The sequence below is a fragment of the Amyelois transitella genome, chromosome 9 (assembly GCF_032362555.1).
Source record: "Amyelois transitella isolate CPQ chromosome 9, ilAmyTran1.1, whole genome shotgun sequence".
NCBI lineage: Eukaryota > Metazoa > Arthropoda > Insecta > Lepidoptera > Pyralidae > Amyelois > Amyelois transitella.
The window spans coordinates 3,893,492-3,954,439 of record NC_083512.1 but is presented as its reverse complement, the minus strand read 5'-3'; the positions used below and the strand labels follow the sequence as shown (position 1 = coordinate 3,954,439).

Here is a 60,948-nt window from a genome sequence, read left to right as displayed (position 1 = left end):
ATTACTAGATAGCCCCACTTTTTGAACACCTTCAGAGTCATAGCAGATTGAAGGTGAAGCCATACTGGGGAGGGTGCACCCCGTGACAGACAGTCTGCTTTGCAGTTGAAACTTCCTGAGATGTGGTAAATATTCAGGTGAATATAGTTGAGTAGTTGAATTGCCGTTAAGCAAGTAAGTTTTATCAGGGCTGTGGATTTCGTTCCCCCTTCCTTGCGGAGGTAGGAAACTGTTTCGTTGTTTCATTTCATGGCCAAGGTCGTAGAGTTCAGGTGCCGACCGTGATCTTTTAATGCATTGATAATAGCGAGCATTTCCTTCGAATTGTAGTGGAGATGCTGCTGGTTCGGTAACCATGTAACTTTGAGCAAGTCCAGAGCGAATGTTGTCTGGTTGCGTAATAATGCTCGATCCTGATTTACAAAAAGGAAGTCGTTTAGATACACTAGTACTAGAGTTCCTTCGTTTTTCAGTTGTTGTGCGATCCAATTCGCCATTGTTGCAAACACTTTTGGAGCAGAACTGATCCCGAAGGGCAAGCAGACCATTTGTAGGAGCTGATTGCAAAAAATCAGCCATAGGAACCGTCTGTGACTCCTGGCGATAGGTAAGTGGAAGTAGGCGTGATGAAAATCGATATTCATCATCCAGTTGCCTGATTGAATGAAATTTGGTACCTTTTGAATGTTTATAAGTCTGAACTTTCCCGGACAAACAAATTTGTTCGGGTTTTTTAGGTTGAATATGGGCCTTGACGTGCCGTCGCCTTTGGGGCATGGAAATATTGTCGACACAAAGCTGGGTGTAGACTTTACCGTTTCCAATACTTTGTTTTGCTCTAAAAGCTTTTTTATAATGGCAGCAGCTTCGCCTATGTTTCGAGTTTGACGTCGGAAACTTGGCATTCTCGGTGTAGGCCTTGATCGAAGTGGTATTCGATAGCCTTTTAACATGTTGAGGATGTGAGGCGGCGCCCCTCGATCCTGCCAGTGACGAGGAAACAGACTGAGCTGACCGGCACGGAAGGCCTGAGAAGAGTCAGTATCTTTTATTTGAGTCTCTCCTATCCCGGCGGGATGAGGGAGAGAAGGATCTGTTACTCCTGGGTTTGTCCTTGGGTCTTTGTCCTGGGTTTCCTCTTTGACTCTTATTTTTTTCCTGAAAGGAATAGTCTTTTGTCTTCTTTGACTGTGTACCTTTTTGCTGGCTGAATTGAGGCTTTTTCTGGGTTGTGCCATGCGCTGATGTCCCGGGACCGTTCTGCGGAGCAGAGTTGCGATCCCTGGTTTTCTGCCAGAAGACTTTCCTGATGCCGCCAGCTTTTTCCAAAGCGGAGCTAAATCTTTCAGTTTCAAATAAGTTCGAACTTGATGGAGGTATTTTCCGTAGACAGCTTTTATGAAGCGGATCCTTCACCAAAGAGAGGATATTTTCTCTGCGTTGCTGAATAATCTCCGCTCTATGCCCACAAGCTAATTGCATGGTCTCGTTTGCTGCTTTACTGTAACCACTTTCTAAAAACATGCTGTTTAATTTTTCGTGAATTTCGGTGTATGATAGTGAACCATTTTGACTTGCTAGTAAAAGGAGATTTTGCATCTCTATTTGTAAGGCCTCACCTTGTTGTAACAAAGCAAATGTGATGCCTGCAAATGCCTTCTCCATGTTGACATATGATCTGGAATTGTCGTATTGCTTTACCTCATCATTCGCTTCTAAGCTGGTAAAACCCGGAGAGTGCAAGCAGGTTTTCTGTACGTCAGCATAACGCACACTGTTCCAGTCAGAGCTGTTAAACCGCTGTAGTTTCATTAATTGTTGAAGCATATGATCAGGGGTGTTAGGGATAGAAGGTTCTTTGATTTTAGTGCTCAAGGTAAAATTGAGCTTTGCTTGGTTAGAATCTGGACAAGAACCATGATGTGATTGATTGTCTGACTCATATAATTCCCCACTGACATAAGGGTCAATGCTATCATTACAGGATGGAGTATTGTGTATGTTAGTTGTAGAGGCTACGTGGCTCTTAAGTTCATTTACCTCCCTGATCAGCTTTTTAAACATGCGGTTACTCACGTTAAGCCTCTGTCTTTTCCTCTTTTTGCGTCCATGATCATTCGATGAGCTAGATGAGGATGAACTGGAGTCTGAACTCGATGATTCAGAGTGCTTCCTTTTATTTTTCGCTTTCGGGCGATCGTTTCCAATTTCACCAACAGTGCGCTCTGTTGGGGTTTCTTCATTCATACTGAAATGAAACTCTGAAAGAAACCTTAACGAATTACGGGCTTTGAACCCGTCCGTGGACGTTAGATATGACAAAGGAAATAAGTTAAAAACAATTTACGAACAAAGCGTTTGGAAAAATAACCAAATGAACTGACAAAAATATTGAAGGTAGTTTTATATTTTACTAGCTTTCCGCCCGCGGCTTCGCCCACGTGTAATTCGGTTATATATAGCGTTTTTTAATGATCTCGACAGGGCTTTTTCTTCCACAGGCTGAAATCTTGTTACAACTGGAATTAAATATAGCCTGTGTTACTCAGGGATGATGTAGCTTTCTAATGGTGAATGTTTGAAATCGATTCAGTAGTTTCGGAGTTTATCGATTACATGTGTAAACAAACAAACATATAAAAAAATAGATTGTTCCTCTTTATAATATTAGTATACATACAAATCTATATAGAAAAAGTAAAGCGAGACAAAATCATCGTCTCAAAAGAAAAAAAAAACAGGATTTATAGGACGAAGAGGCCTTACAGGATTTCCTTCTGTTTAAGTATTTGCGTCTGATAGTCATCATCCCATGTGAATGAGCTGATGATGGAAGGTACAACTCCTCAACGGTTAGGAGTTGAAAGAAAATTCTTACGAAGTTATACGTACATGTGAGGCTATTAGGTTGACCTGATAATAAAAAGTAAATCTCATTAACGTTAAGAATTTAGGTGAAAATGGATGCGGACAAATTTCGTCTCTTCACTTGTTTCCTTTTAGCTGTTTGTATGGGTAGTGTTAACACAAAATAGGGATTTAAAGGCGTGATGTTATTAATGTTATGCATGTATGTACATAATTATGTATGTTATTATGTATGTTAAAGAGACGACTGAAAGTTGTCATACAAAGTCTTTTTTTTTAAGGATGGGAAATCATCAAATGACCTCTCCCGCTCTGGGTGGAACGGAAGGGAGTGTCAGACTTTTACTGACTAAAACCCACCTCGTTCCTTCAGTTGCCCTTTGCGTTCCGGGGCCACGGTATCTCGTTAGAACTTTCCCGCAGCCCCGGCTCAGTTTATCCCGTTTCCCCCCCTTGGGGGTTGACATTTCAAAAATCCCTTCTTAGTGCTCACTTATGTTACTAAAGGAACCTCTGTTCAAAATCTCAGACTCCTATACCGAGCGGTTTCGGCTGTGCGTTAATAAATCAGTCACCCAATCGCACCCCCTAAATCACGATTGGAGGGTAGTTTGAAAAAACTTATAATGTCAAACATATTTACTTGCCTATGTACGTGTTCATGCCAAGTTTCAAGTTTATAAACCCAAGGAATAAGATTTTTCATAGAAACGTTTTTACCCCTTTTCCCCCCCTTGGGGGTTGAATTTCCAAAAATCCTTTCTTAGTGCTCCCCTACATATCCCAAGGAACCTACATTCCAAATTTCAGCTGTCTACGACCAGTAGTTTCGACTGTGCGTTGTCTGTCAGTCAGTCACTCAGTAACGGAAGAGTTTTATATATATAGAAAACTTATAATGTCAAACATATTTACTTGCCTATGTACGTGTTCATGCCAAGTTTCAAGTTTATAAACCCAAGGAATAAGATTTTTCATAGAAACGTTTTTACCCCTTTTCCCCCCCTTGGGGGTTGAATTTCCAAAAATCCTTTCTTAGTGCTCCCCTACATATCCCAAGGAACCTACATTCCAAATTTCAGCTGTCTACGACCAGTAGTTTCGACTGTGCGTTGTCTGTCAGTCAGTCACTCAGTAACGGAAGAGTTTTATATATATAGATATAGATTAGATAGGTAAACCAAAACACTATCTATGAACTGTATCACAGTTAGAATATCTGTTGTTTCGAACAGATACGGAAGTTTTAAGGAGAAATTAATAATTTAAAAGTACTCACAGTTTTTTCGATATGAAATACCTTTTGCAATTTCTCAAATATTTTTCCTTTTACAATTTCTCCTAGAATATTTGACTAGTACCGATTATGCGGTCACAAATATGCGTAATGCGTATTGTAGAACCGTCTCGGACGGAAATAAAAACGCCAATGAGGAAAATATTGGACTTCAAAATCCAACTGCCTGTGGTGGCGCTAGTGTCGCTTGGTGGGGGGAGGCGTGGTAGGAGACGGAAGGAGGGATGCGTGGACCTAAACCGGAAGTCAAGACTAGTACTAGGACCGGAAATAGCTGCCCCTCTCTCATATAATAAGCTTCGAATAACGGTACAGTACTGTTTAATATTGATTTACGTACAAAAATAATGCATTCTTGGATAATTTTTATAAAATAATAAAAGTACAATACATAAGAAACCCGAGCAAAATTTTTCTATATTGAGTATGAACATCACTAGTTTGCCTTACATTAGCTTACCAATTACTAGTGACAGATGCGACACTAGCGCTATGCGCATACAAAGCAATGAAATAATATTCTATGGAGGTGCCCTAATTGTTCAACTTGACTCAGAAATAAAAACTGATATATCTGTCTCTTTCTCACAACAGTGGTTTAATGGGAGAAAAAACGTTTACACTCTTTTATCAGCACCCTCTTCATTGGCTTCGATGTGTTTGTGCTGGAGCACCGCCATCTTAAGTAGCCCGCTTAGCTTACTCGTGGAAGTTATCACCGTGAGGATTTTACGTTTTTCCGAGGAAATCCCGTGTTTTTCTACTGTTTACCAAGTTGTGCTTATATTAATCGTTAATAAACAACAAATGAAGTGTTCAATAGCATATTGTGGCTTATGCCAAAGCAAAAATAGGCCGAATTTAACCTTTCACCGGTAAGTGGTTAATATTTGGTTAAATTATTGTCTATCATACAGTGTATTTAATGAAATGTGTTTAAAAATCTTATTACTTTTAATCTTCTTTGTTGTGAGCTTTAAAAAATTGCAATATTCTCAATATTTCATTCACATCGAAAACATAAACACGTGTGCTAGTGTTGAACATCATCGAACATAGAATCTTATCGATAAACTAGCTGTGCCCGCGACTTCGTCCGCGTGGAATAGTTATTTGGACATCATGAAAGCCCTCAAGGACGAATAATTTTCCCCGTTTTTTGTTCACAGTTTCCATTATTTCTTTGCTTCTTATAGTTGCAGCGTGATGTTATATAGCCTAAACATTTTTAAATTGTTATATATTCTATGATGTTCATTGAAATTAAGTGATGTCCAAGACAATTTTGTTCACAATTAAGTACTCATAAGCAACAATACATTTATTTGGATAAATATTAATATTATTACGTTGATACAACTCTTAACAAATAATGCATTAATTTCGACCAAATTTGGTTACCATAAGAACGGTTCTAGGGAGTTTATCTTAAAAGATAGACAATCATATACTGTCGCGGACATTTTTTTAGATTATTACAAGAGGAATAATTCTTTCATACATATATTTTTGGTATCTTAGGGTCAGGTCAAAAGTACCCGAAACCGCCGAGCTTGCATGAAGAGAGTTATGAATGTGGATGAAGCGAAAGAAGTACGCAGAGATCGTGGCAAGTGGAAAGAGGTAGTCTCTGCCTACCCCTCCGGAAAAGAGGCGTGATTTTATTTATGTATGTAATTATATTTGATTTCCAAACACTTTATCAGAATGACATAGGTAATAGATACAATATTGTTGGACCTTAGATTATAGCCAAGATAGGAAGGATTCCCGATGTAAATATTTTTTTTTAATAAATTTAATTCGGAAATAAACATCTTAACTCACTCATCCATCGATAAAATATTATCGACTAAATGAACATCTCTAGTCCGCCATGTTTGTATCCGGGTTTGTTTATTTAGGTATGCAGGAAAAGTACATACATAGGGCACTTCCATAGGATTGTTCTTCTGAGATACAAAGGAACTTAACTGTTTACCCATGAGTGTCCTATTAGTCATTAGATATTGTATCTGTGCAAAACAATAAAATGGTATAGAAAATTCTTTGGTAAAAAAAAAAAAAAATATACTGATAATTTCATCAAGCAAGCTTCTTTATAACTCTAAAAAGTGAGTTTACATGGGTCCTTCGAGAATGGCAAGTAAAGACAATTTGTAAGTATGTACCATAAAAAATTGTTTAACTTACAATACAAAGTTAAGCGAAAGTTTATTTCTACTTTCCAAAGGTTTGTCAGTTATTTTATTATTTAAATTTTAACAGCCTATTCATCACAACAATGTATTCTTTCATCCACACTCTATACTAAGTTTGGATAGTTGTGAAGTTGACGTTGTTGAAGAAAATGGTGCAGTGCAGTATGATATCGCTTCTTCTGCACTGACGCCCTGGAAGCGGCAGTAGGTAAACTTAGTTTTAAGTAATTTATTTGACGTCAACCAATGTTGTGAAATCAAAAGATTTTACAATTATTAAGTGATATGAAGTGTCCCATAATAAAGAATAAAAGCTTTGAATATAAATTTTGAATATTGTGATTTTTCTATTTTATGACTACTAACCATTAGTTTTTCTATTTTATGACTATTAACAGAGGTTCTTAAGATAAAAAAATGATAAGCTAATGATAACACAGTATGTCAAACTAAATTGCATACTTACAAAGGCCAAATATCCTAAAAATATTAAAATGGTCAGATCATCCAATTCTGGCCTTGTGGTGTGGTGAAGCTTTCATACTCCAACACCTATTAAAAATCTGGCTGCTAAGTCTATGTCACGTCCCCGGCAAAATGCTTCAAGGTTTCAGTGGTATTCCATTACATTCATATTATGCATTTTCTTCAATAGCAGCAATCATTTTATGTGCAAATTGTTGTTTGTTCTTCTATGACTATGAGCTGCACTTTTCACAATTTTTTTGCAGGGTCTTATCTATACTAATATTAAAAAGCTGAAGAGTTTGTTTGTTTGTTTGTTTGAACGTACTCATCTCAGAAACTACTGGTTCGAATTGAAATTTTTTTTTGTGTTGAATAAACCATTTATCGAAGAAGGCTTTAGGCTATTTAACATTAAGCTGCAACTATTAGGAGTGAAGAAATAATAGAAATGTAAAAGAGGGCTTTAATGATGCCCAATATAATTGTGGTAATGGTTGTGTTTTTGCTATAACTAGTTATTTTTATTAATATTAAAGTATAGCAGAAATGAGTTTTATGTAAGCAGTGCTTAATGTAATGATACAGTAATTTGATGAAACACGTTGTAGTTAAATTTTTTACATGAAATGGCCTATTTAAATGTACAAATTTACTTTCAGGGATAGTTTAATGTTGTCTGAAAAATATTAAGTCATAACACTGCTACATTTAAATGTAATGTACCTGTCTGCCTTTTTCTATCTTCAAATATATAGGGTACTTAGGTGATAATGTATCACATGCATACTTAGTAACAAAAGAAAAACAAGAATAATTTTTAAATTCATTTTATTTTCAATAACATAAAAATGTTATGTTTTTTTTTCATTTTACACATTTCAAAATGAATTTCAGTGGATCAGCCAGATTACTAAAATGTTCAGATGAAGTTAAAAATTTATCCTACCGTACAGTTTGGCTTTTAACAACTCTGGGTCATGGGTTGCATTACCTTATTTAGAATTCTTCTTTCACTTATTTCCAAATGCTGCATCTTATTTGTACCAGCACAAAATCTACTCCACAGCAGCTCATTATAATATCCAACAAAATATATTGTAATCATTGTACACTTTGGACAGATCACAAAAATCGATTTTTGTATTTTAAATGTGATATGCTATACATTTTTTGTGATATTTTTGATTTTATACAAACAAATTCATTATTTTAATTACCTAAAACAGGTATACAAGTAAAAAAGTACTATTTGGTCTTACAAAAATCGTGAAGATGATCTATCCAATGTCAATTTTCACTACAATAAATAGAACTAGCTAACTGGAATTGAAGGTCCCTTATAATTATGTATTTTTATCTTAAAGCCGTGATCAATTAGACATACAAATGTAGTCATTTTTCTTATTTCTTTAATACGAGTACCATTAGGTAGCTTTATACTCGGTTGTCGTTCCACGTGTTTGACTAACTGGCCACAGCTTTTATAATACTAATTTTATTGTTTTCGTAATAGATGACTAACTCTAAAGAGGCGTCCATATTCATAGCACGAAGTAAAGATGCGCAAATCACCAATTTTTACATAAGTTAGTGAAAGGATTGACAGTTTACGTACAACTCTTAGTTAGAGATATTTAAACTGTTATTTAAAAACTTTATAAGTAGGTATGTAAGAAAATTTTACAACATCTAAATGAATAATGGAGGACTGATCATTGGATTTTGGGAACTTTATTCCATTTAGAAATCATGAATATTGTGCATTGACAAGATAAAACGAAAACGAATCTTTTTTTTATAGAACGCAATAAGACGCCAAAAACTAAATTAAACATTTGAAAATATGTGAAACAAGACTTTTGCCAATTCTATGCTCATCACAATTTTTATTCATTTTGTTATTTTTTTTTTAAATCTCATATTATTAACATAGATATATATATTTTATGTATATATACTCTCAATTAATACATTATCCATCCATTATTGCTCAAAGTATTTCTACAGATCAATTACTGTACAGTGATATTTTCAAAAAGGCAAAAGTGGCAGGAATATAAATCAATAATTAAACCTGGCCTGATGTATGGCATAAGACGGAGTTTCCCGAAGAGATCGCGTTAGGAATAACCGCATGCGCGGCAGCCTTTATATAGCAGATTTAATGCAAAAGCGCCGCATACGCTGGAACGGCCATGTCTTGCAGAAGCCTGCAGAATATCTGGGGAATAATTGTCTGGCCATGCCACCTCCGCCGGGAAGGGAAAGGGAAGACCGAAAAATTTTGGCTGGATATCGCCAAAGATGATATGCATGCCGATGGTCATAGAACTGATGATACGGTAGACCGGAAGAAGTGGAACGAGAAAATTAGGAAAGCGGATACCAGGCTCCGAAGCTTACACTCATGATTAGAGAGAGCTATTTTTAAAAAGGCAACGGATAATTGAAAGTTCTGTCAAATGTTCCGTACAAAAGTAAGTACCTTTAAGTGAAGGTAGGTAAACGAATAGAGAAACAAGTAATTTTCCGATCGATATATAGCATAAACCGCGTGTTCTTTTTCAAGTTAAATAAGTTCATGATGTTTAGTCCTTTATGTTAGACCCTGTTTCTTGCCAACATATTTCAGTATTCAGACAACAAAAAGGGCGATTTGAAACCTTGAAAAACAGAACCATAAACTTCAAATAAAATTAAGATGAGCAAAGATTTGTGACAATTTACTAATATATGTATATTGGCATATTTGCACTTTAAAAAGATGCGTTTCAGAGCACAGCTTAGATATTCAAGTAGATAACGCCTCAGCAGTTGAACATAGCGTTATGCAAATGGTCAAGATTTTTCAATTAATTTTTAACATACTTACATAAAGTCACGCCTCTGAAATTTTAAAATGAAGTATAAAATATTTTAAGTACATTCTAAATATAACTTGAAATCTGTCAATCGTTATATAAGGTAATAATTATCTTGAATATTTCCTGTACTCTGAACGCATGCAGCCATGTTTTATACGGTATTTTGTATTATGTACATGTAAAACCATGTGTAGACTTTATATTTTAGTAATACTATACTAAACTGGCCGTCATATAAGTATCTGCCATGTTGATCTAAAATATAACTAGGAAATATAATATTCTTAACTAGAATCATATTTACAAATAATACAGTTCATTACTATTTATATAGAAATTAAAATATATTTCTATCATTCTTCCCTTCACATAACGCAAAATAATTTAACAGAGTTCATTTTTGCACTCACATTTACAATATAGTTTTGTAACTAATTTGTTACCATTTATTTGTTGATTTCGAACAACTCATTTAGATTAATATATCACCCATTATGCGAGTAGCGCTATACTCAGTAATCCTATCATATCTTACTATAAAAATGCAGAATATGCGAAAACGTCAAGGAATATTTTACAGAACCTAAATGGCAATTGAACATTATAGTTCGCTCGCATCGAATAGGAACTATAAGATTCATAATGCCTCCGAGCGGGCGACGTACGATACGTTTTAATATAATCATATATTTACAAATCGCAGCAATCGACACCGCTGGCAGTACCAAAACAACTAGCACAAATAAAATTACTCCCCATTATTTACACTCTACAAAGATCGGCAAATAGTAGACACAAATCAATAATCTAATAGATTATGTCATATCGATTATGAAATTGAATTTATCTATGATTTGTGTTACAGTTAATGCTAGAGTTTAGAATATAAGGAGCTCAGTAGCGCCACCGATTTGCGCGGCGGTGCGAGGAACTATACATGCACAACACCGCAGTGTTTATGGCCGCCCCAATACTTTACCTATACACTAAATTTTCCCCTACACCAACATTCCGTCGATGTTTTTGTGAAATAATGCTCAACATGACAAGCTTATTGCAATTATGTGTACCTTTAGGTAACAGAGATTCAATCTGATATTGTGACTCGTAACTTGTATGTTCAACATTACCACAAAAGAGAAGGAACTAAAATCTAGTATCACAATGTCGGGCTTCGCTGGCCTGAAAGCGACTTAAACCAACGCCTCCTCACTTAATTTAAAGATTACAAATCACATCAGAAATATCGACGTAACGAGAAAATGATCAAATTGTGGGTAGAATTGACTTCACCAGAGGAACATTAATAATACTGTCAGTTCTTTAAATTGACCGCTTGTAATTGAGATAACTACGAAAGAAAATAATCACAGAATTACAAAGAGCACAATTGTATGCTCATTCTACAACAAATTTTGCCATTTTGGAAACTTAATACCTTAAAGCGGTGGGAAAGTTTCTTTCGCAGCGCTGTTTGTCCTGGTATTTTCTCGTTACGCCCCCTCTTCTGAGATCTGCATTGCGAAAAGTTATTCGAATAACGCCAGCAAATCGTCGGATGATGGCGCTCGTGGAGGATGTGATCCAGCAGACGATGATGATGAAGGCGGCGTGGCTAGTAACTCACCCAGGGCTGGTGCATCCAAATACGAGAGCAACTCCATGGGATCCACGCTTGTTTCTGGCAACAGCTGGAAGTGAAAAATCAACAATGATGTTTGGAAAAGAACGGGAGTGCTTTATGAGATAGCAAGTAACTGATTGCAGGAAAGAAGACAAAAATAGAGTGGTACTCCAAAAGTGTAAGTCCTTGGAAATTAGAATAATGAGACCAAAAATATTTGTTATTTCTTCAGTACTTACATTGAGATTATCTGTGCCTTCGCCATCGATCACGGCAGCAGGATCGAAATTGAGATCTCCCGGGATGTCTACCTCGTTGAGACTGTGATGTCCAACAGACGGCGGGCCCGGCGTGTGGGAGGAACCAGGAGTGTGCGCGCCACCACCGCCTCCGGGCGTGTGAGCTGACCCGGGGGTGTGAGGTGTGTGTGGTGTATGCGGCATCTGGATATTGAACAGTTGGTTAAAATTAGTGGTTTTATTAGAGATGCTATTGCATGTATGCATTCCGTCCAGAAAAAGCATAATTCGTTAAAGGGAACTGTTTTGAACAATAGCTTTTTGAATACTAAAATTTATAACATACTCGTACATACATATATGAAGTCACGTCTATATCCCTTGCGCGGTAGACTGGGCCAACAGTCTTGAAAAGACTGATAGGCCACGTTCAGTTAGTTCTTCTTGTACTTACAAAAAGTATTCCCGCATTTTTATACTTAAAAACATAGAGAGACGGAGCCTATCTTTATATATACTAGTCACTCGATACAATATAAAAATACTCACCTGTTCATTGAGACTTTTCTCCATCGCGTTAAGTGGATCCAACGAATTGACGCTGTCATTGAGGTGTGACAGTGGGCCGTTGCCCGCGAACTCGTTGCTCCCAGGGCCATTGTTCATCCCGAAATCGTAGTTCTGGCTGTTGGACCCAGAGTTCCTATTCTGCCCACTTTGGTTGTACGATGAGATCATGGAGCCACTTGCAATGGTGTTCATATCCGGTGGGAGGTAAGGCGACAACGCTTGGTTCATGTCCCAGTTATTCATCGTTGGCATATTCATTGAACCCGGCGAAACTGCCTTGCCACGTTTTCCTACGCTGTTATCATTGCTATCGTCTTCCTGCTGAAAAATTAAAAAAAAAGAAATGTATATTCCGAATTATTATTGATTCAGATGTGCCAAAATTTCATTTCACTGGTTACTTTTTCGATAACTTGTAAGAAGTATAATTGTTGTTATTTACCTTGATTCCAGAACTTGATTGACTTTTAGCCGCTTTCCAATTAGCGCCATTATCAATGGTTACTTCATCAACGTCAGAACTATTTAACGTGTTGAGAATCCCCCACATATACTGATCTACTTCTAGGCCTTCTAACTGCGCTGGTTTACTGTAACGGAAACAAAAATAAATAAGCAATTGGTAATACATAACTAGATTGCAATATGTCTGATTTTACATGTAGTCGATGTACTTACTTGCAAACAGGACATCTCCATGAACCTCTTTCACAATTGAGTTGTAAGTAGGATTCTAAATCGAAACATTGTATGTGTTTGCATTCATGCCCGCGTGCTGGTAATGTGATTTTCTTGAAGGTAATAGGACATTTTAACGATACTTTTAATGCGGTTTGTTCCACACTGTCCCTATCGTTACCCGTGTTGGAACCATTATTATTTGCCGGCGTTTGGTTGAAGTTCATCTTTATTTTGGCAATGCAGTGATCTGCTGTTAGCAATCTCTTCCGTAATAGTCCTTGGAGGACACTTCGGACGCTCGGTCGGTGGACTAACTGTAGTACAAATAGATGTGACTGAAAAAGAAAACAAACCATATTTAATAACCGTTGTTGTAGTACAGTGTTCAGAGATTGGGGATAATTTAGAAGTGAGGATGAACATTTCGTTATAAAACTTGCGACAATATGAAGTGTGATACTTACACAACAACAGGCTGAGACGGTGATCTGTATGGTGTTTCTGCCTGGCTGGCACACTTCTTTCAGGTACAACGGTTTGTGTGATGTTTTGTTCTCGCCTCTATCTATGACTAATGGCGTTGCGTTAACTGACACTTGAACACTTGCTGGCCAGTTCGTATTCATTTGTCGATCCTCATGATGGAAGCATTTAAGTTGTAACTCAAGGTCCGACCTGTAAGAAAAAGAAAACGGCATAAAAATCTCGTTCGTGACTTGACACTGTTATGCAATATTTAGATTTGAAATGGCTTAATAACACTTACCTCCATATTAATGTTGAATGGACCGTGGGTTTTAATTGGAATACATGATTGCTAACGGCTAAATTATGTTCTAATCTAAATGGTGGCAGTATAATACCATCTCTTACGGGGAATGTTAACCGGAGCTCATCATCTGAAAATAGATACGCACCATCTTAGTTTACGACATATTTGTCTAAAAATCATATAACGAACAGGTTAGGTTTGTAATAACTTATCATAAACTTACTTTGCATGCCCATCGGTGGTTTGAGGTCGTTGAAGTGAGGTTTTACGTCAGCGTTAGGACTAATATATGGCGGCATACTACTTGCTGGCGTAAGAGGCGGTGTGGGGTTACCAGGAACTGGACTGTGTTGGTAGCTCATATTAGTGCGCATAGCTACTTCCTGCGCAAATTGTCCACTGTATTGACCACCGTACTGTGCATTATTTCCTTGGTGTTGAGGAAATTGGTTTGGCACACCACCGTTGAAGTACTGTCCTTGGTTTGTGTACGGCGGTGTGGTTTGCCTCATGCTTCCTCTCATAGATGCTCCAAAGTTTCCAGAAGGGCCTAATGGTTGTTGTGGAGGGTATTGACCCTGGAAGCCCGGTCTGCCCCCGTATCCCGCTGGGTATTGCCCTGGGCCGAAGCCCGGCTGACCACCCATGTATTGAGTTTTTCTCTGGCTCATTAGCATGGTTCCAGACGGGTATGGCGTGTGTCGTCTCTGGTACCCAGGTCCCATTTTTGCCGAGCCGCCCATTTGGCCAGGACCCATTTGCGAGGGCATCATATTTGCGTGCATACCCATATTCGCCATCTGCGCCATGGGATTCATACCGTTCATGCCGTTCATTCCGGCGTTGCTCATCTGACTCATTCCGGTCATACCATTCATTCCACCGTTTCCTCCCATTCCCATGCCATTCATGGCTGGGTTATGACTGCGCTGCTGGCCGTAGCCGTTCATCGCGCCATATTGGGGATTTCCCATAGTCATGTTGTTTTGCATCTGAAACATAAAATTTTCATATTTTATAATCATGATGATGATATGATTAAATTAAGCACATTTTTACTCTTAACTAGTTTGATGGAGTTACTGCTGAATGCACGTTTAATAAAATGTTTTTAACGAAATTTTCCATGAATAGCTAGTTCAATCCAACTTCTACCTCTTAAAGTTTTATGGTCATCAAGAAACACTTCCACTTCCTCGCATTTCAATGATAACATGGTCAAGAAGTTAGTAGTCAAGTTTAGAGTTCATCACTGACCTGGCCAAATGGCTGCGAGTCCTGCATCGCGGCCGTGGTGGCCGCGGCGACCATTGCGGCGGTGGCGCCGAACTGCGCGTTCTCGCCGCCGCCGCTCATCGCGCCCGAACCGCCGGCGCACCCATAGCCGCTATGAAAACAAACAACGGATTTCTATAATACATATAATGAGCTCTAGTGCGGTAGTTTTGGAAACAAAGATATGTCGACTTATGATTTAAGATAATATATTTGAATTCTTAAGGCTAGTGTGGACGGAATATGATTGAGTTTTATTTAGATGTTTATAACTATTTTTACATTCACACATATATATAATCAGGTCTAATAGGCCACGTTGAGCTGTTTGTTTTAGTGATGGAATTGAGAATCATATAGTGTAGTGATAGGTTGCTAGCCCGTCGCCTAAAAGAAAGCCATGGGATAGACATTAAATCTTATTTTGAAATAATAATATTAAATTTTTACATTTGTAGCGATACGTTGTAAAACTAGAATTAAGTGTTTATTTGAATTGCTTTAACTTACTTTTTGTTTTAGAATTAGAAAGAAACTTAAAGACTAAATTGTAAATGTTTTGATTAATAGTAAGGAATTACAGAATTGACGTCAATAACTTAAACTTATTTCGTAATTAAACATGTAATACATAGAAATATGTTTTGATGTGAAATCGGTCTAGTTAATTTTATTTCACTCACGATATAAGCAGTTTCTATTGCAAGCGGCCTTGCAGAGTCGAACATTCCACACGTTAACGCTTCGATTATTAATAAACTCAAACTCAATATTCAACCCAAATTCAATCGGCGCAAGACCTTTTTTTAATATGTACCGGGATTTTATTATTTTATACACAATGAGAGAAAAAATCAATATGGTTGTATAGTGACGCGTTGTTACCCCTGTGTTTCTCTCGGGATGTGTTTGATTTTTTGTATAGCGCCAGAGTGGGAGACCGATTCATGTGAACTGCTTTTGGGGCGAATTCCCGAGCCTTCACGGAGCCCTTCCTAATAATTCCCTTTCGACAAATGCACGACAAACACTCGCACGGGCTACCCATTGTTACATTGCTTCTCTGTAGTAGTGCAACAATATTAGGCTATTGTACAGCTGTATGAAATTATTTTAATGAATATAAACTAACACATACGCGGTTCATCTCGTGATGACAGTATATTTGTTAACGATTTTCCCAATAATTTTCTAGAAAAATATCATATGTTTATATTCTGTAGGTTCGGTTTAAATACGAGGAAGTGAAGAATTAAATAAAGCTGTCAGCACATTATTATTTAAAAATTAATGGTCATTTTGTTGGTATTCTCCACCTACTTAAGTATTCTCGTAAATAGCTTAACAGATACTTAGTAGCATCGACAATCAATAAACACCAAGTCAACAACGCTCGACTCGACGTTGCCTCTATTCATCGACACTGCAGATGATTTACAAGGGTCCTTCCTTAGGTAAACGCGGCCCGACCTGCACTTCTTTTTATAGTTTTGTCTGAGCTTTTTTCTTTTTGCCGACCAAAATGTGTTGTCGACAAAAAATCTGTGTGTTCTGTATCCTGGTGCACTTTTTGTAAAAGTGGTACCACATCCGAATAATCACTTATGTTCTGTTCAAAATATTTGGTATATTGAATGTGAACGTCGGTCGCAGCCGTTTCTTTTTGTTTGTTCTTGGAATTTTATTTTTCGGTAAATACGTACCTTTGACGACGTTATCTGTTTTTACTCTAAACATAAAGTAGACTTATTTTAATTCAGTTTGGAAAACGAACAAGTAAATAATGCGATATTTTTTGTCTTGATTTTAACTGGAAACCTGCTAAATGAATCAATATGAATGGGTAGGCATGTTGCTATTTTGAGAAGCTGGAAGGTGTTTGGCATAGTATTGAGAGATGAGCGAGTAACGCGATGGTATTTTGATACATAGGCTGCAGTTAATTTTAGATTGGTGCGCAGACGTGTCGGATTCCTAGTTAATTGGCAGTGGAGATCATCGCATATTAACAGTTAACAAATGCTTCAGTTGCAGCACAGTCCCACTACAGCAGTTCATTTATATCTGTTATAGGCCTTTAAACCACAGTTAAATTATTGCTTTAAATTACATAACATTTAATACCTATATATAAAATACCACTGTATTTGTTGCCCATTATAAATGGATTTTATAAATTCTTGAAGTCAAAGTGTTTTATTTCACGATTAATTTGTACGGCTTAACACGTTTTCTTATTATGGGTCGAGTGTTAAATAAGGCATTAATTGTTAGTCTCGTATAGATTACTATCATGGTACCGTGAAGCCATGGCGTGTTCCACCCCAATGTTTCGACGACAGTTGGTCACCCCCATTTAAATGCCACTTCACATTGTGGCTTGTGCGCACATTGCTTTATGTAAAGTTGACGCTTTGATATTATATTGACGATGTCGCGTTTAGCAGCAGATTGGCAGCGTATGTAATTAAATTATAATTCTAACATTGTAATTGACATTTTAACATTTTCATATCAGTACGATTAATCAGTACGATTAATGCAATACTTAACAAATTTAATGTATGGCATATAAATAATTAAATAAGTTACTTAGTGTTTTGTTATAAACTGTTGTTTATCAGCGGCAAATATGTTGTCTAACTAGTTGAAGCTGAAGTTTCGGTCGTAGTCAAATATTGTAAAAAATTATAAAATTGGTGTAATTGATTAATTGTATACTTCGATTTCTATCTCATTTTAGTCAATTGACAGCGGGGTCGGGAGAGAATGAATCATGCTTCAAGAAGCGGATTCCGGGGGTTACAAATGGAGGCGAGCGTTCCGGGGTAAATACGGCACAATGAGTGGGGAAGGGTCGCCGCGCCGCGCCCGGTCGCCCGCTTAGGGTAAGTGGGCCCGGTCACGTCAATATGGGGCTTTATTACGACGCTGCCGATAATAATTTGTTTGTCTACGATGAAATCGACCCGTAAGCTTTTTAAATTGATTAAAACTATTGACTTAAACTGAGTAATAACAAAGATTACATTTAATTTGTTTGTTGTCTATTTGGGAATGACACGTTTATAATTAGTAAATCGAGTGTTAATTAAGATTTCTAATGATAATTGAATTGTTAAAGATCATTGAGACATAATTAGTTCAACCCTATTGAGCACGTGTGTAAACCTAATGCCTGTTGTGCCCGCGCGCATCCGCCCCCGGCCCGCCCGTTGAAAACCGTCGTTTTTTCCCACGATAACTTAGTGATAGTTACAAATCTGTTGGTTAGTCATAAGAGAGTTACAAGCTGTTTAATGTTTTTGTATTTAAGTACACATTTTGTTTAAAACTTTTTAAAATTATAATAGCTAATTTAACGGTCGGCAACAGTGAGTTGATCTCCCGGTCGCTACCCTCAGCTGAAGTAGACTTCCTGTGTTCTGTTCACACAATCTCGTTACCAGACCCTGCTGTATTATTATTTACTTATTGGTTTTGTATAGAGGCAGGCAGCCATCAACAATATGTCGTTTGTAAAGGTGACTACAAAACAAAGCCGTTGAGCGCCTCAGCTTAGCACCTGCTCTTGTTTTTTTTTTATTTTAGGAAATATAATAGTTCATAATTAGTATTTGGTCGATTATAGATATATATTTTAAATACCGTGTGTATTATAAGGAAATACAGTTTAAATTATTTTTTTGAAAAGTTTCAGAACATTTAGTCAGGACAGTTCATAATTAGTATTTGATCGATTATATATTTCTTACCGTGTCTATTATAAGGAAATACGGTTTAAATTATTTTTATGAAAGTATTAGCAAAATTTAGTCAGGACAGAGTAAATTCTAATATTTTGTTTGTTTGTGTTTATTGTAAGCGCTAAAGTGCAGTCACCGCTTGCATTCCCATTGCTCGCTCGTGTGAGTGAGTGCGAGTGTGTGCGTGGTGTAATGGTGTGAGTGTGGAGTGTGTCTGTGTGTGTGCCGAGTGCCCTGAAGCGTTTGTGCGTGTGAATGGAAGAGCACATTTCATTTATAATTGCAGCGGTGCGCGGTCGACAATGTCACACTTAGTTGTGTGTATTTTTCACCCTCGTTGTCTAAACTTGTTGGATTAGACTTTGTAAATTTTGATGAATAAGTAAAGCTTATTGATTTGGATACAGAAATTTTTAAATTCCAGGATATGTATTGTAGCAAACGAATTTAGCGTTAGGTAGGTATTTACGTGGTGAGTATTTTGATTTTATTGCTTGTTAACCACGATAAGGTGGCGCAGGTAAGCCGAGTCACGTTTCAGCGTTTTGTTGAAATGTAAACAAACTTGTTCCGGATAAGATAAAAACAGTATGCATACTACAAGTAGGTATGGTGTTTTGGTCGTCTGATAAAATAAACTGAAACTGAGAAGCACTGTTTCTTTATACTAATGAGCTGATTTGTTCCTATTATGTTATTTTAAATATAGGAAAATAATTGGCAAATCGAGCTTATCGAGCACACGACATCTTTGCGAAATTATTATTAAATTTTAATTATTATTAATTTATAATAGTACCTATTTTTTATTTTGTAACTAATTTTACACGACGATAATTTTTTTTTTGAAATTAAACCTTTTTTTTTTGTTTTGACTTTAAAATTTTCTAGTTATTATTGAAATAATTTTGTACATACGTTTCGTGGTAAATAAATGTTGGTACTCACCTAGGAATGTTGACTCTGTAGCCAATGGTCCCTTGTTGGGAGTTGAGTTTTGCAGTATCGGGAGCGTGTGCTCCCTGGTACCCGATGGCTGTTGTGTATCCAGACGAGCCACTAGAGTTCGCCGTCCTGTCGACTTCCAATAACTCCTGAAACACGATGCACCTCAATGTAGCACGCATCATCTCAATCTCCCAATTCTATATTCAAAAAGCGCCAACTCCAGATTCGATGATGCTAAGCATTTTTCATGTTTAGCGCGCGTAAACGCGGTCATCCGTTGCTGGACCAACAGCAATCGACGAAACGTTCACCGTCACGTAGGCACAACCCAAAATATTTACTCTTAAAATTTTGTTTCTCAGCTTCTTTATCAATATTTCGATCTTGGGGATTCCATGGAATTATAAATTCAGTACGACTTTTATTCTATCTCATGGTGTTATCTTTGGAATTTGTTGCATTACGAACGATGAACGTTCCGAAGATTCAGCATCTCGATCAGCTGTAGCAAAATCCAACATGCGCTCCTTGACAGGTGGTGCAGTATGTGTTCGTTGTTTATTTATTGCAAGATTATTAATACAGTTAATTGAGTATATTTCTTTTTTATTTCTTAATTTTTTTTAATTATAGTAATGTAGAAATTTTCTTGCGTTTTTTTTAAATTACAACAACAAACACATAACACAAAATTTTATTCACATTTATTTACTTTTTATCACTCCACGGAGATAAAGATCCTTTTAATGCACTTCAAGATCCGTCAACTTTTATTTTTTGTCACTTGCAATCTTTTTTTTGGTAGTTCACTGCACTTGCAAAATCCACAAATTCCAAAATGTTCACTTTTCACAAAACATTAGCAGCATCCAAATCCAGGGTTGTACAAATTGTACGTGTCACTGTGTTCCAATATTGATAGGCTACGAGTTTTCGTTCACTCACGAGTCCGACTTTGAAATCACCGAAACATCATAGACGTGTGGCACGAGTGTCGACCGCGACGTCACTGACGGCGAACGTCCATGCATTCGACCGTCAAAGGTAATACTGGATGGCAATAGCAAGCCGGCGACGGTGAGTGAGAGGTTGCGGTGCGGGGCGCTCCCACCCCGCGCGGCGTTGCCAGCTCGCTGCGATAAGTGGCGCACCCCCGCTACCCCGCCGCCGTACGTCGTCGTCTCGGCACTCGGCGATCGGCCGCGCTCGGGCGCCAGCGCTGTATCGGCGCTGCCCCGCCCCGCGCGCTCGTCGTTTTCACGTAACGGTCCTCAATCGAGCGCGATACTGCGAGTGCGATAGTTGCAATGCGCTGTCGTTATTGCGATTAATTCAACGATCAAGGCTGTTATGATAGTATGAATTTCAGGAGCGGCGATCTATTTACTGAAAAACAAAGATGAGACGAATTAAATAGTTCAGTATATCTCAGGTAGACGAAGTATTGAGGAGTTTTTGCGCAGTGGCTCGACGATGCGACGGTCGGTGAGCGTCTGCGTTGAAGCATAATAATTAGCGACGATAAACAATGGGCATGTCGTCCTCTGGTCGGTCGCAACTCGAGTCGCTACCTGCGCGTTTGACGATAGAGGACATATGGTTCGTCCTGCGATGTCCTTGTGACGCGTCGATGCGCTCCGCCCGCTTCGCACTTGTCTTGACCCGTTCTAATTGTTTCTTTAATTTGCGATGTTATAATAGTAAATAGGATGCACAAGTCTCGTGATTATTTTGGCAGGATAGATGGTCGGAATGATGGATAAAATGCATTATTTTTGAGACAGAATAAAGTGAAGTCAAGGTTGACTGGAGAGAACACTAATATTTCGAGCCACTTCTGAACAGAACCCTCTATATCCCTTTCCACGCCAAGAGTTTTCGTCAAAAACGTTCACCACACGCCACGGCAATAAACGTGGTTGATTTACTAGTGTTGACAATATTGAGTATCGATATTATTAATTTGTATTAAATAAATCATTATAAAACAGTTATATTTTAAGTTCATGGGTTTTATTTTATTATTGTTACTCCTTGAAACATTTTAAAATGTATTGAAATCTCAGTGGCGTATTAATACAGCGAAAAAACGCACAAGTAATCATGATAATTAATTGCATCACTACGTGTCTGATAAATCAGACAGTGGCGTACGCTTAATATGAATTTTTAACGAGTGTTAGTGATGTGTCAACTTCCGGTCATAAACTTCGATACCTTACGAAAGATATACTTTTAACTTATTGATTTAATTAATTAAATGATGGAGACAATTATTATTTTACTAATATTGATGATCGTATTATTATTATTTAAAAATCCTTCAATCAGGTTATTTTTATTTTAAAGACAAAAACCGATTGAATGTTGTAAAAATTTTACCTACCCTACATGACTAACTTGAATCATCTGAAAGTGTAATTTTTCGTTTCGTCGTCTCAATTTTGTTTTACTTACAATTGCCATGGCTAAAGGTAAATCCTAATCAACTCCTTTGCAGTGGTCATATTTCAATAAATATTAATTTGCAATTATAATAAATCTACACAGCAACGCAGAGATGATAACCCAGAAAATAACATGACAGGGTACTTCCATAATTTATCGATACCTCCTACCCTCATTGTACAGCACGAAATAAATAGTTCTAGAAACATCTAACGCCTCTGACGTCACTTCCGCGTCTTATATATCAGTCGTTGGCGTACGAGACAGATGCATGATCGTGTCGCTATAGTGTTGTGACATACCATGCAATTTACTGAGTTCGATGCAAAACATCATTTGAAAATAAATGCATTTTCTGTGCTAAAACTTGGTAAAATTACGACACACTAAAAAGTTTTATGGCCAAAACAAAAACCTGTAATATTTTTAATTTCTTAGACGTTTCTTTTGAGAGTTCCAGATTTCTGGTTTAAGTAGTAACATTGTAATGTAACATCACTAATGTCTGATATATAAGACATTGGCGCTGAGGGTTCAAATAAAAAAAAAAGTCAGAATCTCTGATAAACATGGTTTTGTTTTTGATAATTTATTATTCAAATAACATTATAATAAATCGTGAAATTGTTATTTTTGATTAACTAAAGTATGAACTGTCTAAAAATGTTATGCATATGTCGTCAGGTACTATAAAGATAAGAAAAAATACAGCTAAATTGGTAAGATTTATTTGACTGATATATCAGACTTTGGCGGCGAGGGCACGAAACTTAAACGTCTGATATATCAGACTTTGGCGCTGAAAAGGATATCAATCGAACTATTAACTATAATCGAACAACAATTTTGACAATATTGTTTTAAAAAACGACAGTAAGATGGGTGGTAAATCGTATTTAAATTAATTTAGTATCAGCAATGAAAAGTACACAGGTAATAATAGCATGTACCTACCTACTTACGAAAGTGTATAATAATAAAACAGACAGGAAAAGGCCGATTTTTTTTGTTACCATCCATCTTCAGCATATACCCTTCATATACCGTAAAAACGTTAAAATTCCTTAAAAATATTTAGCAACAAACAATGACTTCGTAGCTCGCGCTATTGTGCTACAAGATGTTGCTACGAGCTACGCCCCATGAGTCAACATTGCTTGGCGTGGTATTTCATACGATACTACTTTCTATTTAAATATACATTCGAATACATTATATTAATTATTATAAAATTGATAAATATTGTAGTAGATCTTCATACCAATCCATACTGAGTTTTATAAACTATTTAGTAATTGTAGAACACATGTTTTAGTTGGCACATTATTATGCCTGCTTTGAAACAAAACAATCAACAATAAATTATGAAAAGCGACTACTACAAAAAAAAATTATTAAAGGCGAAATTTTATTTGTTGTCATTTGTATCCGTATCTTACATATGAAAATGAATTGTTATAATTTAATTTCATAATTATTGAAGCATAGACGGTAGTAAATGGCGGTAGTGAGAGTACATGCAGAGTTTTGGTTGGACACGCGCGCGGGAAAGTCGGGAAAGCGGCGAAACGCCCGTCCGCGTTCCGTTGCGCTTGCGCCTGCTGCGAACGTGGCGCCTTCTAAATGTTTATTTACTAGTTATTCTAATTTTAAATAGTTTATCGAACTTGGGAAAGACAAGCCATACTTCCATAGGTACTTCAATATTATGAATGCAAAAGTATATTTTTATTTTTTGACTCTTGACTGTTAAATCACTGAACAGATCTTTTGCATACATATAATGTTGAATACGCAGAAAAAAATCGAGAGTACGCGCAGGCTAACCCGCAGGTAAAAGTTAGTTTGAAATAAAACTTACGTGTACTAATGTCAGTAAGTGATTATTTTATTTAAGACTTTATTGCACAAAAAATGTACAAAAGAACTTAATGCCGTTTGGCGTTCTCTACCATTCTACTAGTTTTTCTATTGATAATAAAATTGTAACATTTGCAGACTTTGTAGTTTGCAACTGTAGAATAGTTGACTACGTCAGTATTTTTTGGAATGTACTAGCTCGATTAAGTTAAAATCTATCCCATTTATAAATTAACTAGTCTTCCTCTGCTAGTTTTAACTAGTTATCGTTGTTCCAATCCATTATTTTAGACAATAACGTGTCAGTTTCAGCGTTTCATACGTTAATCAACTCGGTGACATGACATTAAACTTGAGTCACGTGCATTCTACACGCTTCGTTTCTAGCGGGTTGCCGTTCAACAATAGCTCATCATCAAAGCGTTGAAAACGGAGAATTAAAAAGTAAGTTTTTCCTCGTACGTTGACAACAGTTATAAATCACAGTTGCCGTGTTTATTTTACGATCCAGCTATTATCGTCAACTCCGTGGTTTTGCAATGCGGCCGTCTGCGCCGCCTCGAGCCCAAAGAGCGCAGGAGTCGTAAAAAGCAGATATACCTACCTACCTACTCAAACATGCATCAGTTATTTCTGTAACGCCTTGTGTTTCTGTTCTATCCATGGTGGGCAGGACGTGGCCATATCATGAGGATTTGTTAGCGAGAGTACTTTGTCTGTTGGCATTTTCATTTTACTGACTTTGTACTTTTGTACACTTCTCATGATGATACCCGTAATGTAGTTTTTATACTGATTATGATAAGAACATTGTTATGTTAATGGTTTTATGTGAATCGATAATCTAATAATCGATATGGTTAAATCTGAAAATAAGACGGAATAAATAATACATGTGTACATATAATCACGCCTTTATCCCTTACGGGGAAGATAGAGCCTACGGTCTCGCGAAGACTGAATTTCAAATAGTGACAGATTGTCGTGTGGTTCCCGGCACCAATACAAAAAAGAATAGGACCACTCCATCTCTTTTCCAAGGATGTAGTAAAAGGCGACTAAGGGATAGGCTTACAAACTTGGGATTCTTTTTTAGCCGATGGGTTAGCAACCTGTCACTATTTGAATCTCAATTCTGTCACTAAGCCAAACAGCTGAGCGTGGCCTATCAGTCTTTTCAAGACTGGTGGCTCTGTCTACCCCGCAAGGGATATAGACGTGATCATATGTATGTATGTATGTATGTTAAATTTCATATAAATAACGAATATTAAGATCGAGTAGTTTAACTGTTAGAACGGTCATAGCTAAGTGGCACATGATGCAGTGTAGCAAGCTCATGTCGGCAAGACGAGCTGTATCCATGCACCTCCCTTACGGACAAACCTGTTTCGCGCTTCGCTCGGAAAATGTGTCGCCATTCGCGCGTGCTAGCCAACCATCACTAATAAAAATTGTTTTGGTATATTAATTATATGTGTAATTTCCTAAGAAGCCGTGTGGTTCCCGGAACTTTGGAACAGAGGCAATCTTATCTCGTATTCGTGGATGTCGTAAAAGGCAACTAAGGAATTGGTTACGCTGGTCTGGTAGCGAAGAAAAATCATAGTGTGTGTCAGCTGTTTTGTGCGTATTGTAAAAGTCGATCAAGAGAAAGGATAATAAAATTAGGATTCTTCTTTTAGGCGATGGGCTAGCAAACTGTTACCTATTGTTGGAAATATTACGCCATATAGCTGAACGTGGCCTTTCAGTCTTTTCAGTCAGACGATCAGTCAGACGAAATTGTTTATTTACGATTTGGAAGTTATACCTTATATTGGAATCTGCGATACTTATTTACTTTAAGGTTATAACCACATGAGCGATAGTTCTCCTGTGAAGTAAGTAATTTGATTGCAAAGTATAGGTATTTACTTGTGTTGCCTGCCCTTTTTATTATTTACTACTATTCGCTCGCAGCACTGCCCGTGTTAAAAAAAAAATCCCCTTCGCGTAGCAATAATAATCAAAAAAGCCTCTTTTCGAAGTTCTTAACTGTATTACTACAAAATTTTATCAAAATTGGTTCGGTGGTTTAACTGTTAAAATAGGTAACAAAAATATTTCGCATTTACTAGCTGTCGCCCGCGACTCTACCTTAGATATATTTTTTTCCATACTCTACGCTATTATATACTTCTTCGAAATGTCCTAAAGACCGGTTCAGTGGTATCTTTGTAGAAATGACAAACAAAGTTATTTCGCATTTACAATATTACTAAGTCCAAATGCTTATCTGGATGGGATGGGATGATCTTTTACATTGTACTAATCGAATCTAAATTTAGTACACAAATATTCTCCGCCATTTTCGGAAGTTTATAAATAGCATTGAGAGTACGGGACTGTGTCGTAATGTTCTCAATCTAAGCAATCCGAATTGAGTGATTAGCGCCTTGTATAACGCGGAGAGGCCTTCGACCGCTTGCGGAAATCCGCCACAGTTGCTTTAGCGGCTATTTACGAAACAGTAAAATTATTGTTTTTATTTTTATCACTTAAATAAATCAACACAATTTGTTTATTGAGATTTAGCCCCAATTAGGTACTACTTCCTAGCATTAATGTTGTTTTATTCATGTTGAAGTTGTAACAAAATACCGTCACCTTTAGTCGGTTCATATGTAAGATGTTACAAAAATCTCTTTTAGATCTCTATGCCAAAAAACAGCGGATTCGTTCTATTTAGCCATGTAAAGAAGATATCACCATGTTATTCTTTCTCTAAGTGAAAAAGCAATTATTGTAAACTATTTGATATGTTTACCTGCCTTATGATTTCAGCTATCGTTCCCGTTCCAACATTTCATTACAAGTTTGACGTGAGACGTGTCTATATTTATTATGTTCTGGCGCGCGATGATTTCCATTCTTTGCACTCGATGTCTCGTCGTCGCCAACGAGAAAGCCAGACTTGAAAACAACATTCTTCACACTATAAACGCATTTGTATTATGACAAATTGTCTGTTGTATTTGGAGACTTCTTTAACACTACACGAATACCTCTCATTGTACACACGTTGTTTCGTTTTGTAGGTACATTAATTTAATTCTGTTTACATTTGTGATTTTCAATTTTACGTTGGAATATTTAAAATTTGTATTGGATTTTGATGACTGACATTTTTATAAGCTTATTTTTTGTAAGTTTCTAGTTCAAATATTCAAAAATCAAAATCAAACATTTCTTTATTTTCTCTACAATCTTATAGTTAGTGTATAAACATCTAACAAACAACAAAGTTGTTGCGTGATATTAAAAGTATTCTGTTTCTGGGTAGTTTATTTACTTTATTATGGATTGACATTACCTACTTGATACAACAGACTTGTGTAAAATACTGAACGCATCAGTTTCCATCAACGCCGGTTGGTGACAAAGTGACAATAATGTGAATATATTGGCCGCGGAAAATTTAATCGTTGCGGAGGTAACGAGCAACAATGATACGCGGGAAGGGTTAAGTGTTTTACGAAAATAAAGGCTACAGAACAGGCACAATGACTCAGATGGAATTCAGTGTTGCCCGCTATACTAAGCTTCGTCGGAATCAGAAATACAATCCTAATTATAATCGCACGCATCCGTCGAGCTTCAATCGGTTGCTCAGAACCGCCTCCAACTCATCTGCGGTTTGTTCTATTTAAATGCATTTTGCTGCAGTGGCTTTCGTTTGCCTACCTACATCTGCGTCTCGTCATAGCGTTTTTCCTATTGCATTTATTAGTTTTTGGCTTCAACGCTCTGGGTCCTATACAATTTTGCATTACGTATGAAAATGGTTTTTTGCAGTTAGGTCAAGGCCTTGAGGAATTCTGACGTTACTTGATGTACAGGAAGAGATGGCGTAATCTTATTCTACTCTACCGGAAACCACATGATTATTATAAAAATGTAGACGTTCGTGAATAACGTAAAAATAAACATATTAGTTAAGCTCTTCCCCTCAAGTGTTCTGATCATCAATGCGTAAACCGTTTGGGTTCACATGATACGGCTGCTTCTTATAAATGACTTGGTTAACAACACTTAATATTTTTATTTAAATTGTGTTCATGCTCACATGGTAACAAAACAATAGCCTACCGAATTTAATATTGATTCATGTTTTTTGTCTGTTTTGGGAATCAGCTCAAAGATACGATGTCAAGATTCTTGATTTTGAGTTTCGGGCCTAATTCATTTTTATTGAAACCTAATCACCTTATACAGGCGAGTTGAAGATTTAAAAAAAATATGATATGAGATCAGTATCAGATCTGAATTTGAGATCAGTCTTTGATTCATAAATATAAATAAACAAATAATATTAAATCGTTACAGTACTTGCATAAGCTCTGTGTTTCCGTCTTAGGTTCGATTGACCTGGCATTTTCTAAAGATTTTAGATTGAAAAGCCTATAGTTAGTAGGCCGGATTGTTCATAACGTTGTTCGTTAATATTTAATTACGCCTAATCATTAGTACATTGCATTTAACAAATAAATTATTATCGTTACCTGCTCGACTAATCCCAGGCGTCCTCTCCTCACTGTTGAGTAGCATGAGGTATCTTTTATGCCGTACTGGTCATGTACAAAATAACTTAAGAATCTGCCAGTTAAGTTTCACCGTTCGGTAATGATAGGTAAACAGATTTAGATATTAGCTTAAAGTTTGCATTTCTAAATGTTCTCTGGTACTACTTTAAAAAAAAATAGCCGCAAAGATATGTAATTTCATTTGCTCGGGTGCTACAATTCCACAGACAGGCATACACACAAAACGTTAAACGTATAACACTCGTTTATTAAGTCGGGGATTAATAAATACATTGACAGCGTGAGCGAGTGGCGAGTGGTTTGTGTTAACGTATGTGTACATAGGAGTAACAGTGCCGCAATGCGGTGAGACGCCCATATGTCGGCACATCGCCTCTGCCCTTTCCTGGCCCGAGCCACATTCAAACAACATTTACATCTAAATCACTTTCATTTGATTATAAACGATTAACTGCGATTTGCTAATTAGTTTCTCTTAATACTTTTGTTTGGTCTTAATATCAGTATCGGTCATTGTGAACCTTGGCATTTACATGTTCGCTTCACAATATGCCCGCACCTTGACAACGATCATTAGTATAAAAATAGACTGATGTTAAGGATTGTTCATTTAGGTCAAAGTATTGTGTGTATGTTTTGATTTTTAATGTTAACTACCTTGATTTTAAACTATATTTATCTTAATTACAGTATTATGATATTGTACTAACATAGTTTTTCCTTATTTACTCCATATGAAGTAGTATCTTATTTTCGTAATAATATACATATGAAAGCAAGTATATATTTTTTCGACTTGACGTGTATCGAGTTAGTAATACATTAGGCGAGCGTTGATTTACACGGCTCGCTTCGTGGGCGAGACTATTCATAGTACTAATATACTAAATATAGTACCGATTCCCTATTATTTCTCGCGACTGACTCAGCCCGTGAGTGGTTCCGTAGTTAAAAGTAGAAGCTACGTTTTATGTTAGGCGCGGAAGTATGCATGTATGTCTTTAGTCTATTTTTAATTAGAAATTCTTCCGTGTATGATCAGTAGAACTTCATATTTTTATCTATTAAAACGATAATTTTTGTATTCAATGTAAACTAAGCTTGCATAAAATTTTACCAGAATTGAGAATATTGACATTTTAAAGTCTATTAATGTTTTAGAAATTTGACAGAATGTCAAAATAAGGGATATTCTAGGACTATAAATTCAAACGCGTCGGTTCCTCATGTCTCACACATTTATTCACTTTAATATATTTCTATTGCAATCATGCATATTAAAAGAATCTCAAGGACAGACAGACGGACGGCGGACCGTATGCAGGTATTGGAGAACATCTGCCTCGTACGCGTGGCAACGTAGCTATCACCCGGCGATGCCGAGGCAGGAGTGATGAACGCAGAAATAGATCATCCATATGTTGCATCCAAACTAATATTGTAAAATGAGAACGCGAGTTTGTTGCTTGTAACCACCACACCTTAATACGCGTTATGTTCTCGAATGATTTTCAACTACTACTATTGAAACTAAAATTGGACCTTGTAAGCTTTTAATCATAAGAAAATTCGGAAGATCCAATGTTGAGAAACAAAGAATGTGAGTGATCTGCCAAGGGAATTGCGATTAACGGCTAACTTATGAGTCCTCTAGTGTTTCATGTAAAATGGGCACTTTTTGTGTTGCAAAAAAAGGTCTGTATTGTTGTTAACATTGTTTGTATTTATTGTTACAGCTGCTAAATGCAATGCCTGGATAGCTCTTTGATTGAGTTTATTAAAAGAAAATCGCATCGTACTCGTATGTTAAAAAAATTTTAAGGTTAATGTTTATTGCACATAAAGCTCAAAGCTTGTTCGTCGATAAATATGTGCTTCACGAATAAACCTCTTCTTTGACTATTGCTTTACTGTTATATAATTTGCTTTTTAAACTTAAATATATTTTACTGACGTTTAGTTTTTATATTTATTGTATGTAGTTGATTCGCTTTGTAAAATATGACACAATATAATTAAAAATAAGTTAGCGTCAGGAAAAAAAGTCTACAGAAAGTCGCGGCCGCCTTCAACTTATACCACTCGCTATCGAGTCGGGAGCACGGCTAATTATAATCGACTAAACATCATCGAGTGTTCGTAAGGTAGGGTCGCACCTCGTGTACGTATTTATAAATGCGGTTTTTACACTCACTTCCTACTCGGGTAACTGAGAACTGATTTAGTTAATGCTCTCATTTAGTAGAACTTAAATATGATTCAGTTACTTAGTTATAAAAGAGCACTTATGATGATTTAAGTATTATTTGCTCACCTAATAACAATATTAAATTTGTTATTTACAATTAATATTACTAGTTCATGTTTTAAACATGATAAGAATGTAACTTTTTGCAGTATCAGCCCTATCGACGCCTGCTCAGCCGCCCGCTGTGTATCTTCGTTCACCGCATCGCACCTTGCCGTCATGTTGACGATTGTGCATTTACGTAATTTTAAGGTTAAAAATAACCAAGAAAGTCTTAATACTCTCCTGTATTTGTAAAATCTTTGTAGACCTCAGGACCTCAAAAAATTGGTAAAAGTGGAAAAAGATAATTGTCGGATAGAAGGTCCCAGCCCATACATAAAATCTAAGGGTTGAAACCAGAACAGATAAATGAATAAAACAATCAAATACGACAAATTGATGCATTGCTTACGTGATAAGAATCAAGACTCAAATGTGCGAATGTTCAACAAACTCACGTGTCATAATAACTAATCTACCTACTCATGCTCTATTTATTCAGATCGTGTTGGGCGTGTGCCAGTTATTCTAAATACCATACGTGGTCTCGTTCAAATCCGTCTCGGTAAAATTATTAAATATTGGGTAAAAAAAAAACAGTAAAATATGTATTGTGGGAAACACTTTGAATCCGTTGCGATTTTGCGTGTAGTCTATTCCGTTATTGGATTGAGTCAATTGTTTGGTTAAAAGCGTGAAAATCAAAGCTTCCGCGCAATGCAATATGAAAAGTACATAAAAATCATTGTTTATGATTTCATATTTTAAAAGAACTATATACATACTTACCTAAAAGAAAATATGAGATTATCATAAATTGTTTTAATAAATTATGTCATATGATACCTAATCAAAAAATAGTTATAATGATGTTATGTTAAAAAATATACTTTGATCTCAGTTCTTAGTTGTATCTGAATGGTGAAATTTATATTCCATGACACATTATAACTTATTTTGTATCTTGTATATAGGAAAAGTTAATGCAGTTAGTGAATAAAACAAATATAAACTGATTCAGTCAGAGATAAGTCCACCAGAATTCAGATAGAGATAATCTGGAATGAGTGCGAACTTTTGAGTTTGTCGCGAATTTCCTTGTAAATCTTAATTCGTACGTTCCGTTACAGTAATTCCAGTGCGGGCTACGGCTGTACATATTTCACTTGAAACGTATCACCTTGTCGCTGGGTAGCTGGTTGCTTACAATTAAAAAGCGAAAAGAGCGTGGATTCCGCGGCGAATTTCGAGAAATATCGACGGGGTCGACGAACCATGTCGACGCATCGTGTCCGTCTCCTCGTCCGATTTTTTTTTTATTTTGTGTTGTACGGACGATTTCGGATGAGATTTTATTGATGTACTTAACTTGATGCATGTTGATGCCATTAAGATAATTTTATTGTGAAATGCAACTTTTGAGCGCAGATTTGTAAGTGGCGAAATTTGAGGAAAGAAATCTGAAAATTTTTAATAATTGTTAATGAGTTTATTAAGTACGATTTACGATGGGAAAAATAATGAATAATAATATGTACCTTGTGGTTTTTGAACTTTTTTTTTATTTACAATATAACGATTACTTAGAATCTATATTTCTTTAAACCAGATTAATTCAATAAACCTTAACTTACCTGCAGTAAAGAAAGTGCGCTTTTTGTCGCCGCTCGCTTTAAATGTAAGCGTGTACGGCGCTGCATTTCATTAGTGTAATATTCAGTCGAAGGTGAACAATAAAAATATCACCAACGTTGAAATAAATAAAAAGAGCAGCCGGGACAGGTGCGGCGGGGGCAGGTGGAATAATTGGCAATTCTTTGTTTCAACCCATACACACACCAAAGCTACAGATGCTTAAATACTCCACGACAATGATGTCTCATTTTATTTTTCTCATAGTGACGGGCGATGTTTCGCTGTGTGCGTAAGGGTTAGATCTTTTTGTAACTTGATCGGCAGTCAGGTTCTTTGCATGTTGCATTTGTAAGCTCTGAATTTCAGATACTGTTGGTTATATTTGGATGAGGTGGAATTTCTTAATAATTTTGATATTGACTTTTTTGCACGTCTTTCATAATCCGGCCATATATATTATTATAAAACCCAAGTATTTTTGTTCATTACCACTTCGCATTTAAATCACTAAATCGATCTTCATGAAATTTAACAAGTATGTAGTGTGGAGCGCGGGATCAATCTATTTTAAGATTTAGCTGTTCAATTAGAAATAGAATTTTGTTTGTTAATCGTGAGTTTAACGTAATATAACATTTATACAGACTTGATAAAAAATAGCTTAAATCGTCACGTCACGTATTCACGATATCTCCGAATGATTGCGATAAAGACAGCTATGAAACATATTTTTGTTATCAAGTCAATTTCACTCTACGACATTTGAGATTGCACGTTTTTGCACGTAGTTTCAGTTTTATTACATTTGAGGAATGTAGTTTGTTTGTTATCCTATATGCTACCAAGTCAGTTGTTCTATTTTGAATAAAAGCCGCGTTTTTAAATAGTTCGATTCGTTAGTCTAACAATTTGGAAAACAACCTTTATTTCTAAATAATATAAACGATCTCATCAGGATATCTAATCATATTGTTTAAATTTATAATATAATCTTCCGTTACTGACTGACACACAATGTTGTATCTAGATGTCTTATGTTCCCACGGGAATGGAGATTTGCGGTATTTTTTCTTTTACGCAGACGGAGTTGCGTCCGTATTCGTGTTATTTATACATATTTTTACATGCTGTTTTACGTGAAGCATTGTTATTAATACAAAGTTTTGTTTAGATATGTGTAGTCTTAGGTATCTTTGACAATCTTCGTACCTCACGCATCTTTGACAAAAATTGTAACTATTATCATGTTGTCATTCAAGTAATTACACTAGTTTACAAAATTCCACTTTTTGTCAGTTGCCGTGATTTAGATGTTTGATAGTGTTTACTTGTGACTCGTTTATGTCAAATCTACCCTTAAAATTTTTCGTGCAGCTCGAGTTACTTTGTTTATGATTTTTATCATTTGTGCTTATTTGTTTACCGATAAAGTACGTTTTTTATTGTATTATAAATGATATCTAAAGTTTTTGCAACATGAGTAGTTCAAAAAGACGTTGCTTAAATAATCCAAATCATTTTTGCTATATATGCGGACAATATGTGTTTAAAGAGAGTAGAAAAGTTATACCAGAGTTGGTGAAAAATACCTATTTTGAGTACTTTGGGAAGCTCTTGGATTAAAATGACAAGTCTTGGGCTCCCAATTGTGTGTGTAAATCGTGTGTGGAATATTTAAGATTATGGAAAAGTGGTAAAAGAAGTGCCTTTAAATTTGGAACACCAACGATTTGGCGAGAACCACAAAATCATCACGAAGGCTGTTACTTTTGTAGTGTGAATGTAAACGGTTTAAACACTAAAAATCGAGCTAAATGGCAGTACCCAAGTCCTTCTTGTGTTTAGCGTCCGGTTCCGCATGAATCATGAAACAGTTTGTTAAAGCACTAGATAAAAAAGGGAATTGCTTTTCATACATTTGGCAAAAATTTCCTCAGCTCACTATGGAGAAGATTAAAGCCAGTATATTTGATGGCCCCCAAATTAGAGAACTCTCAAAAGATGTTCAATTTAAAAATTCAATGAGTGAGCTAGAACTAAGGGTTTGGACAGCTTTTGTCTCTGTGATGCAGAATTTTCTCGGAAACAAAAAATCGGAAAATTACATATGTCGAGCTTGTAGAAGACCTTCTTTTACAATTAAAAAATATGGGGTGCAATATGAGCATAAAACTTTACTTCCTTCATAGTCACCTGGACAGATTTCCGGAAAATTTAGGGGATATGAGCGAAGAGCAAGGAGAGCGTATGCATCAAGACTTACGAGTCATGGAAGAGCGTTATCAGGGTTTTTGGGATAAGAATATGATGTCTGACTATTGTTGGTCTCTGATACGCCATTTTCCTAAATCTACACATCAGAGAAAAGCTTTGAAACGAAGTTTTGTAGAAGCCAATGATTAAAATAATTTTTTAATAAATAATTTCTTATTAAATACATGTTTTTTTTCTGTTTTTACGTCATAGCTGAAACTCAAAAACTAGAGCTGATAAAAAAAATATATTTATATATTTGAAATATGCATACCATATAAAGTTAGCAACAGCTAAAATTATTTTGGCAACAGATATACTGTAAACTAGTGTTATTAATTATCGTCACTAATAAAAATAAACATAAATTAAAAACTAATTAAAATAAAAGAGATCTAATTGCTAAGGAAAGTAAACAATAAAGAGTGGTAAATAAAATAAAAATAATAGGTAATTAAGAAAGATTTGTTATTCTCTTTAAGCAATCATTAAAATGCCCTAAAGAACTACTTAGCTAATGGTGAATAATCAGACTCAAGTGGCTTATGTGTTAACCCAGCGGCGGTGAGCTTCACCCATTAAATTAGTGAACGACCGATTTCGGCTCCAACACGATCATTGTATCACATTGCGACTGTCAACGTGAGTGAAATTCCGGAAGGCAGGAATGTGGGTGAGGTTACCCCATTCGGTCTTTGCACATGCGCACTGCGCGCGATTTCTGATCAAACCCGACTAAATAATATAGATGGTTTTACGCTTTGCGCAGCAGTTATTTAGTTTTTGTTCTCAACTTGGGCGGGTATTAACCTCATTGTGCTTGAGTACGAAGCGCAACCCGGTCACTTCGCTAGTACGTGTATTATCTCCATTTGCATAGTGCGGACAAGTAGCGGTGTCGACTTACGCGCCACTGCCGCGTCTAATGCTGTTGCCTCCAACTGCATCAAAAGTAGATCACAATTTCACTTTAAAACTACATGGGTTTATTTTCTAGTTCATTCTAGAATATTAGAAAGCATATTAAATACTTTGCTAACGGCAACAAATAATTTGTAAATGCGATGTGGATGCATAATAGATAACAGCTTGGTCGTACTTAGGGATAAACATAAACAACTCAAGCTAATAAAAGCGTAGTAAAAATGGACTTAAAGTCCAGTTGCTCCAAAAATAACGAAACGATTGATGATATCCACAACAGTCTTTCTTCCTTAGTGCAGTCCTGATTATATCCACATCTCTCTGAAAAAATGAGCAAAAAGCGCTCCCCAGCCTCCTCGCCTGGGAGCTTCTACCTCACGATGATTTTGACCAAGAAAATTATTTAATTAGTGAATATACGCTGTTAGCTTCAAACTTTGAGCCAATTTTATTAAAAAAATGATTAGCAAATTGTTCATAGTTTATCTTCATGTCTTCCGTGAAAGTCATCACTCTATGACAAATTTGCCATAATAAGTACATTTGACCTACGTATTTAGTATTGGTAAATCAATATAGTTTAACATGGTGTCGCTCCGCTTATCTCGCCTGTTCAAGAGTGAACAATATCCAAAACAATAAAACGTACTTTGAGCGACATTGAACGAAGCACGCAATCCATAACAATGGTTATGAATGAATGTCGTTCACAACACATACCTACCGGATAATGATGTTATTTGCTTTGGCTTCCGTCATCGTGGATAACTGCTGTAAACACGTGCATCGGACATCTTCTGAGCGAAGATGATAGAACAATTATTGTCTTTTTGCTTAATTATAAGCGTATCAGCATTCCTCGTTGGCGCTAGTTTTTGCTTTTATAGATATGTATCTCTGGGTATTTCAATTCTAACGTCCTAAACGCTAGCCAATCCTTTTTGGACAGGTAGTATTCCATTGACTTCGGCTATTTTCGGCTACCTACCTATATCAATAAATTCTTCTTCTTTTTTGAGTTGTCCCATTATTTTGTATAGTTTACGCAGTATGCTAGTTTCCTTATCAGCATCATAATTTAAAATACTCATGCTGTATTTCGCGTAGATATTCTGTTTATTCCTTGATGTTCTTTTAGAAACAAAACTTGCCTCTTGTAGGGCGTTCTCTTATTATATAAAGCTCTCCGGTATTTGGTAACCTGGATGTTCAGTTTATTTGATTGTCACGTGTTACATTTTCTTAAGTTCAAGTCTTTCTAAGAAGTATTTGTCAGGACTTTTAATGTGCATTTCTGTTTATCTAGTCCCTTCTTGGCAATACCATTATGAAATTTTATTTGATTCACTTGATATTCTTACAGGATGTTGTATCCTGCCCAACCATCGTTCAGCTTATGTCATTGTCTTCAAAATTAAGGTGATTGGCCCATTGTCGAATTTGAATTAACATTCAATATAAGTCACCTTGATACCTAAGCAGATGATTATGATTCCGTGCATGACGTGTTTCACTTTTGAGTTCACGAATTTTGAGAAATAATCAGTTTGAAAAGCGAGTTAGTTATTGATTATTCTTTCATCTATAATAATAACATACAAAACAGATTTTTATATGCTGAATTTATGCACAGATATTTTAGGGTGTAAACTTTTAGTTTTAATCACATGGCACATCACTGTATCAGGTCAAAATTTAAATATAAAAATTATAATTCAATATTTAGATTTATACCAAAATCTAACCTTGGAACCGTAATCTGATTTACTCACTATGACCTAACAAGCCACCAAGCAGTTACATTACAGCAGTTGAATACATGTCTTGATATACGTAAGTACTAACATATCATTTGATTTTGTCGCAATAAAATTGTTGATAAAATATAATTTAAGTCAGGTTCAATAGTTTCGAGTACCGACTGCGCTTTCAGTTACCACTTTGCCACAGATGCTATAAAAATATTTGGCATAATTATTTATGATATGTCAATATTTAACCTAAAAATGCATCAAGTGTGTCAAAGTAATAAGTACATATAACGGCGTCCTTGTCACACCCATGTGTGCAGTGCATGTGCATACGAGGCTAGGTCGGCGATTGTTATTGTCAAGTATGTATAAACACGACTTGTATGCATCGATGCTGACGTTAAATAGCTACATATTTGTTTGAGGTAAAAATTATATAATAAGAACAAAATAATTTATTTCGCCAAATTGTTTGAAAAGCTTTGTGTCTATTTCATTATTCACATCATGTTGTCAGTAACTAGCTTGTTTTTGGAATTCTTCTTTTTAATATACAGCATAAGTTTGCGATATTCTTAAGTTAATCCCTAAGTTATTATCAGACCACAAATCATTATGCATCACCATAATATTCTCTTTATTAAACATGCCGTGTATTTGCGATAGTCGTCTCTTTTATTATAATCATTTAGTAAGTTTCACCTGCCCCGGCGTTGGTAGATAATAAAAGTTTTAGATTGTTTTAACTGAAATGTGCAAATAATGTATGTCAGATGGACAAAGCTTTTAATTAAGATTTATGGTTATCGTGATTATGAAAGTCCTCAAAAATTTTAGCTTAGTGCTTTAATATCTGCAAAATTCTCACTGTACCTAAACTCTAGGCAAAAGCTAGTATTAGACAAAGTAAATGTGGATTTGATAGACACCGTTCGGTTCAAAGAACGATAGGGTCACCGAGTTGACTAGTTAGTTTGCCTCGCTAACTATCACGTTATGGCGATTAATACATTCCGTACGAAGTAGATTTAGACCTAAGGGCTAGTTTCTTGTTAGGATTACCTTTATATTTAGTCAACATCCCATTTCGCTCTTTTCTATTATTTTAGACCGAGGAAAAAATGGCCGGATTATTTATGGAACATGAATAGCCAGAAATAATATTTTTTTTTATTCTCTTATTTATATTTTACATGCTCTTGGATGTTTTATTATATTATTTTTTATTATTATTTTGTTTTTAAATGCCCAATTGCAGATTTGACAAGTATTTGATAATATGAAAGTTGGCCTTTAACAAGTAGTTGACAGACGATAAGAGAGGCTCAATAAGCAATTAATAACCTCAAATTAATAACTTTAAATATTTTCGTTAAAGTATTGATCATCACTGACGAGAGTTTATGTCAATAATTACGAAACAAGAATAATTTATTGATTCATGACCGACTTTGCAGCGAGATTGTGTCACGATCGTATAAATTTACATTAAACTATAATAATAAGAAAAAATATCGTTGCTATAAATAGGTAGGTAGTCAATTGTGTCTACATTGACTAGAATTAAGCTTTACACGGTCGTAAAACTAAGCAATTCCTTAAGGTTGACCAATTATTTGTTTGAAATTACCATTAATATAAAGGCGGATAATAAGTAATGAAATATCAGACTTGTGGAGATATCTGCAGCGATTTATTTGTTCATTGTAAAAAATAATAATTTGATAATAGTGAGATAATTCCTACTTTTAATTAAAATATAATGCGGTAAAAAGTGTCGTGCCATTTTGCGAGTTGTGAATATTCGTTGTTAAGAAGGCCGAAACAAAATCTGAATGAAAAGAGGAAAAGGATCGTAGAAAGAGGATGTAATGCAGATGTTATAAGTAGTTAGGTAAGTATAAGAAGTATTTATAAAATAATACATAAACAAAAACTGTCGAGGTCATAAAGCAGGTAATTTTAAATAATGATTCACGTGATGTCGCATACAAATAAATAATTGGCAAACAACTCCAAAGGAAAATCACGCTAGATAACAAAGATTATGTTACAACACGTAAAAAAATAAAGCAAATACATGATAGTGGCTATTAGCTCGACGAAGATGTCTTTAGTTCTTGAAATTGGAATGTGACCGTATGAAGTCATACTTTTTTTTAAGATTTTGGGTCCTATGTTCTATACAACTGTTGTGATGCGGTGGACAATAACTCTATGAATGTGTGTAGAAGACATTTTTATTGTTCGATTAATATTTAACTCCAGTAAAACAATTTTGAATAAATTTTATTATTTGGTAGTTGCATAATGATCATACATGCCAAGTTTTAAATTATCTACTACGAAGTTATTCAGTTGATATATACCTAAATAGTTACTAAATGTTCATTGGAAATAAAATTTTAATATTTCGAGTTAAAAAGTAAGCACCTACACTTCATCTGAAGTCAGAGATTTGGTAGTAAACTTAAGTGTGTTTAAAAATTGGATTTGCATTGCAAGCGATGCATAAATACCGCAGCTGCTGCAGACAAAAGGTACTTGGAGAATCATAAGCCAAGTCTAGACATTAAGTACCTGAGCCCTGCTAATTATTGTTATTTGTTTCGAGCAAGGAAACATATTTGTGCCAAGCAAGGAAACAAGAAGTAGGTAGTTTCAGATCGGCTGTAGTTATTTAACGTTTAAACGATACGCATGTCCAGTTTACAAGTTGGTTTTTAACGTCTTTTGTTATCGCAAATTTTATGGGCGCACGCTACTTCAGTGATTTTTTCACGCTCACTGTTTAAATGTTATGTACAATAACACGCTATTTTGGATTTTATTCTGCTGTTTTAGAGTTCTCTTGAGTCTTCATATTTCTTGGAGTCTGAGTCTTCGACGTAAAATCGAAGCATAATGCTAACTTACACACTATGATAAAGAAGCATGTCGTTTGTTGAAAGTATACAATTGATATCTAACTTTATTATAAAAATTTAATGTTCAAATTTCTTTTTGCCAATATTTCTAGTTAGCACGTGTCAAGCGTCGGGTAATGATTATGTTTTTCTGTCAAATCAAATGTTTCTCAAGGTTAAGAATATGCGTAGCAATTTGGTAGTTATATTTGAGTAGGTACGATATATAAACCAGAATTTGCAAGTAGGTAGGTTATCCAACATTTTAACCAAACTGATGTTGTATTTTCACCTTTTTTTTCATTGTTTCTTGTGTTCTAAATATGTACCTAAGTTAGATTTTATTATTATACTTACTAAGTTTCATTTAAGAATTTGTCACACTTCATGCTTTTGGTTACGTGAACTTAGTTTAGTTTCGAAAACAGGTAAATTGAATTGAGCGCATTGTGAAGAGGAAGCCGGGTTTAGTACGAGTACACATGGATAAAGATTTACTAGAAAGCGCTCCTCAACTATGTTAGCAAACACCAGACCTCAAACTTTAATGGCATATACTGATACAACTGGAAACACCCAAATATGGGAGAAAGATACATAAGATATGTTATTTTATATCTGGTAATAAATAATCAATAACTAAATTATTACCTATCTATCACTATTTTAGATCAGATGCTCTCAGATAATACCTATTAAGACTTGTTATCAACAATTCTACTATTGGATTGGGCGAAGATCCTGACATTTAATATTATTTAAGAAAGATGTAGGTATGTTGTGTTTAAGATAATAACTCTATCTGTAATACAACACTGTTGCAGTCAAAATTCATCGCAACTGTGACTCGGCGATAAGGATACATAAGCTGATTGAAACTTCACTAATTCGATGTAATTATTGAGCATCTTTTGTGTTACTTCGTTATCTGTCATGATGAATTCCATAAAATTATCTATATTATGACGCCAATTATGGTAGGTAAATAAAAAACGTAGGTAGGTATTGCTTGTAGTCATGGGTAATGAATTTTGTTGTACATTTTTTTTTATTTAAACTTATATTTTACATATAATCTAATATTGAGACATCAAGTGCAAAATAAAAAATAAAAAAAAATTAGAAGAAAATGTCCTCTATTTTTATGTTTGTTTGAAACCATTCGGACTGTTGATATAGTTGACATAGCAAGATTTATCTAGAATGTTTACATCTTTGTTTGTTTGGTAAGACGTACGGTGAAAGTGATTGCGCGTGTCGCGTGCGCTGCCGACCTTGCCATATAGGAGTATAGGAGGCACTTCAAGCCAGTACTGCACTGCATTATTTCAAGAACTTGAAACTTGTCATAAGAATTTAAGGAGCAATCAAATCCGCATTCTTCTTAAAAATAAATGAATTAATCCAAAACTCTTGTTATATCAACCAATTTTTTCTGGGAACGCATTCCAGAAACTTGACCAAACACGCTGATTAATTTAAAAGACCATTGTATCATGGTTCGAGTAACACATTTATTATAGACATCTTTACCATCGGCACGTGCGAATTGACGTTTGAGGAAGTTATAATTAGTTACTATATCGAACACTAGTCTTCACATATTGTATCGCGCAGTTGGTCACGTGCGCAAGCGCCGAGGACGTACTGTAAGCGCGCAACTACGTTTCGTAATCAACAAAACTCTATATTGTTCTAGACCGCTTGATGATCTTACTTCAGCTGCATTTTAATGTTAAATTATGGAGAATTTAGTAGAAAAATTTCAAAGACTGTATATTTTGTTAGAGACTGATTCAGGGGGTATGAAACCGTCCGGTAGCATATATTATTATCTGCTTCACCTTTCTTAATCAATACTATTCAACCTTTCTTAAGTATTTTGATTTAGTAAACATACAAAAAAAATCTTCATCAATTCGTTTGAATTTAAAATATAAGTTCCAAATATAACAACCATGGTTCACAATTAGTTAATTGATTTATCATGACGTGGACTATTGGTATTTATATCAATTTAACAAAATAATCGGACAAAGGAGCGTTTTAAAATGCGATGATTCAGATGTTTAGTAAATAAATAGTGAGTCACGAATGGTAACACGATCGCGATAATTACGGAAGATGGTATGCAAGACCACAAGATGACTTGTCATTAAGAAATCGACCTTGGTCCATTAGTTTTCAGCAAATAACAACACTTAGTATTAGAACGATGTAGATCAGAAAATGGAATGACATAAATGCGTTGATAAATAAAATGTCACAGTTCTTTCTCCTCAGTTTAGCTAAGAAAATAATTTGGTTTAGTTTGATCTTAATATTATTGAATATGACTTGTGATCAAATTATGGATATTATTCACACTACTGATTAGTGGCAATTGTATTAATTCGTTATCAACCATCAAAAAAATCCTCCAGTGGTGTTATAAATTTTTAAGATATTTTAGTAAGTAACCAGATATAAATTGTTGAACATGTTAACGTTTTGTGAGATTGTAATAAGAGATTACGCGACAGTATTTCCACATTAATCCCTTACGACCTTAGTTTCAAGAAGTACCTAAATAAAGACATTTAACATCACGCTCGCGGTATTGGCAAATACGAGTAAGTCTACGTTTCGGGGCCGTAGCGTTGGAACGGTCGACCTCTCGCCTCCGTATGCTAGCATTTACCTTTCTTAGGTCGGACTTGTCCTCAATACGGGCTTTAAGCATTGATTTATTACAATGTATGGAATGCAGACTCAATTTAGAGACAAATTTTGTGCAACAGCGAGCGTTGTTAACGCTCGGTGCAACATTAGCCTTGTTTGATGGGCTTGATAACTGACTTCGTGCTTGTAAATATGAGAGCTTGTGTTGTTGACCGCGTTTCAAATTGCAATTAATGTTAACTAAACTCGGTAAAGGATGATTATATATATTATTTTTACCATGTGGTTTCCGGCACTATAAGATGGGACCACTCCATATCTTTCCCATGGATGTCATCGTGTGATAAAAAGGGGAAAATGCGTAGAGCAGGCTGATAAGCTTGGGATTCTTCGTGATGAATGTATGTACATACATTCATCACGAAGAATCCCAAGTACTAAGGATGATTATTTTAAAATTACGGATAAGTGCATTTTTAATCTAACTTTTCTTGAAGAAGTTGGTCCATCATGGACTTAAGGTGTTTTCTTTTAAAAAAATATTCCTTTTGTAAAGTAAGGATATAATTTTTTAACGTTATTAACTGCCTTTATTTTACGAGTGGGCCAGAGTAAATTTGTTTTGTATTATTGAAAGCCGATAAGGAGGTATACATTTCTTCTTCATGCCTCACAAAGCTTATGTTTCGACGTTAATAAGTGCAATAAAAACCAAAAGTTTGACGTGCTTCTGAGGAGTACACCCCAAGTGCCAACAAAGTATAAATATCTAATAATCTTCCTTACAGTTATATTGACCAATAGTTTCTTTAATATTGAGTTTTGTCAAACTTAATTTTATTAATAACAATTGATGAAATTTATGAAATCCACACAGGAGCTTCAGATTGCACTTATCTCTTATAGTTTCTCTCCATTTCCGTATAGTTTATCAATTGAATTTTAACAAGTAGCGAAAACGAACTATTTAATAACACCAGCGTTCGAGGAATTTTACAATTAATTAAATTAATATTTAGTCGTTAGCTACAAACGAGTCTTGACGGACAGACAAATTTTCCACTATGTTTGTAGATAATAGATTACTGGACACGAGATCGTTATCTATATCAAGAAAAGTGTTTACTTTTGACAAATTGGCATATGTCCACGTGTTGGGTAAAAAACAAAAAACTAAGCTAGTACTCCTAGGTTGAAAAGTTATTTAGTTTTTAAAATGCAGTTTTTGAGTCTGGATAGTTCTAGCTTTGCCGGAGATCTGCGGTCACGTCATGCTGCTTAGACTGGCTGTTTATTTTTATTGTAAAATTCAGTCAAGGATACAGACTTAAAAACATATTATTATTTTAGGCAATAGGCAAAAATCTGTCACTATATCTGCAACTGAGTTATCCCGCCAAACGTGGCTTCAAAAACATAATGGCGTTGTCAACGCGGGTATGTATGTACTTACTTACCCAATTTTTATTTAGGAATAATAGGCAATTAAATTCAATTTCAATCCTTGGTTAATTGCGTAAGCGATCTGGTTTAAATATCTACAGGAAAAATATCAATAAATGTCTGATTTAACTAGGTATTCGATTCAAATTATCTAGAACAATCAAGAATGAAAATCCTAATTTATCGTACCTTGGAGTAGTTTAGGATAATCATCGCTAAATGGATCAATCAAGAAATGGCCGACCTCGACCGATGGCCCATTTACACGACTCATACAATCTTGCTAAGGATAAGGACTCGACTGTACTCGTATGAAATTATTTAATAAGGTAGTTTGAAACTACATATCTCAGAAAGCTTCATACAAACGCATTGCCTACTTTATTTCCAAAAGATGCGTTGTTTCGAAAAATAATTAAATCACATATAAAGACTTACTAAAAATTTGTATCTGACAGAAAAAAAGACTTAACATTTAAGTTGATAAAGCGTAGGAAGTATAGAGGAAGTACAGCAGTATAGGTAACATATACTACAGGAGAAAGAAGAAGTACAGAAGAGGAGAGAAATAATTGAATGAAATAAAGCACTGCACAATGGAACGCTATGATACCTTTAACTTCATTGGTGTACCAGCTGGCTTTGCCCGTTAATTTTTTTGGTATTTTTAGTAATTTTTTTTTTACCTAAGGGTTGTTTCTCTTTTCGTTCATTACATTGATTCATGACTTACAACAAAAGCGTGAAATTCCTCGTAAATGTTGGTTACAGGTATGCAGTACTTTCGTTTTTTATAGTCCTCGGCCGGAATTTATGTAGATGTAATAACTATCGGGAAAGAAAGAAAGAGAACACTATACAATTATTATTTGACAGTTCAAAACTTGCATATTGTATTCCGGTAAAACCAATAGATGTCGTCCACTTTGAGAGATAAGACCAAAGGTATGATGAAGATGACGTCACACCATATTTAAATAAGTTGTTATTCAAAATTATTCGCGCTAACGTTCAAGGTTATGTGTGTATGTTATGTGACGACTGTCTGTCTCTGCCGACGTCATGTACAAAGACTTGATAACGCTTGATAAGGCGTAAAATCTTAATCATAATAATTTTTATTGGTGCAAATATTTATAGGTTACGTCACAGGATTGTTCATTTAGCAAACAAAAGCTGGCTCTTATTATCTAAGGAAAAAGTAGATGTTGTAGTAGATTGATTTTATGTTAATAAATTCTTTAGAAAAATTATGAGAATAGAATGCAATCATGACAAAGAGTCAGTGCATGCAAAATTATACCTACAGGATTTTTAGAATTCCCTCAGAAGCAAGTATCTTGACAAAACTTAGTGCCTACCTTTATTTTTTAACGTTCAAAATTAGAATCTTTCGAATTTTTGTACTTAAAGTAGATATAATTATTTGCAAGGTCTTATTAATACTAGCCTAGTAATCGGTTCCCTAGGTTTAAGTTAAATCAATCATTCGTATAATCACGTCTGAATTCATATCCCTTGCGGGGTAGATACAGTCCGGAGTCTTAAAAGGCTGACATGCCACTTTCAGATGTTAGGTTAAACATATGCATAAAACCTTTTTTGTACCAATGGTTAGATAATTTTGGCATTAAAGTCACATTTTGTGTCATATAGGTAGGTATCTTTTATCTTGGTTTACAACGTAATATCAAACTAAGTATATTGATCGAATCCTTTTTTTTATAACGAACACTTAAATACGCGCTGCTTATTTCCTTTTTTCAACAATCCTCTCCAACAATATACAATATAATGGTTCAGTCCTAGTAATGATATAACCGATCGACTAATTACAAAGATGCATGACTATTAGCATTTTATGACACACTTCGCGAACTATGTTTGCATCAGTCGTCTTTGTCACTTGTCCGATTGTATGTATGTAGTTGAATATTATATTATAAAGAATTGTTTTTTTTTTCACCAACTACTTAGTGGAATAAAATCAAACATACACTCGTTATCGTCGAAGTCGAATATCTACACGCAGGACGTTTTGAATGGTCAAGGTTCAAATATTTGGGGATGTCTGCCATATAATGTTCCAGAGTGTACTTACTTCTCCTTCCTTATACTCGTAGTATTCGTAAGCGGTTATCGCGGCTCAAGAACTATAGAAATCACGCGCGCATTACCAACCTTGAATCATTTACACCCTTTTTAAGTTGTTAGTTCATATATTTGCCATGTATTGCATAAGTATTTGAATCTTTAGGCATATTAATAATTATCTGTAAAATTTCGAAATTCAATCACAAGATAATTAAACAGGTTTCGCACTACCTACAAATTGCCTACTGCATTTACATCTCAAATTGATTGCCAGCGATTGACATTTACAAATTCACGTTTTTGAAATCAAACATGGCTGATCTATCAACAATTATGTCACGTCAGCCGTATCATGTCGAGATATTATCAATAAGAAGTGAGACTGGAGGTGTCGAAGGGTTAGCTGGGTATGCGCCTGCGCACGCGACGCCAGAACCGGCAACACCGGTTGTTTGCAGCAGTTCTGATAGCCTTCATTGTCGGTCAACTGAAGCGGTGTAAGTTAAAAGCGATCGATGTCGGTGCATGAATCGAGCCTAAAAAGGCCTTTTTTTATATTGTTCTTACTTGATGTCACGAAGCATGAATAACAACTGCTACTGCAAAAATGAGATTTGAAGAGTATTTTTTAGTAGCTTGGCGTAAAACTGAATAAATTCTAGCCTAACTAATAATAATCGGGCTAGAATTTCTATAGTTTTAATAAGTTAATATGTTTTCTGTCTCATCTTCATAATTTTTATTACCTTTTTAGCGATGTTCTTGTAACTTCCCATATAGTAGAAAATACACGGAATCAGAATGGAATTTTATATACTTTTAAGAATAAAAAGCAATCGTAAATATTTTTCAGGGAATGCGCATCGCAAAAATCGTTGACGCTAATGATTTGTACACCGGAGTTACAACATCAATGCTACCGTGCGAATGCGTGAATCTCTTGTGCCCTTTTAGGGAGACATATTTTCGTACACTTGATATTAAAACAGGATTGTAATGAGCGAAGGCACACCGCCGTCTGTAAATACACTTAGGTAAACTTATATGCCGTGTGGTTCCCGGCACCAATAGAAAAAAGAATAGGACCACTCCATCTCTCTCTTATGGATGTTGTAAAAGGCGACTAAGGGGTAGGCTTATAAACTTGGAATTCTTCTTTTAGCCGATGGGCTAGCAACCTGTCACTATGTGAATCTCAAGTCTATCTTAAAGCCAAATAGCTGAACGTGACCAATCAAGTCTTTTCAAGACTGTTGGCTCTGTCTACCACGCTAGGGATTTAGACGTGATTATATGTATGTATGTATGTATTTGAACTTATTATAGAACTTACGCGTAGAATTTTTAAAACGAATCTAACTGTTTCGCCGTAAGGTACTTACAAAACATACAAAATAACTGAAAGACGTACAAATGAAAAAACAGGTATAGTACATTTACAACATTAAGTTATAATAAATAAAATGGGCATTAGATATAACGTTATTGTGTATGGCTTTATAGCTCTATACATGGTTGGCCATAAATGCCGTTTTGCCTAGTAAAATGATGTCCAGAACGGTGTCTTCACAGACGTATGGGTGGCCAATTAATTCAAAACACGCCGAAATAGTATCAGGTTGATATCCGTAAATCAATATGACCATAATGTAAATCGCTGCGATTGTGATCGGCTTGCGCTGATGTCATTCAAGCAGACCTTGTGAACGAAACTTCATATGACAACAGAATTATAATAATATGTATGTAGGTACTTATAACAAAGAATGGAAAAAAATAATTAAACTTTAGGAACTAGCGATTGGTACAATGAAAAAGAAAGAAGTCAACTATTTTAAGTTTCAAATTCTTGTTACAGATCGTAAAAAAAAACTATCAATTTGTAGCTTTCGATTTTAATCATACCTACCTATATCTGTCTTCAACTCTGTATATGTAACCTTTTCATAGCGAAACAATTTAACATATGTCCACAAAAGTACGAGAAACCTTATTTATATGAAACATCACATGGAAGAAATTTTGAAAAAAATTTAACCGAACCTCACGCAGAAGCTACCTCGGGTGGATAGATTCGAGTAAAAATAACAAGAATAATTAGAGATTCAGCTCACAAGAATCATTGTTGGATGATTTTTGTCGAGTTCAAGGTTAATTTAACTATAGTCATACCTATATTTATTAATTTAATAAATAAAAGTATATCATATCGTAATAAGTATAAGGGCTAAAATCGTGCGATTAGATAGCAATTGACGTTTTTAGAGCGTCGTTAAATTTGATGTCATAATCACTGCGTGTAATGTAATGTATAACAACAGGTTTTAAGATTTTTTATTTTTCCGTTCGGTTTCGTTAGTTACTTAAAATTGTGATTGTTGAGTAAAATATTTAAAAGTAAACATAAGCAAAATGGTTCATCTTTAAGTTTTTGGTACATATATATATCTACAACTACAGTTTTAGCTTGTGTCGTAAATTTGTGCAAATTGTTAATGGTACCTGCCCATTATAATAATTATTAATTTGTACAAATTTATCTTTCAAGCTATGTATTTATATTTATGGCTAAATGCTCTAGAACGTACCTATAACCTGAGCAAGATGACTGCAGCGGTACGGTCAGGCTATTTGGTCGACGACGGGTAGCTTGCGTACTGCAAGACATGTTCATACTAGTAGCTCTCTTCAATTTTGTGTTTTTGCCATATTATATAAATAAGTACAATCAGAACAGATTTGATGAGGCAAACCGCCGATTGATGGACCAAGAAATTAACCATAGATGGTTCCAAATGTAAAGGATATTCATTGCTATTTAAAGAGAAATGGGCTAGTAATATGCGTTCCCTTAAGTCGAATATAGTACATTCTAGGCAAGCATTTTGACTGTTCTGGCATTGTAATATTAGGTGATAATTTGCTAAATGATAACAGATATTGAGAGATATTTATCGAAATTGAGATAAAAGAAAGTGCATTCATTGCCATTTTTATTACGTATTGCGAAAAGTATGATCTTGGAGACATCTTTACTCATGTCACAAGGTGAAATTTTGCAACGGGTCATTTTTAAAACAAGTCGTGTTCGTAATAACTGTAAACCAGACGCATCACAGCATTAATGTAACCGGACATATCCCAGATAAAAATACCAGATTTACCTTAAAATATGTACCTGATTAAAATTAATTACTCGGTGTTAAGTTGACAAGTTGACGACATGTGTTTTGGCATATATTATCTATTTTAACTGTTTGCTGTTTTTTTAAATATATTAACATAGTTAAATAGATATACCTTGTGTTTAACTAATCTTAAAGTAAGTAACAAATTTATTTCTATCCAATAATACGAATGGACTATTCTAGAAGTTTTCGTCACTTCGTGATTAAGGTTTGAATGGTATAATATGGTTCGTATAGTCAATACATGGTTTATATTCGCAGGTATTTATATGCTCTTCTGATTCCTTGTTTTACTATTTTGTGTTTGTGTTTACATACATACATACATACATACATAAAATCACGCCTCTTTCCCGGAGGGGTAGGCAGAGAGGGGTAGGTTTGTGTTTATCTGACCCACAATACAATCATTGATCTTAAAACAACTATTTATACAAATATTTTGTGTCCACAGAAACCTCCATACTGTCGCAAGAAACAGTTCTTGTTGCGAAAATTGACATGCGCATGACATCACGTAACACAGCAATCGACATATTATGTTGTTGCTATATGACATACAAAGTAATACAACATAACTTTTTCTTCTTTCTAACGTTAGACTCAGATACAAACATACCTTTCTGGAGAGGAAAGGGGTGCGTCTTTTATTATGATTTTTGATTGAGATGAGATGGGATTGATTGGAATCAAGATCAACACTCATCTGACCTCCGTAGTCTGTACCCAACCTAAGCTATATTGCATCGTTTTCCACGACAAGTTGCCTGAATGTGCAGGTTACCTCACAATGTTTCTCTAACCGTAAGAACATCGGTTAGCACTCAAACTAATGTACTAACATAACTCAATAAAAGTCATATAGCTAAAGTAGGATTTGACCAAGTTCCTCCGACCGCATCACGCATTTAAGTCGCACCTATAGATTTGATCGATGCTCTTATTAAATAACATACAAAGTCCTTAATAGTACATAACAAGAGACAAAATTAAAACTACGCCACAATAACAAGTAGCTTCACAAAAATGGGGAAGTGTCGTCAGGGTCGTCTGACGTGGATTGTTCCATCGAGAATAGGTAAAAAATCTAGGCACGTAAATTCTATACCGAACATAATGTGCGGCCGTTGAATACGCGATTCGGTAATTCTATTGTTTTAAAATTGTACTGACATACATTTTGGAACATATAACATTGTAGGAGGGCAAATTTAGAACCTACATAAAAATTATAAGTCTAGACTAACACTAACCTAAAATGTGTTATTTTTTTGTCTGAATGTTTGTAAAGTATCACGCAAAAAGTATGGGATCGATAGTGATGAATCTTAGTGAGTATTCTAGTTCGACATCCTAGACACCAAGGAAACTAAGGAAAAGCGTGATAACGGAATTTTATGATGTGAAAGAAGTTATACTTGTAGTAAAAGCCAATATACATAGCAAATATAAATTTGAATGATGGAAGGGAAAGGTCTAGAGATGATCGTGCCTAGAATCGAGGGCGTTCTGATGACAGGTCAGGTCAAGAGCTTGAAAACCAACGAGCTTGCATGCAAAGATTGATAAATGTAAATGAAACAAATGCAGTATGTTTACATACTCCTTTTGTTTCGTTTACATTTATGATTTATGGTCGTCTCATAATAAAAGATCTTGGGTAAATTTTTCGCGGATTTTGTGGCCTCAATTTAACACCTATTAATTATGTTTGTGTGCGTGATCAAGTCGCGAAACTATTCAAGTAACGAGGTAGCCATGACCTTTATACAAAATGGCTTATCTTAAATTAATTTACGGATATTGTCCATCTACAATAATATAAAAAGTGAATGTAAATAAAGCAATACTTTTGTTTTGACTGCAGTTAAAATGTAACTGTATCTACATAAATGCAATAAATTATCATGTCCATGAAAGGGAAGACTGAACTCTTGTCCTCTATATTTATCAGAATCGTCAAGTGGGAGCAACATATGATTAGTAATTAAATCAAGTATATCACAGTTCGAAAGAGCGTGGGTGTCAATGTTTTGTAATAAAAATGGCGCCCAATGGACGTTACCATTTACATCCCGTTTAGAGCATTGCATCAAGTGTAATTACTCGGAGCTTGTAAATATTGATAAGTTAAATTTAAAAGTAAAAATCAATAGTGTGTGCCGGCTACTTCTCTTCCTAAACTGAGTTTTAAAAGATATATTTATCATGGGAAAGGCTTCTTAATTGAGATTTGTCTTATAGGCGACGAGCGAGGAACCGGTTAACATCTGATCTGAATCATAATTTCATCATTAATCCTTTCAGCTAAACGTGGTCTTTCAGTCTTTTCGAGACTGCTGGCTAGGGATGAAGGCATAATATATTTATGTATGTAATTTTAAAATCAGAAAAAGTTCAAATAAATTTATGCTTCATTTAAAATTAAAAAGGGGGTAAAAAATCACAAATTGATGGAATCAAAGAAAGAGGATGAATGATACAAATTACTGTTTTCGCGTTTTACGGACTTGTTCATAGATAGTTTTTTATAGCGAGAGGTCATCTCTTCTTCGAGGGACATTCACACCAAGCTTACATCAATGTTTAAATTATAACAAGGATGCTAATTCTTCAAAACCGGTTGAATACTAAAGCTAAATATAGATATTTTAAGACAATAATCGTTTTTGTTAATAAGTTATATCATCTTCAATGATCACGTTAACTTGAACCTCCGTTCATACGAAAGGCTGTTTATAATGTATGTAGTGGTAATTATGTTCGATTTTTAATGTTAATTTATCATAATTAAGTAATTTTATTTAAGATGTGCTTTATAAATTAGTTTATATTAATTAATTAGAGTTATTGAATAAGAGTAATAGACTAAACAGAACTATCATCTGTTTATTTAAATGTGACCAATCAGTTCTTTTGAAGGTAGATTTAGCCGTTGAATGCATCTGTAAGTCATGATGCAAGGTAAGTTTCTGGTACAAAGCGTAAAAAAAAAATAACAAAAATCGACAAAAAGAACAATACAGATTTTATTCTCATTTCAATGTTTGCCATATCAATTTGTTAGTGCATCTTAAACATAACTGGTTAGTGGGCGTACTCGGTCTACTAAGTACAAACAGACGGTCGCCTCGCTTGATGCGTAGACGTGTATGGATATCAAACCAAGCCGAATGCCCGCTACTCCACCTCATGCTCACATTATAATTTCTAGAAAGCACCCACTGACTGTTCATTTGCTTAAACTTTCAATTTGATATGAATTTATGGACGGCCCTCTGTTTTCTCTACATGCTTTCTTGTTTATTGCTTGGGTTTACTTATTTTAATATCGTTATCCGCGTGAAAGCAAATTGTCGCTGTCAAGTGTTTGGCTGTGGTACGAGTAATCACGAAGACATGAGATTATGACATACTCAGATGATGGTAATCTTCACACGACTTTTGATTGTCTTTTGATTAAGAATGATTTTATTGCCTATATTTATGTTATTTTATGTATCATATGGTACACAATGATAAATAATTCGCAATGCATTGGAATGTACTTATGCTCTTTAAATTGGAAATGAGATTTAGTACTTACTTATATAACAAAGTCATCGTAGGGTTCTTTAAAGTACAATATCAGTACTTCGAGTATAATATATTTTTCTTAATTTTTATTTATAAGTCTTTGAGGAAGAATGTTGACATATGTCTGGCACTTACAATAAATCATAATTATTTCCAGTATCTTTATCCGATGGTGTTTAAAGTCCATTTAATTGTTTGTCTTTCTTAAGTATTTTAAAACTCATGAATGATTACCTATTAACTAATAAGGTTGTTGTTTGAATAGTATTAGGTATGTTCTTATAGTCGCAAAAGTAAAAATGCTAATAACGGTCATTACTAAAATAGTTAATACTTAGGTGATGATGTTTTTATCGCATCTGAAGATATACGAGTACACCCCAAACAAATGTAAGCCTCGCCACTCGAGATAATATCTACAGCAGATAAATTAAATGATAATCTCATACAAAAGTGTTTGCTTTATAAAACGCTACAAAACTGTGAATTACACTGTAGTGATGAACAGTGTTATAAATTTCCCTAGCATTCCCACACATTAATGTACTCACCCGTACGCAGATTCTCTCGGCTATGTAGTGGTGTGTCGTAAACCTAACATTGTGTAGCGGTTCAACAGAAGTTAACTTACCTTATTGTCATTCCCTTAAGGTCTAATTTGATATGTAATGGAAATTACGTTCTTTGTTTAAGGTGGTGTTAGTATACCGTATTGTTTCACGTTTATGCGCCTGTGTGACGAGGTTAAGTAGAGCGGTGTTATCTCCGGACAGAGATTCCATGGAGTCCTCGGGATTACTTGTTTAAATATTAAAGCAATACTCGTTTCATTTGTTAGATTAGCTTTCTGATTTTTGTGAAACTAATCATGCTTTAGCAATGTCGCATTCTACATTTATATATCTTTGTTGTTTTCTTATTCCTTTTGTTACAAAACCATTAGCATATTGCGACAATCCGTCAACTTTAAACACGAGAATGTTACGAACTGATGTTCGCAACACTTGTTACAGATCGACTCCGATTAAATCTATTATAAGTTACGACACACATTCTCGTCGCAAACAAAATATATTTCATAATTATTGAGGGTTTAACTCATTGTCTGTCCAGCCTAAATGTCATCGAACGGGGTTTCGCAAGAGCGTCAATCACGAGCGGTCACCTACTTTCGCGATCAGTTCACGGCGATTAGTCCGCGCTCCACCGTCCGCACTCGGATACATTCACTGAGGCCGTACCTCACCTCACCTCTACCTCTACGCAACAATTGTTTCTGTAGGAATCTTTTATTTATGGCAGTGGCGCGTATGTGTGCGTGGGCCGTAGGCGACGGTCGTGTCGTACCTGTACACTCGCACCACTTCCCACATTTTGGACTGTCTCTAATTGGAGTAAGGTGCGTTTTTGCTCGGGAGACGTGCGCACAGAAATGCCCTACCGGCAATAAGTCAACGCTCGAACTCGCCTGTTTGACAAGATTCCAACCGCGTCTGTCCTGTTTGTTTATTGTAATCGGTTTGACAATGAGCTTAAGGTGCGGTTTCGAGTGATCTCCCGCGCGATTGTTCTGTGCTGCCCGGCGCGCGCCCGTTTGTGTTGGTATGATACGTCATGTATACCGGCTTACTGTAGATTCGCCTCTTAGCATCCATAATTGCCTGACGACTGAACGACTTTAAAAGCTCTTTGTTGATTAGTTTTTCTTGTTGATTCATTTCTTGCAAAGCTACTTTTATTTCTAGGAGAGATAACATACACTACGTTTCTTATGAATTTGAATAAGATCTATCATTGAGAATTTCGTTTATGAGAGCATTTATTAAAATTTGTATTATTGAAGGCATAGGAACTTAATGATGAAGTTTTATTAAAAAAAAAAAATAACTCATCTTAGTAAATTGAATTGAGCTGTGATGATAGTCAGGTGTAAATTAAGGTTAAGTTTTGGCTTCAATGCCTATAAGAAATTAATAAAAAATAAAGATTTACAATAAAAAACCATAATTAAGTATAATTAATACAACAATGAGTGCACAACAAAAGTTGATAACTCGGCGACAATCCTAGTGCAGATAACGGAAGGTCAATGAGGGAGACGTCAGACGATTGAAACGGCGCGGCGTCAGGTCGCGTGGAGGGGGAGAGCGGTGCGGGACGGGGATACAGCCGTCCCGCTCGCGCGCGACCGACCTCCTTGGATGCGCGGCCCGCAAGGTCGGGCACCTTAATTAATAAACCCACCGTAAAGTATTTGAGGCCGATCTGAGAAGCGACTACAATCTTCTTTGTCTAGTTATTGACCCGACAGATTTTTTGTCCGGCCCATAAAAACTTCGGAGCCACCGGAGAGACACGACATCATAGCTATATTTACATTTCCGAGATAAGGCAGGTGATAACATTTAAAATGTAATAAAATACTTCTTAAAAAGATATAAAATCACCATAACGCTGCTTTAACTATGCAAATGGTCTATCACATAATAACGAACTTCAACAAGTGAAAATAAAAGGAAAGTTAATATTTGTTCTAAGTGGCCAACGTTCATTAAACGCTATTATTGCTGTTCTTAATTTTTTAATCCGGAAATATTTAATTAGGTGCACCTATTTGGTTTGATACAATACATGGAACAACTTTTTTGTCAAGCAAGCGATAATGGCTCGTCTAACATCTTGCGTTCGTCTATAATGAGCACGTATTATAATAGTAAATTGATCAGTGAGTGTGTCTAAGATCTTGCTTATGGGATTGGTATAAATAGCGGTTTTGCAAATAACTGGACTGACGCCGAGTGCCGCAGCCGTGTCGGTCTTGGTAGATGTTGCAAAGATTATTATAATATGCAGACTGGAATGTGTGCACATATGTATGTATACCTGGTTCGTAGGATGTAGTAACGGTTTGTGTAAGGAGGTAATGCGGCGGCTAGAGGAATGTGATATGTATTTACAAATCAGATTTTTTTACCATTGAAAATATTGGTTTTATTATGGATTCTATATTTGATCTTAACGAGGAAAATATATTTTGTAGAAATTTCAGCATCGGCGTTCACAAAATTTACATAAAATTCTTGTTCATGGAATTTTAGCAGAAACCTATCACATTTCCCAGTGACAATGAACACCACAAAGCACATTTATAAGTTATATATAAAAATTACTTCGTCAGTCAACATTTTCCACTTTCCCAAATTTGATACTTTAATAACTTAAACAATCTCAATCGGTTCGGCATTAGATGAACTACCCTCATTTCCTAATTTACCAAATCACGCCTCTACAACAATTAAATTTCATAATCTATGCGTATTCGGCGCTCACATTGTTGCTCGCTTATGTAAGCCAGAGCGTCTTCCACTTTCGAATCAAGTTTATTGACACGGCAAGCTCGACAAATGCCCACTTCATTACAAATTATAAAGAGTTCAGAAATCACACCTCACTTAAGTATTACATCCAAAATAATCAGAACATTCGAAAGAGTTCTTACTTCGAGGCTCAAACGTAAAATTTTGTTAAATCCTCACCTCTCTGAAGAGGAGCCTGGGGTCCATGGGGGTGACCATGGATCATGGATTGAGTGAGTCAGGTTTTACACGACGCGACTCCCATCTGAGCTCCGCAACCTTTGCAGGTAAACTTAACCCTTATTGGATCCATGGTGGCACATCCTATTTTCTGATTGTATAGGTTTTCTCACGATGTTTTCCTCCCCTTTTATTAATTATTATTTCTGTGGGCTCAAGAACATTATTTTACTAAAAAACTATATTTAGGGACTCACAATTCTTATTTTATACGATGGTCAAGCATTCCATTCCATTTATTATCCATTACCGGCTTATATTTAGATGATATTGCTCAGGTATCACCTGTAGATTGTATAAAAGTGGAAAACATTTCTGTGCTCTATTTGTTGTGAGCTTCACAGTTACATCGGCATCGGTGCGGCATCGCTTTGATGCCACAACATAAACGATTTCGTCATTATTTCAAATTAAAAAGTATCGTACGAATAATACCAAATGTTTGTTCATCCGTGGAGGAATAGTGGAGTTTAATAAACTGTGAGCGTCGGGTGAATATTTTGGATCGATAAATTATTTGCTTTTTATTTCATCTTTGTCACAAAATTAATGGCATATTATAAACTAAAGTATCGAAATAAATCTTGACCATTTACTCATATAACTACTTATATCACTTCTTTGTCTTACGGGATAGACCGAGCCTATGGTCTCTAAAATAGTGGAAGGTCATGTTCAGCTGGATGGCTCAATGGTGGAATTAGAATCCATCTAGTTCAGTAATAAAAAAGGATTTTCCTTAATAACCAGCTAATATTACTTATATTATAAATGCGAAAGTTTGCGAGTTTGTATGCTTGGATGTTTGTTACTCTTTCACGCATATATTGTTGAACCGATTACGATGATATTTGGTATGTAAGTAGTTGAAAACCCACAATAACACCTCGTACTTTCTATCCCGGAGTTTCCGAGGGTTGACGTTATGATAGGGTTTCCACGTGGACGAACCGTGAACGCGGCCTCTAGTAATGAATAAATAAAGTAACATCACAACAATTTATAAACTCCTAATTGACTGACAATAGTAAAAGTTTCAAAATACTTTGTTATTCTTTTTTCTTGAGCTCAATAATAGAGTCATCATTTACAAAGTAAACAGCTTCTGCCATAAATTAATCCAAAACAATTTATATAGTTGTATTAACAAGTTTTATGATAATTTTATGTATGGTCCGCCTCCAGTGCATTAATACTGAAGAACGCTGGAGCACTCATTAGCTTTTCTATTAGCAATAAATCTGATCAAGTTAACTGTTATGTGATTGTCGCATCACGACCGCTTATTGTTGGCTACACTTTGTATTAAACTGACCTAAATAATGAGTTTAACGAACGGGGATTATGTATGTTTGGAAATACGTGAAAGTAATATTGCTGATTCTGAGGCTGAAAGTTATACAGCTGAAGGAGTAATAACTATCGATGCGTTGAAGATCCTTGATATTCTGAAGACAGCTAGTGTGAGGAAAGCCTGCAATAAAAACAATCCATACATCCATAAATATAATAAAACTGTAACTGAATTTTGTCTGTACATTGAAGATATTTAAGAAAAAAAAATATGAGTGGTCTTTTAGGGTCAACAGAAGCAAAAAAAATTTTTTTTTAATTTTTGTGTCTGTCTGTCTGTATGTTTGTACGCGCATCATGCAAAATCTACCGAACGGATCTGAACGAAATTCGGCACAGATATAGATAGAAACCTGAATTAGAATATAGGCTGCTTTTTATCCTGAAATTCTATCCCAAGGGGATAAAATAGGGGGTGCAAGTTTGTATGGAACTTCGTCATTTTTGAATCGATATAATGCAATATGTAAAAAAAAAACGGGGAAATTTATTTATCCTTGAAAGCTTCAATGATGCCCAAAATAACTATCCCACACGGACCAAGTCGCGGGCACTGCTAGTCTGAAATAATTTTAGATAGTATTCGTATATTAGGTATCATAATTTTCATTCTTTTTTTTTAAATATTCAGTTTGGGTGGCATAATTTTAAGGTCAAAAGCAGATAATGCAAAATAAGTAGAGTTGGATGTTAAACTTTGATCAAATATTAGTTACGTTCCCTTGCAAAGGTTGCGGAGATGGAAGTCATTTCATGTAAAAACCTGACTCCTTGTCCAGAGAGGTGTGAATGACACTCGGACTGATACCATAATGATACTCGTAAGCATTAAAAATGATGCAATAGGAAACTTTGGTTAAAGTCTCGACAAATCATTAACAACTGCCTAGGTTGATGGTTTATTTTTGTGTTTTAGACGGTAACCTCATTAGATAGTGAAATATTACTGGCAAGTTATGCAACTCTTTCGAAGCCTACCTAGTTCTGGCTATTCAGTATTCAAGAACGCATGTAAGTATAATAAGAAACAAAATACACGGGTACACCGGCTCTTACACAATAAAGTCTTTTACGTGTAAAATACAAAGTACAACATCATTTAACTAAACAATTTTCCAATAGGTCTTTGTCGTACCTGCATTTTCAGATGTTAACAATTGACGAATGTAACTTGATCAAACAAGTGAAGTGAATCCAAACCGAAGAGCTTTCATGAATTGATGAACATAGTTAGTGGAAATAAGTACTCTCTGGAGAGGCTCGACCTACCTCTCTGGGAAAGAGGCCTGATTTATGTTTAAGTACTTCTTGAATTTTTGAAATACAGGATTTCTAAAAATTAAGGGCGAATGTCACTTATAAACGCGTATGAGCAAATGTCACTTATAAACGTGTGTGTAACATAACAAACTTTTTCATAAACAACCTCATATCTCCTTGTTTATCCGTTCCATGTCAGGTCATGTTAATCTTCCAATCTATTTTTGATTTTAATTATAATAATATGAATCAAAAGAATTTGAAGTTCTTATTAACCTTGAATCAGAAATAACAATAAATACACTTGTATGTGCACAGAGACAGGTGTTTGGAAAATGTTATATATTTTTTTTCTTGTTTTGTTTTGTTAGCTGTGTTGTTTAACCTCTGCAATAACATTCGTGTGCTATGTGTATTACCAGCTTCTTAACCTTTATTCGCCCATTGCCAAGAGGCATGAACTTGACTCAATGTCCTAGAACAATTACTTTGTGTCGCGATCTGTCTTTAGTCACATTCTCCTGGAAGACAAATTTTATAAGTTGATTAATTATAATGGCTAATAAACTAGAGATGCTTTTTTGCTTTCTTTACAAAAAAGAATAGGACCACTCCATCTCTTTCCCATGGATGTCGTAAAAGATCAAGTCAAGAATGTTGGCTCTGTCTACCCCCCAAGGGATATAGACGTGACCATATGTATAGGTATGTATGCTTCTTTAAGGACATGGGCTTACAATCTGCTACTACTCGTATCTGAATTTCAATTCCATCATTAAGCCATCAAACAGAACGTCGTTTTTACTTCTCTAGATTGTTGACTCTATTCAATTCAAATTTCTTTATATTCTCTCACACACTCTCTACACAAACTTAAATCAAAATATTTACAGAAAAGTTAACTATAACAAGACATCTACCTACCCTGTAATGGGCAACTGCGTGATATAATGTATTACTTTTTATAATGCCTATATTCTCATAAATGGCTTAACAATGTATTGTACGCGTCTTCTTACTGTTATTTTGACATAAGGTATATGTCATGAAAATAAAAATATATATCTAGATAGGTTGTAGATTTCATAATTTCCTTATTTATTACTTCTATTACTTTGTAGATACTTGCTTCAAAAAGTTACCAAATAATCCATCCATCAGAATAATTCAATTCAAAACAGCTTCAGTTTATATAGTTTCTATAAATAGAGAATGTAAGAGGATGAGACAAGGTCAATAATCATCCGTTCTAAAAATAAAGAGAACATAGAAGTATACCTTTAAAACTATTTGATATTAAAGACGTTTTGTAGAAAACATTGTTCCTATGGGTACATTTGATGATCATGGTTAAAAGTTCTGTAAGTTCTATGACCTAGAGTCCAGTCCGAGACTTTGGTATTGATAAGAGTTAAACATCCCTGGTCTAAATCCTTCTAATTCTCGATATTTATTACTTTCCCACTAACTATCTGATCTCGTATAATTAAGTATGTAAGTACCTATATTCGAAATTTTATCGAAACTAACCCATAGCAATTTAGTTCTGAAAGCATAACAGACAGAAAGAT

General features: G+C 35.3%; 1 protein-coding gene across 2 annotated transcripts; it reads right to left on the bottom strand.

The window, feature by feature from the left end:
- Positions 1-7,645: 7,645 nt before the first annotated feature.
- Positions 7,646-20,627, bottom strand: LOC106134746 (zinc finger MIZ domain-containing protein 1). Of its 2 annotated transcripts, none has more exons than XM_013334875.2 (11): positions 20,266-20,627; positions 19,554-19,699; positions 14,842-14,971; positions 13,808-14,576; positions 13,579-13,732; positions 13,277-13,487; positions 12,810-13,147; positions 12,574-12,721; positions 12,111-12,452; positions 11,562-11,765; positions 7,646-11,389 (listed from the first exon to the last, which is right to left on the bottom strand). In XM_013334875.2, the coding sequence occupies exons 3-11, from the start codon at positions 14,938-14,940 to the stop codon at positions 11,228-11,230; spliced, it is 2,427 nt and encodes an 808-aa protein (XP_013190329.1). In that variant the 5' UTR covers positions 14,941-14,971; positions 19,554-19,699; positions 20,266-20,627; the 3' UTR covers positions 7,646-11,227. The 2 variants fall into 2 exon arrangements, with proteins under 2 accessions (XP_013190329.1, XP_013190330.1); XM_013334876.2 differs by having other exon boundaries at positions 13,579-13,711.
- Positions 20,628-60,948: the final 40,321 nt, after the last annotated feature.

What these genes read in the sequence shown, in the direction of transcription:
- LOC106134746 (XM_013334875.2), bottom strand. Translation starts at nt 14,940, where the DNA reads ATGAGCGGCGGCGGCGAGAACGCGCAGTTCGGCGCCACCGCCGCAATG. An exon ending in CATTCAACATTAATATGGAG is followed by an intron (nt 13,488 to 13,578) that starts GTAAGTGTTATT and finishes TTTTTCTTACAG; the next exon opens with GTCGGACCTTGAGTTACAAC. An exon ending in TGGAGATGTCCTGTTTGCAA is followed by an intron (nt 12,722 to 12,809) that starts GTAAGTACATCG and finishes TTTCCGTTACAG; the next exon opens with TAAACCAGCGCAGTTAGAAG.